Source organism: Poromitra crassiceps (genome assembly GCF_964638095.1).
Source record: "Poromitra crassiceps genome assembly, chromosome: 9".
Taxonomy (NCBI): domain Eukaryota; kingdom Metazoa; phylum Chordata; class Actinopteri; order Beryciformes; family Melamphaidae; genus Poromitra; species Poromitra crassiceps.
This window is the reverse complement of record NC_139630.1, coordinates 47988978-48060583: the sequence shown is the minus strand read 5'-3', so window position 1 is coordinate 48060583 and position 71606 is coordinate 47988978. Positions and strand designations below refer to the sequence as shown.

The window sequence follows — 71606 nt, the reverse complement described above, 5'->3', positions numbered from 1 at the left end:
CACTTGTCGCTGGGAGTGAGGACGACAGTGCAACACACTCCACTTTGCCTACAACTGCTCCTGTGGCCTCTACCTCCGGCTCACCTCCACAATCTTCATCATTGGCTCAGCCACAACCACCCCCACCAGGCTCGGCAAAGGAGAAAATTGCAAATGGAATTAATGGTTTGAATGAGGAGCACTTCAGTAAACTCTATGAGGCCACAGTTGAGACAGCAAGAAGCTTAGCTGCTGCTTTAGACATCTTCAGCAGTGTCAACTTCTCTGTCAGTAGCACAGAGTGTATGAACGGAGGAGCTGCTGTGCAGGAGAGCAGCAAGACCAGCAACAGGAATGGGGAGCTGCACAATGGACTGGAAGCCCAAACACCTGTGGCCGCTGAGGGTGTTGACGTACGAGAGATGGATGAGCAAAGTGTTTGTTATGGCTGTTTGAGTGCAAGTGGAGCTCAGAAAGGAACAGAATTGGAGATTTTAAACAAAACAAATGGACCACTGTCAGAAGCTACGGGGGCCTCTCTGGAGGCAGCAGGTCCTGTTGAGGGCCAGGATAACATGGATGCTGGTGTTTCTCAGGAGCCAGTGACCTCTCTGATGACATCGCCACTGCATGTCAACCAGGGTATCACACAGAGGGCTGGTCACGTGGTCCTGGAGGACAGGGGGCTGGTACTTTTAGAAAACCTGGAACGGAAGTTCCACAGCCACCCTTTGCTCAGGGGCCTGGGCCAGTTCTCACTACTACCTAATGGAAGGAGGAGTTTCTTCCCTGACCGCTCACTCTATAGATTGCGAACCAAAATGGAGGACAAAGCCGTGGACACCTCAGACCTGGAGCAGGAGGAGGACCCTATGGGTCTGGGAGAGATTGATTTGATCACAGCAGCCCTGCTTTTCTGTTTAGAGGAGTCCAGAGAGTGTAGAAGGATATCTGATACGGTTTATGTTGACGGCTACCATGTCGACTTTGGCACACAGACTTTCACCTTCCCAGCGGCTATCTTGGTAACCAACACTAGAGTGGGCGACATGGCCTCTGCATCTGCTTGTGACCACGCTGCGCCCCAGCTATCCTACCCCAGCCCTTTCCGCACCCTCCGCCTCGGCCTTGTCCTGGAAGCTCTGGATGTGGAGGAGGCCAGTCACTACCTCCCCCCTAACAATCACTACCTCCCCCCTAACCCGCGCTACCAGCACATGTTCCCCTTTGTGTGCGGCCAGTCCTTCCGCCGGGACCAGTTCTCCTCCCACTTCACAAACGTGCATGGTGACATTCACGCCGGCCTCAACGGCTGGATGGAACGCCGCTGCCCGCTGGCCTACTATGGCTGCACATTCTCCCAGCGGAGGTTCTACCCCTCCACTCAGGGAGCCAAGGTGGTTCACGACAGGCACCTCCGGTCCTTCGGGGTTCAGCCGTGCCCAGGGGCAAGACTTCCGAGCATCTGCCCGTCTGACCAGTTGAGTGGGCTTCCCATTGAGATATTGTGGCACATAGCGGAGTTCCTGGACAGCTTCAGCCTGTGTCAGCTCTCCATGGTCTCGCGGACCATGAGGGAGGTGTGTGCCAGTCTCCTCCAGGCCAGGGGCATTGTGGAGCTGCAGTGGGAGCGATCGCAGTACCCCAACGTCCGGGGCACAGTCTCGTGGCAGATAAAAAACAGAGTAAGTGGACAATCGGCAGTGTAAACATATCTCTTTTTGTTGGGAAAGCTGTTTGTTATACCAGTAAATCATGTTTTCAAAGCAAAGGGCTACCAAGAGACAATATTCAAAATAGGTGAGACAGCACTTTATCGCCACACATGCAGAATAGCAAGTTTAAAAAATGATTAATATAAATCTAATTTACACACATTACAGGGACATAGCATGTAAACACTAGACTGAAAATAACAATTTAATTAATTACAATAGATAAATGTAATTCAAGGAGACGGTAGTTTAAGCATGTGTAGGGCTACACATGCTATTGGCTATTCCAGCCATGTGACTTAATTGTAAAAGTCGAAGTGAACCGGATGTGAATGCAATTGCGCGAGCGTCGGAGACTCAAACAAATCTTGTCTGAGATGACAGGGTTGAGAGGCGGACCACAAGCCGCACAATGCCGGGTGTCGATGATTTGATTTGACAATTCTGGGGACTGGCTTTGGCATTGGCCAATCATGGCGTGTTCCACCCCCAAATTGAGTGGGATTCAGCGTGTTGTCGTGCTACGCAAGTGGGATCCGCGGAGTACCAGGCAGCCAGCTGCTTCGTGCGGAGCGAGCGGACAATCCGATGCATGGGTGCTGCCCGCCCGCCTGGAATCTCAGAGGGGCGACCCCTGACAACCAGGCTCTCAAGCGCGCGCCTTTATCGCTATTGCTGTAAATACAATATTCCTGGAATGCGCGTTTTAACGAGCCAGTTACATTTCTTTGCATTCTTAGACATTACTGTTTTTGTTTTTTGTTCATGTTTCATACAATTGGCCAAGTTTGTAGTTAGTTTATGGGATAGGAATTCTGCCAGATGACAGGCACTAGGTGCCATTTTCTCTTTCTTTGGGAAGAGAAAATTATCCTGAAATGAAGATTTGATTGACAGCTGCCATGTCTTGATATGATTGGTTGAAATGGGGTAGAAAATTGATAGTACTAGGGGACGTCAGCAAACTGTAGATTACTGTTATCAATGAAATCTTGAAAAATGAACTTTTGATGTGAAAAAGTGTGAAAAACTAAAGAAATCAGATTTTTGTGATTTTTTTTTGCATACATTATTAAATAGGTGCACTGCATACCCAGGTATTTGAACTAAAAGAAAATAAGTCATTTTTGGGTTCAGCTCGACTTTAAAGCTGCATTCAGCGATGTATTTGTGTTCAAATAAGTGTTAAATGGCTCTATATTCTGACAGCAATCACTGAAATAGAGTTTTTGGTCAGTGACTTGAAACCCCCAACCCCCCACTGTCCTCTATCTCTCTCCTGTAGTCCTGCAGGCAGGGTGGACATAGCTCCGCAACCGTAACTTGTAGAGAGTCACGGATGGCGGCATTGGATTCGGGGGTGAAAAAATACATATAGTCCTTTAAAGGCATCGCGATTGGACCTTCCACTTCTCAGAAAATGTAAACGTTTCTGTGATTTGATCAAAATTGGCGCCGACCTCAAACTATGCAATCAGAGGAAAGTTGACATTTTCTTGGAAAGGGAAGGTCAGATTGCGATCCCTGTAAAGGACTATATGTATTTTTTGAGTCTCTATGAGTTACGGTTGCAGAGATACGTCCGCCCTGCCTGCAGGACTACAGGAGAGAGATAGAGGACAGTTGGGGGTTTCACAAGTCACTGACCAAACACTCTTATTTCAGTGATTGCTGTCAGAATATAGAGCCATTTAACACTTATTTGAACACAAAAACATCGCTGAATGCAGCTTTAATCTCATCATAACCCTCGTTACTCTCACAAACATTTAGATATGCAACACCCTCTGTGCTCTAACCCCCCCCACCTGCATTTTTCCCCTCCCACATTGTAGGTATGGAGATTCAGCACGGCCTTCAGCCCGGTGTGGTCGTGGGGTTTCACAGACCTTCCCAGCATGTCAGACCATCTCAGGAATTGCCACTTCAACACGGTCGAGCGCAAGACGGAGCCCGTGCCCCTTCCTGCTATGTGCACTGCACGGGATGGACACTCCCTCCGCCGCGTCCTGCGTCATATTGACACCTGACCTAACCTGTTGTAGCTGCGCCACACTCACTGTGTAATTTAATATGTTCTGTTTGCAAAAAAAAAAAAAAAAAAATCCTGTGTTATACAGGGGTTGAACCTGGGGAGCCTTAATGAACTTAATTGTGGTTGGTCCATAAGAGGAACAAAAATACAGCCTTTGCATGGTTTTGTGCTGCAGACGTGCCCCTATTCTGGTACAGTAACATATCTTTTCTTGAAAACAAATATGCACAATAGCAGCTTTATATTGTTATTCTCTGAGAGATACTGAGAAAGAGGAGATGGAAATGTTTTCACTGTCTTGCCTTTTAGTCGTAGCCATGGGATAAGGAAATTGTTTGCCATATTGCACCGTTTTTGCGTAACACAAGTTATGCTAGCACTTTAAACGAGATTTGCTAATCCCTATTTCAATCAATTACCCATTAACCCAAATGGTCTAGACTCTAGCCATTTTATTCCCTATAGTGGGTGTCATCCCAGTGCAAACTGGACTAATGACAAGTCTGTCTGGGTGGGTAGGATATGAATGTCAGGACAAGTCAAAACAGATGGGAAGTCACATATCCCAGTATTATTGCATGTGATTTGCTACCATTGAATAAAGTCTTTACAGCCCGTTACGTATTTTTTTTTTTTTACTAACCAAACATACAACCTGCAGTTCTTGGTTACAAAAAAACGTAAGCTGCTCAGGAAGTAAAAAGGTTGATGAAAAAGAATCCTTAAAACTTTGCTGAAAAAGAGTCCCAAGTATCTTTTACTGTTCAACCATACGGCATGGGTGCAAACATCTGTTCACAGGAGTGAACAACCATAAACATAAATCAAGAATAAAATGTGTAAAATCTGACCCAAACTCAAATATTTTAAAACATTTTAAAGTTGGACATCAATGACAAAGGTGTAGCTAAACTACATTTAAATTTGTCAGGTCACAGGTAGGTCACAGGTGGTATGTTAATTAAGTTATGAAAGTACAATTGCTGACTGTACTTAACAATTGTAGCATCAGTTTAAGGATTTACATTGACGTTTGTGAAGCATTTACCCCCACCAACCAAATAATGCCATTTTATTCAAGACCTAACCTTCCATTCAATGATTTGAGAATAGCCAGATGCATCCCAATGAAGTACTTTATCCATTCAAGTTGTCCAAACATTTATTTTTAGAATGAGCAATCATAAGTGTCAGTTACAGTCATGGGACAATATCTCACATGCAGGAGAAGGCAGCAAGAACACTTGAAGGATGGCTACTAATGTTATTAGAAAGTGTCAACTAAAATTGACATTTCAAGACTTAAAAAACAACAATTTACTACAATGCAAAATAGCCCCAGGTGTCCCATCATATTGCAGACATTTAAATGGTTACACTGTTTTCTATCTCTGTAGGGTTCAAGTAGATGTAAGGCAGCTCAAGAACCAAGTTCCTCTTGGCAATCGCCTCACTGACGCAGGACAACTGCGCTTGAAAGTCCTTGATCATCCGTTTGGCAGCAGGCTCACAGAATCGGTGCTCAGGATATGTGCCCAGAGGTATCTGACAAGGACAGAGCCAAGATGTCATGTCAAGACAATGAGACTGTTGCTTTTGTTGCTCTTGGATCAAAAAGGTACAAACACTGGTACAACACCTGTGGTAGTTTTCACTGAAATACATTATCCATGCTAAACTTACGAAATCATTGTATTTCTTGTCCAGCACCGACATAATCCATATAATCTGAGATCCAGACCCTTTATTTGGCAGGACCTCCAAAATGGTTTCCATGGTGGACTGCCCCTTGGTAGTTGGGGGAGCTTTACGTAGAAGCATTGGACCATTGGGGATCCAGCTTAGAAAATCAAACTGAGGATGTACAATAGCCATCAACAGTTATGTTTCAATTAAGCCATATTTCAACACTGATAATTGTATTTACAATCCCTCCGAAACACTAGTTCAGTTATACAAAAAAAAAAATGAAATCCACACCCCCCGGCACATATTTTACCAGTTTTGCTCAATAGTTATGTTTCGATAAATTTAAGACGTGGAGTGGATTTGGAGTGGATTTGGAAAAATATAAGTAAGAGAAACCATAAAATAGACGTTATAAAAAGCTCACCATCGCATTGTTTTCTGCAGCATGTTGAACTGATGAGGTGTAGATCACCATGGTGACAAACTTGGTCACTTCCTCTGCAGATTTAAAGCTTCTGGGGATTCCTGTCAGAAATGTGCAAGTTAAAATACACTCCCAAATACAAAATATAAGAAGCACCTTCTGTCGTTTATGTCTCCAAAGTACATTTCAGTGAGCCTCAGTCAGCTTGCACAGACAGGAGCGTGACCCCATTGACCTTGTATTGGGTTGTGGCTAACTATCTGGAGCTAGTATGAGGAACAGCATGGATTGTGCTGAGAAGGAATCCACCAATCAACATCATTGTTAAGTAGCAAATACGGCTAGGCTTCCAAAAACCAGAACTAACCCATAAAAGCTTCTTAAAAAGGAGAACCTCACTGAAAAACAATGCCGATTTGCAGGCATTCATTTACTTTGACAGTTATTGAGAGTTTAAGTTGTGCACCAGTGATGTGTAGTGGGTGGGACTTAGGATGTGGTGACCTGGGGAAGGATAATGTAGTGGGAACAGGTGTGTCAGTGGGAGGTGCTTAGGTAAGAAAGGGCCAAGCTTGGAGTGTGTTAGGCCTTAGCCTTGCACCTCTTGTTCAGAGCACACATGCTGAGAAACTCACGAGACCTATAGGGTAAGAGCCAGGAAATCATTTTAAAGTATCATACATTGACTTTAGAGGGAATACTTACATCACTGTGCTGTACTTCTTAGGACAGCTGATTTAAACAGCCCTCCCCACTCAAATATACAGTTGAGGTAAACAAGTACTTTGCTGTAGGTAAGTCATGTTTTATCCATGGAGTATCTAGGGTTATAAATGTATTTTTCTCCTATACCATGTTGGACTGTATGATTGATTGTTGTTTGTAGAGTGACTGGTCATTGGAGCTGTTCCTGGAGCCTGGAGGACACACATCCCTATAGCTGCCTGGGTTGTGTGGGTTGTGTGAACTTACATTTCTGGTACTTATGGAGACATTTCTGAAAGGTCTACATGTGATTTCTCAAATCAAAGTTATTGTTACATGAATCTCCTCCTTAATGTGTCCCTTTGTCCTTTTATTCCAGTTTTATTCCAGTCAAGCGCCGATTATTATCCACTTGTTTTAAGTTGTTTGTTGATGCTGCCTGATTTTAGTATTTTAAATATATAATTAACGAGGGTCCTCTGTCTCTCTGTAGGGTTTCCTGGTGGCAGCCATTGGGTGCATTGGGACGTTTTGGAGTGGAGTGTGGTGTTGGTTTGGGTGTGGTCACATCTGTCCGATTTATTGTCTTCCTATTGGTTGCAGTGATTATTCCCTCGTCTTCAGTGTCACGCCGTGCTGCCCCCTTCTGTCTGTCTTCTTTCTCTTCTGCCTTCCCCTAGCAGGACCAACAGATCGTAGTTCTTTTATTCTTTTTTTATCTAATAAAACTGCTTGTAACAGCGCTTGAACTGGTTACTTTGACTGCTGTCTGGTTATTTAGAAGTGTAGCTGGGTTCATTTCTTGTCATGTGCTTAAAGCCCTAAGGCTACAGATGTCATTCATGCACAAATTACATCATGCACAAATGACATCACTGGTCCACAACTGAACTCAAATCAATTCTCAATAACTCAAACTAAATGAATGCCTGCAGTTTTCGGATATGTGCGAGATCATGTGCAAAATAATCAGCAGTCTATCGCTGAAGTTCTTTAAGGAGCAGTAATAGACTACTAGCCACAACATGGGGACGTACCGGAGTTGCTATTTCCCAGAAACCCGTAGGTGAAGATCTCGTTGATCCATTCCTGGAGCTCAGAATCCCAGGACACTTCACTGTCATATGGGTAAAAGTATGCCACCATTTCCTTGACAAAACTGAGGCCAAAACAAAAAACATAATATAATACAGTTCACATGTTCATTTTGATACTAAATAATGTAGCCAGTTTTAGCTTTTGTACTTTACATCCTATTTGTATTGGTAGCGTCTGAATGCAGTCACTACATTTTAATTCATTTCTATGCTAAATTCACATATCAGGTGTGCCATACATTTTTGAAAGCAGATAAGAGCTTGAGATTTCACAGATCCAGCTCTGACATCACCACCAGGGTTTACCACCTCCAGTGTACCTGTTGATTTAAACCACCAGGGTTCACCACCTCCAGTGTACCTGTTGATGTAAACCACCAGGGTTCACCACCTCCAGTGTACCTGTTGATGTAAACCACCAGGGTTCACCACCTCCAGTGTACCTGTTGATGTAAACCATCAGGGTTCACCACCTCCAGTGTACCCGTTGATGTAAACCACCAGGGTTCACCACCTCCAGTGTACCTGTTGATGATGTTCCACAGTCTCAGTGCATCGTCTCTGTAGAAGGAGTTGGGGACTGACTCCAGTCCTCTTGCTGCGATCTCTTCTGGCAGACAGAGGGAGCTGTAGGTCATTGTAGAGAGAGCCCTTCTCATGAGCTCCGTTGATCCTTCTGTTCTAAATGAAGTCTGAAGAAATGTTGCATTAGATAGGAGGCAGTTGAGTGCATAAAAATTAAACAAACATGTAATTGAGACGTTTTGTTTCCAACTAGTAGAATATTACTAATAACATTGTATTTATCAGTGGTTTTACAAGTGCTTTTCATACCTGTGATCAATTGCTTTTTATTTTGAACAGCTATCATATTAGTAAACAAATTAATAATCCAACTATCTGTCAGGTTAACTTGAAATTATGCATTATGTTCATAGTAGAAAAGAGCTTTAGTTCACCGCATTGTTTAAAATTCTACCAGGCCCATAAATCATAGCACGGGCATTGACGTTTATATGGAGAGTATGTCGATGGTGGGCGTTCAGCAACTGTAAAGGGGAGAAAGGGAAAAATGACACCATTTATCAATTAATAGAGAACAATGTTATTCGGAATTATGGGTGTAGAATCAGGGCTAAGGTTGGCCTGGAACACAGAACCATTTTGTCACCCTCTTAAAATAATGGCCTAAGTCACTTTTTCAAGTTTTTCAGAAAACAAAAAAACTTAACCAAATACAGAATATATGTAGCCTATTAATCATTCCACAATCTTTTTTTATGACAATAGATGACTATTGACATACCAATAACGCTGTCAATTATGTAATATAAAACGATTAGATGACTTATGTTCGAACATGCCATGTGCTTAGGCAAAAAAAAAAAACTTGAGTTAGGCCTGACTTAGTTGCATTTTATGTCAAGCGTGTGACTTAGGCCTTTTTATTTTTGCCTAAGTCAAGACTCATGACTTAGGCCATTATTTTAAGAGGGTGACGATTTAGAAAAAGCTCAAAGTAGTGATTGTACCATGCGCAGGGGGTGAATCATAGGGAGATTGCGAAGCGTAGCCATTGCAAAGACTTCGGGCAATAAGTGAGTAGTCAGCAGATGACTGACGAATACTTGATAGAGAGACTCTGCATTCCTCACAAATGTCTTGGCCAGCAGCCAGTCAGACCGTGAGTCGCTCGGCAAGAAGATGGGGTTGTTCTCCGAGGGCTGCTGACCCAACTGAAGAGGGGAGGTAGAACACGTTTGCAGAGGTTGATTAAGAAAAGAAAAAGATCCATCTCTTACAAGCACCTTACGCGGCTGGTAGCACCACGTAATATTGGCATGTCGATAATATATGCATGCATTTTCTTTTCCTGTATTAGTTCTATTTGTGTGTTCTGAAAAATTAAAAATTGGGGAAAAATCTAATTTACGACACTAAATAAGATCATTAAATCATAACCTGAATGGCGATGGGCAATAGCTTCTTCTCTGGGTTCACATAGAACAGGCAGAAGGCAGCAGTCAGATCCACTGGTTTACCATCAATAAGCCTCGTAGGCAAACCCTCCACGATCTTGTAGTCAGCGATGAATATGTTGCCTTTCTGTAGAAGAACAAACGTGAGGTTTGAGGGGCAAAGGGTATACAGTGTAAAGGGATTACTGGAAATTCATTTTTATATAGGCCTACCTTCATCTCAATAGTCAGAGAGCTTCCTTGGGCTAGAAAGGGCTTCACCATCTCCTCTTTGACAGGGAAGTTGGAGGGAAGCTTGGAGCAGCGCTGGATCATTTTGGTTTTGGCACCATTCAGAAACTGGTATCCAAAAAGGTAGTCCTCTTCCCAATGCTCTGAGACATACTCTGGGACATAATCTGGTAAATACATTCTTCTAGAAATGGGTTAAATCACATACACAGCGAGCACACCAACAATACCTGAGATGGGCGTCATCCTGTTTACATTGTCATCTTTTATGGCCTCAAAGCTTTCCCACTGCTCGGTAGAATACATCAGGCCTTTCAAGGTGAGCTCCTTCAAGCTGGAGCAAAGAAGGTAAAATAATAAATAATTAAATAATAATATAATAATATAATATAAAATAATTCACAGTTTATCATCCAAGTAATAAATCACTTCTCACTGCTGTTCCCAGTGATCCTGGGTCCCGGTGATGAACATTTTATGCAACACATCCATCAGAAACCATGACATTGCGCTATAACTTGTTGAAAATAGTATTGTAGGCTTAATGTGCAACTTGAGGCAATGTGTTACACAAATTATTAAACCTTGGCAAGTTGGCATCGTTAAGGATTAACGTTAAGATCAATTTAATAAAAGCTTTTCTCCAATAGCGGCCAGTCAATTAACACTTAGTTATACCATGGTCTGGGTGAATACTCAATTCTGATTGGCTGCAGGGTGTCCATTAAAAAGTGATAATGTACAGTTGGTAAAGTCATTCAGCCAAATGGTCTGTTCACCATTCATATCAATGAGCCATAGTTTCAACAGTGGTATCAAGAGAGCTGTTTGAGCTCTATACCCCCGTTAAGGGTTAATATGACAATTTTGGAAGTTGAGAAAGAAATTGAGTCGGTCAAAGTAACTATTTAAATCACCCCTGTGTGCTCAGTTTATCAAAAATAACTTATTTACAGTTTTGATTTTCGTTTAGGAGATTTGTAACCTCGCGTCACCAGGCTCTTCGAATCTCAGCGAGAAAGAGGGGATTTCCCTCAGGGGCGAGGCCGGCCTTTGACTCTCTCACACACACAGAGAGACAGAGACAGAGAGAGACAGAGAGAGAGACTCTCTGCATTTCATAATGCAAATAGCAAAAAAAAGTAATTTTATTGGCAAGATGTCACACTCACGTCTCCTCTATTGTATGACGAAATTCAAAGGCTTTGGAGGAGGAGAAGCAGATTTGTGCTGGAACGGATTTAGGATCTACAATGTTTAAGGTATAAGGCATTCCTTCTGCATACTTAGCCCATCTATGGAAGAAGGAGAGTACAATAAATCAAAGTTAGTGATGAGAAACCCACTCAAGACTTCTCTAGTTTCAACTCTTACTGGAACACTCACTGGTACTTTTGTTTTTGAAGAACCAATTCTTGTCTCCTTTGGTCGACCAGCAGGTATGCCAGTCGAGGACGATAATCCTCAAAAGGCTTTGTAGCTGTGTGGGTTATAGAAATAGAAACAAGTTAATGCATTCAAATCATGTTCAATGGAAGGAATAATGCTGCACCATTTTTAGCCCTAGCCATCGTGACCATAGATATATATAAAGGCTAGATGGCTTAAGGCGGAGTCACCAGCGTCGTTGAACGGCCGCCATCTTGCCACGGTGTACGTTCTATGGTAGCTGTTGGAGGGTGAGTGACCTGCACAGACAAAAATACTCATAACTCGCTGAAATCTTGACGGATTTACAAATGGTTTGGTTTATTACAAGCATATTCCGTTCCCGAGATACGGCAAATAAACGGCCAAAAACACTAAAAACACTATTTTTTGATGGGCTCCAAATTACACCAAAATTAAACCGAAGCATCTATGCCATGAGAGGGATTCAGGCACAAAGTTTCATGCAGTTTCATCCATTTTCCTAGGAGTTATGATTGCTGACAACAGATAATACTAACCCAACAACAGATGCTCATAACTCCTAGGAAAATGGATGAAACTGCATGAAACTAGGTGCGTGAATTCATCTCATGATGATGATGCTTCGGTTTAAGTTTGGTGTAATTTGGAGCCAAAAATAATAATAAAATGTTAGCGTTTTTTTAACCCATAGATATATATAAAGCTGAGCTCCCCGTGGCAAGATGGCCGCCATGCGACGACGTCACTCTCCATTGGCCGGCAGCGCGGGTAAGCCATCTAGCCTTTATATATATCTATGATCGTGACACTTCATGGTTGAAATTCGCACATTACAGTGGGGAGGTGTGTGTGTGTGTGTTGGGGGGGGGGGGGGGGGGGGGTGTTGGGGGGCAGGTCCAGAAGTAACCTGAAGCAGTATTATGTGTGCTTTAAAAAATTGTCAAATAAAACTTACTTACCTCTCCCTCCTCTCAACAGCACAGGTTCCCCCCTGAACACCCGTCTGTGACAGGGGAAAAGTTAGCGTTTGAGTCTGCTTTAAAACGGAGGGTGGTGGAGGTGGGAGGGACTATTTTATTTCGTGGAAGACTGATTTACAGTATGAATAACAGACATTTAGCCATTTAGATTGCTTTATTTATTACACATGGAAATATAAATGACTGGTCTTATTGTTTTGTTGACAAGTGACCATGGTATAAGCGGGTTAATGCACTTCGAGGTGTACATTATCACTTTTTAAGGGACTTCGCGGAGGCAACCATCCTCGGCTTCGCCTCGGACGGTTCACGCCTCTCGCGTCGTCCCTTAAAAAGTGATAATGTACACCTCGTCGTGCATTAACCCTTACGTAATTGAGTGTGTTATTGGAAGTTTAATAGCAAAAAAAAGTAAGTTCATTGGCAAGATGTCACACTCACGTCTCCTCTATTGTATGACGAAATTCAAAGGCTTTGGAGGAGGAGAAGCTGATTTGTGCTGGCATGGATGTTTGATCTACAATGTTTAAGGTATAAGGCATTCCTTCTGCATACTTAGCCCATCTATGGAGGAAGGAGAGTACAATAAATCAAAGTTAGTGATGAGAAACCCACTCATGACTTCTCTAGTTTCAACTCTTACGGGAACACTCACTGGTACTTTCGTTTTTGAAGAACCAATTCTTGTCTCCTTCGGTCGACCAGCAGGTGTGCCAGTCGACGACGATAATCCTCAAAAGGCTTTGTAGCTGTGTGGGTTATAGAAATAGAAACAAGTTAATGCATTCAAACCATGTTCAATGGAAGGAATAATGCTGCACCATTTTTAGCCCTAGCCATCGTGGCACTTCATGGTTGAAATTCGCACATTACAGTGGGGAGGTGTGTGTGTTGGGGGGGGGGGGGGGGGTGTTGGGGGGCAGGTCCAGAAGTAACCTGAAGCAGTATTATGTGTGCTTTAAAAAATTGTCAAATAAAACTTACTTACCTCTCCCTCCTCTCAACAGCACAGGTTCCCCCCTGAACACCCATCTGTGACAGGGGAAAACTACGACGTAACCCTCGGGTGTGGTCACCAATACTTCAGAGCAAAACCACCAATCGTTTTCTGGAGATTCATAGTGAGGGTCTCTCTCCAATTGGAGCAGGAGAAGATATCCCAGAGACAAAAAGGTAGTCACTGTGAAGGTGCCAGTCTGTAGTTGGAGAGGGTGACATAGGTTTTTTAAACCATGTTGTCAGTAATGTTTCAAATAGTTTAGAAACATGTCAATTGACTGAAGTATAGACCTTCCAAAACCACAGCAAACAATCCCCCAAAGACGCCATCATTTAGTTTTGAATGTCCAGCAAGCAGCTAAAAGTGCTGATATGAGGTCAACACTTTAAAGTTCCTCTTGTCAGATAAGAATCAAGAAACAGTACTACTACAAACCCTTCAGCCAGTTAGTAAATAGTCTGTGCAGCATGTAACAAAAAAACAGATCCAGTGAAGCACATAAGATTAATTTTAGATATGGGCAATTTGCATTTTTATAACTCACCTGTCCAACTTTATAATCCAGACCATAATTGGTCAGCTCAGTGCGTTCAGACTGCGTCTCAGTTCCTATCAGAGTGGCATAGAAGTTGCCACTGCATGCATGTACATTTTGCATGCTCCCTGTAGTCAGCTGTAGGTTGTACTCTACCATAATGCCTAACTTGATTGGAGAGTTTTAAGGAAACAAAAAAGGCACTCTTAACCCTCTATTGTCCCAAATCACAATATGATCAGGTCAAACACAGGCAAACATTACAACACAGCCTACTAGAAAACAGATGATGTTCGAGGCATCCAGCAGTTTGAAGAACTGAACATATTTATGCTATAGTAATGAGCAACCTCAGGTGTCAGACGTTCTCTAATCACAAGAGTCCACTGCAATTCAATGTCAGAGCAACCTCTGTAGGAACTCCACAAGAGGGCTTTGGGGAATCGGTAGTATTCTGTTACATTGCCATCTTGGTAGGTGATTGTAATCAATTAGCAGGTGATTACAATCAAATGACACACAGCCAATGAGCTGTGTGTATTGTAAAGCGTCATATAGACCCTTTTCACAGGGGCCATTTTGTGTCGAAAAGGCAGAATAAACACAGGTGCAAGCAAAACACTAATGAGGGTTTCCAAATTACAATCATGGAAGTCCGGCTGCCACCGAAACAGTCGCTCCAATGGGAGAGCAGAGTAGAGCAGGGGAGGGTTTATCCCAGTTATGGAGACCTGCGGCGCCAGACTCCTCGGACGGAAGGGAGAGGTGGCTGGCCAGCGAGACTAGGTGGTATGTTCGTTGACAGTTATGAAAGTACAATAGACTACATGCACAACTTTTTTACTTCCTGAAATTAGTACAGCTTCTTTATTTCCTGTCCTACACTATTGGATGAACTGATTAATCAGGTGTGCCTGATCATTGTTGTGACTGCAGCACACCTGACATTAATCAGTTCATCCAATAGTGATCACAGGAAATAAAGAAGCTGTACTAATTTCAGGAAGTAGTGGAGTTGTGCATGTAGCCCATTGCTGACTGTACTGTAGTAATTGTAGCCTCAGTTTAACGATTTACATTGGCGTTTGTGAAGCATTTTCCCCCACCAACCAAATAATGCCATTTTATTCAAGACCTAACCTTCCATTCAATGATTTGAGAATAGCCAGATGCATTCCAACAAAGTACTTTATCCATTCAAGTTGTCCAAACGTTTATTTTTAGAATGAGCAATCACAGGTGTCAGTTACAATACAGTCATGGGACAATATCTCACATGCAGGAGAAGCCAGCAAGAACACTTGAAGGATGGCTACTAATGTCATCAGAAAGTGTCACATAAAATTGACATTTCAAGACTTAAAAAACAACAATAATTTACTACAATGCAAAATAGTCCCAGGTGTCCCATCATATTGCAGACATTTAAATGGTTACACTGTTTTCTATCTCTGTAGGGTTCAAGTAGTTGTAAGGCAGCTCAAGATCAGAGTTCCTCCTTGCAATCGCCTCACTGAGGCAGGACAACTGTGCTTGAAAGTCCTTGATCATCCGTTTGGCAGCAGGCTCACAGAATCGGTGCTCAGGATATGTGCCCAGAGGTATCTGACAAGGACAGAGCCAAGATGTCATGTCAAGACAATGAGACTGTTGCTCTTGGATCAAAAGGTACAAACACTGGTACAACAACTGTGTTTTCACTGAAATACATTATCCATGCTAAACTTACGAAATCATTGTATTTCTTGTCCAGCACCAAAATAATCGATATAGCCCAAGATCCAGGCCCTTTACTTGGCAGGACCTCCAAAATGGTCTCCATGGTGGACTGCCCCTTGGTAGTTGGGGGAGCTTTACGTAGGAGCGTAGGAGCATTGGGGATCCAGCTTAGAAAATCAAACTGAGGATGTACAATAGCCATCAACAGTTATGTTTCAATTGAGCCATATTTCAACACTGATAATTGTATTTACAATCCCTCAGAAACACTAGTTCAGTTATACAAAAAAAAAATGAAATCCACACCCCCCGGCACATATTTTACCAGTTTTGCTCAATAGTTATGTTTCGATAAATTTAAGACATATAATGTATTTGGAAAAATATAAGAGTAAGAGAAACCATAAAATAGATGTTATAAAAAGCTCACCAGCGGATTTTGTTCTGCAGCATGTTGAACTGATGAGATGTATATCACCATGGTGACAAACTTGGTCACTTCCTCTGCAGATTTAAAGCTTCTGGGGATTCCTGTCAGAAATGTGCTAGTTACACTCCTAAATACAAAATATAAGAAGTACCTTCTGTCGTTTATGTCTCCAAAGTACATTTCAGTGAGCCTCAGTCAGCTTGCACAGACAGGAGCGTGACTCCATTGACCTTGTATTGGGTTGTGGCTAACTATCTGGAGCTAGTATGAGGAACAGCATGGATTGTGCTGAGAAGGAATCCACCAATCAACATCATTGTAAGTAGCAAATACGGCTAGGCTTCCAAAAACCAGAACTAACCCATAACAGCTTCTTAAAAGGAGAACCTCACTGAAAAACAATGCCGATTTGCAGGCATTCATTTATGACAGTTATTGACAGTTGATAGAGTTTAAGTTGTGCACCAGTGATGTCATTCATGCACAAATGACATCACTGGTCCACAACTTAACTCAAAATCAATTCCCAATAACTCAGACTAAATGAATGCCTGCAGTTTTCGGATATGTGCGAGATCATGTGCAAAATAATCAGCAGTCTATCGCTGAAGTTCTTTAAGGAGCAGTAATAGACTACTAGCCACAACATGTGGACGTACCGGAGTTGCTATTTCCCAGAAACCCGTAGGTGAAGATCTCGTTGATCCATTCCTGGAGCTCAGAATCCCAGGACACTTCACTGTCATATGGGTAAAAGTATGCCACCATTGCCTTGACAAAACTGAGGCCAAAACAAAAAACATAATATAATACAGTTCACAAGTTCATATTGATAGCCTACTAAATTAATGTAGCCAGTTTTAGCTTTTGTACTTAACATCCTATTTGTATTGGTAGCGTTTGAATGCAGTCACTACATTTTAATTCATTTCTATGCTAAATTCACATGATCAGGTGTGCCATACATTTGAAAGCAGATAAGAGCTTCAGATTTCACAGATCCAGCTCTGACATCAAAACCACCAGGGTTCACCACCTCCAGTGTACCTGTTGATTTAAACCACCAGGGTTCACCACCTCCAGTGTACCTGTTGATGTAAACCACCGGGGTTCACCACCTCCAGTGTACCTGTTGATGTAAACCACCAGGGTTCACCACCTCCAGTGTACCTGTTGATGTAAACCACCAGGGTTCACCACCTCCAGTGTACCTGTTGATGTAAACCATCAGGGTTCACCACCTTCATTGTACCCGTTGATGTAAACCACCAGGGTTCACCACCTCCAGTGTACCTGTTGATGATGTTCCACAGTCTCAGTGCATCGTCTCTGTAGAAGGAGTTGGGGACTGACTCCAGTCCTCTTGCTGGGATCTCTTCTGGCAGACAGAGGGAGCTGTAGGTCATTGTAGAGAGAGCCCTTCTCATGAGCTCCGTTGATCCTTCTGTTCTAAATGAAGTCTGAAGAAATGTTGCATTAGATAGGAGGCAGTTTAGTGCATAAAAATTAAACAAACATGTAATTGAGATGTTTTGTTTCCAACTAGTAGAATATTACTAATAACATTGTATGTATCAGTGGTTTTACAAGTGCTTTTCATACCTGTGATCAAACTTAATTGCCATCATCATATTAGTGAGTAAAAAAATAAATAATCCAACTATCTCTCAGGTTAACTTGAAATTATGCATTATGTTCATAGTAGAAAATAGCTTTAGTTCACCACATTGTCTAAAATTCTACCAGGCCCATAAAGTGTAGCACGGGCATTGACGTTTATATGGAGAGTATGTCGATGGTGGGCGATCAGCAACTGTAAAGGGGAGAAAGAGAAAAATTACACCATTTATCAATTAATAGAGAACAATGTTATTCAGAATTATGGGTGTAGAATCAGGGCTAAGGTTGGCCTGGAACACAGAACCATTTTGTCACCCTTAAAATAATGGCCCAAGTCACTTTTTCAAGTTTTTCAGAAAACAAAAAACTGAACCAAATGCAGTATATTTATTAATCATTCCACAATCTTTTATGACAATAAATGACTATTGACATACCAATAACACTGTCAATTATGTAATATAAAACGATGAGATGACTTATGTTCTAACATGCCATTGTGACTAGGCAAAAAAAAACAGACTTAGGCCTGACTTAGTTGCATTTTATGTCAAGCGTGTGACTTAGGCTGTTTTATTTTTGCCTAAGTCAAGGCTCTTGACTCATGACTTAGTCCATTATTTTAAGAGGGTGACGATTTAGAAAAAGCTCAAAGTAGTGATTGTACCATATGCAGGGGGTGAATCATAGGGAGATTGCGAAGCGTAGCCATTGCAAAGACTTCGGGCAATAAGTGAGTAGTCAGCAAATGACTGACGAATCCTTGATAGAGAGAATCTGCATTCCTCACAAATGTCTTGGCCAGCAGCCAGTCAGACCGTGAGTCGCTCGGCAAGAAGATGGGGTTGTTCTCCGAGGGCTGCTGACCCAACTGAAGAGGGGAGGTAGAACACGTTTGCAGAGGTTGATTAAGAAAAGAAAAAGATCCATCTCTTACAAGCACCTTACGCGGCTGGTAGCACCACGTAATATTGGAATGTCGATAATATATGCATGCATTTTCTCTCTTTTCCTGTATTAGTTCTATTTGTGTGTTCTGAAAATTTTTAAATTGGGGAAAAATCTAATTTACGACACTAAATAAGATCATTAAATCATAACCTGAATGGCGATGGGCAATAGCTTCTTCTCTGGATTCACATAGAACAGGCAGAAGGCAGCAGTCAGAGCCACTGGTTTACCATCAATAAGCCTCGTAGGCAAACCCTCCATGATCTTGTAGTCAGCGATGAATATGTTGCCTTTCTGTAGAAGAACAAACGTGAGGTTTGAGGGCCAAAGGGTATACAGTATAAAGGGATTACTGGAAATAAATTTTATATACCTCCATCTCAATAGTCAGAGAGCTTCCTTGGGCTAGAAAGGGCTTCACCATCTCCTCTTTGACGGGGAAGTTGGAGGGAAGCTTGGAGCAGCGCTGGATGATTTTGGTTTTGGCACCATTCAGAAACTGGTATCCAAAAAGGTAGTCCTCTTCCCAATGCTCTGAGACATACTCTGGGACATAATCTGGTAAATACATTCTTCTAGAAATGGGTTAAATCACATACACAGCGAGCACACCAACAATACCTGAGATGGGCGTCATCCTGTTTACATTGTCATCTTTTATGGCCTCAAAGCTTTCCCACTGCTCGGTAGAATACATCAGGCCTTTCAAAGCGAGCTCCTTCAACCTGGAGCAAAGAAGGTAAAATAATAAATAATTAAATAATAATATAATATAAAATAATTCACCATTTACAGTTTATCATCCAAGTAATAAATCACTTCTCACTGCTGTTCCAGTGATCCTGGTTCCCGGTGATGAACATTTTATGCAAAACATCCATCAGAAACCATGACATTGCGCTATAACTTGTTGAAAATAGTATTGTAGGCTTAATGTGAAACTTGAGGCACTGTGTTACACAAATGATTAAACCTTGGCAAGTTGGCATCATTAAGGATTAATGTGAAGATCAATTTAATAAAAGCTTTTCTCCAATAATGGCCAGTCAATTAACACTTGGTAATTGAAATACTGTGTGTTATTGGAAGTTTAATACAAAAAAAAGTAAAAAAAAAAGTTTATTGGCAAGATGTCGCACTCACGTCTCCTCTATTGTATGATGAAATTCAAAGGCTTTGGAGGAGGAGAAGCGGATTTCTGCTGGAATGGATTTAGGATCTACAATGTTTAAGGTATAAGGCATTCCTTCTGCATACTTAGCCCATCTATGGAGGAAGGAGAGTACAATAAATCAAAGTTAGTGATGAGAAACCCACTCAAGACTTTTCTAGTTTCAACTCTTACTGGAACACTCACTGGTACTTTTGTTTTTGAAGAACCAATTCTTGTCTCCTTTGGTCGACCAGCAGGTATGCCAGTTGAGGACGGTAATCCTCAAAAGGCTTTGTAGCTGTGTGGGTTATAGAAATAGAAACAAGTTAATGCATTCAAACCGTGTTCAATGGAAGGAATAATGCTGGACCATTTTTAACCCTAGCCATCGTGACAGTTCATGGTTGAAATTTGCACATTACAGTGGGGGTGTGTGTGTCGTGTGTGTGTGTGTGTGTGTGTGTGTTGGGGGAAGGTGGGGGGGGGGCAGGTGCAGAACTAACCTCTCCCTCCTCTCAACAGCACAGGTTCCCCCCTGAACACCCATCTGTGACAGGGGAAAACGACGACGTAACCCTCGGGTGTGGTCACCAATACTTCAGAGCAAAACCACCAATCGTTTTCTGGAGATTCATGGTGAGGGTCTCTCTCCAATTGGAGCAGGAGAAGATATCCCAGAGACAAAAAGGTAGTCACTGTGAAGGTGCCAGTCTGTAGTTGGAGAGGGTGAAATAGGTTTTTTAAACCATGTCAGTAAGGGTTCAAATAGTTTTAGAAACATGTCAATTGACTCAAGTATAGACCTTCCAAAACCACAGCAAACAATCCCCCAAAGACGCCATCATTTAGTTTCGAATGTCCAGCAAGCAGCTCAAAGTGCTGATATGAGGTCAACACTTTAAAGTTCCTCTTGTCAGATAAGAATCAAGAAACAGTACTACTACAAAACCTTCAGCCAGTTAGTAAATAGTCTGTGCAGCATGTAACCAAAAAACAGATCCAGTGAAGCACATAAGATTAATTTTAGATATGAGCAATTTGCATTTTTATATCTCACCTGTCCAACTTTATAATCCAGACCATAATTGGTCAGCTCAGTGCGTTCAGACTGCGTCTCAGTTCCTATCAGAGTGGCATAGAAGTTGCCACTGCATGCATGTACATTTTGCATGCTCCCTGTAGTCAGCTGTAGGTTGTACTCTACCATAATGCCTAACTTGATTGGAGAGTTTTAAGGAAACAAAAAAGGCACTCTTAACCCTCTATTGTCCCAAATCACAATATGATCAGGTCAAACACAGGCAAACATTACAACACAGCCTACTAGAAAACAGATGATGTTCGAGGCGTCCAGCAGTTTGAAGAACTGAACATATTTATGCTATAGTAATGAGCAACCTCAGGTGTCAGACGTTCTCTAATCACAAGAGTCCACTGCAATTCAATGTCAGAGCAACCTCTGTAGGAACTCACCACAAGAGGGCTTTGGGGAATCGGTAGTATTCTGTTACATTGCCATCTTGGTAGGTGATTGTAATCAATTAGCAGGTGATTACAATCAAATGACACACACAGCCAATGAGCTGTGTGTATTGTAAAGCATCATATAGACCCTTTTCACGGGGACCATTTTGTGTCGAAAAGGCAGAATAAACACAGGTGCAAGCAAAACACTAAGGAGGGTTTCCAAATTCCAATCATGGAAGTTGGAAACCCTCTTTAGTGTTTTGCTTGCAAATGTGTTTACTCTGCCTTTTCGACACAAAATGGGCCCCGTGAGAAGGGTCTATTGGTAGGAAATGCATGTGGCATCATGGGAATATAATGAATAAATGTAAATGAACAAACACCAGAGTCATTAGCCGTGTTTGGAATGGTTCTCCATCACTCCTCTCTGAGACGTGAGGAGTGAGGACTGACAGCTAGTTTGAGTGATAAGTGAGGCATGTTGCTGGAGGAATGACGGCGTTTTTGTGTGAGATGTGAGGAGTGAGGACTGACAGCTAGTTTGAGTGATAAGTGAGGCATGTTGCTGGAGGAATGACGGCGTTTTTCGTGTGAGGACTGAAGGCGTTTCAGAGCACACGCGAAGCAGTGTACTGTGATACACAAGATCTGACAACGCTTAGTCTGAGGAATGATGTCTGACATATGTCAGCTACATAGGATATATGAGCTCCAGGGTCCTATAGTGTTCTGCATGCAGTGAAAAGGTGTTATTCTTGCCTTTTTTCTTTCCATATTTCTGCACACTGTGGTACCAAAACAGTCATGGAATTGTAGAAATTTGGTATGACTACAAAGCTGAGACTCCTGTGAATCCAAAGAGCCCAATCACATTAATATGTGATGAAATATGGCCTCATAGTAAGTATTTTAATATGTGATGATACACTTTTTTTTTTTTTGACCTTCTACAGTACTATAAAATGACCCATTGTGAGCTCTAGGATAATCACAGCCTTGTTCAACTCTGTAGTCTAGTCCCAGAATGTAGATACATAAAAATGTATGGGATGTCCAGGTACATTGAAGATAAATGTGTTTTCCTGAACCATTTTCATTTTCGCACAAATCTCCAATTCTCAAAAGTCAATGGGTGATGTAGAGTGTGTGTGTATTACTGTAGGTGTTGTTGCACCAGCGACGTAGAGTCTTGTTTAATGTGGGTGCTGCTTAAGCCTGGAGGGGTCTTTACTGTTTTACATATCCTCTCCATCACCTTTTTGTCTGTCTCTAATGCCCTGTCCCACTCTCCCTCTCTCCCCCCTCACCCAGCTTTCCTGTCTTCCCATTTATGTGTCTCTCCATGGCCGCTTCCTCTATCTCCATATGGAAATGACAGTCAAATTCAAATTCAAATATAAATGAGCTTTATTGGCATGACAAGTTACAAGCTCGTATTGCCAAAGCAGTACAGAAAGGTAGTACAAATAATATAACAACATACAAATATAACAGTATACAAATAACAACCATTAGTCTGGCATAGACAGTCTCTATCTCCATATGGAAATGACAGTGGCAGAGTAGACAAGATGGATCTGTATATTAAAGCCTAGCTGACATTAGATTAGCATAATATGTCGTGGCCTTAGGACAGTACCTTAAAAAGGAGAAAAGGCCAGCACTCCAGAATGTCATTTAAGTGTTTAATAGAGGTCTTGTACAGCACAGCAACAACGCGTTTCAGCAGGTAGCCTTCATCAGCGTAGGGCAGTACCTGCCATCTGCATTAGCCTGTAGACCAGTGGTTCCCAAACGTAGGGTCGCAAACCTAACTGGGGTCGCCTGGAATTCAAATACGGTCGCCTGAAAAAAATAAATAAAATAAAATAAATACACCACACACAATTTAATATTGCCGAAGATGATTAGGGTCACTTGCGATTTTTTTTATTTTTGAGTTTATTTTTGAGTTTAAAGTGATTATCTCTAAGATTTAGTTTTGTTCTCTTGGGTGACACCTACACCGTCAAAATAGTGTCACAAGCCAAAAAAGTTTGGGAACCCCTGCTGTAGACACACACTGTGGAGCTGCAACTTAAAGCAAGGAGGTAGGTTTCTTAGCTCTTGGCTTTTTTTATTTGGAAAAGTGGGATAAGACATAGTCTTGCAGCAGCCAGTCGTGGGGACACAAATGTCGGCACTCCGTAATACCGGCATTCCGACAAAATTGTCGGAATGGAGATCGGTCTCGCCATTGCGAAAGAACCCTAACCCTAAACCTAACCTCTCCCACCCCCCACGCCTAAACCTAACCTCCCCCAGAACCTAACCCTAAACCTAACCTCTCCCACCCCCCATGCCTAAACCTAACCTCCCCCAGAACCTAACCCTAAACCTAACCTCTCCCACCCCCCACGCCTAAACCTAACCTCCCCCAGAACCTAACCCTAAACCTAACCTCTCCCACCCCTGTAGGCTAAATAACTCAAGATGCTATGGCGGAATGGCGGACCTAATATCTTTCGCAATGGCGAAACCTTTTTTGGAGATAAAAAGGGCTGCCTCTCCGAAAGCATAGAAGTCAATGATCAGAATGCCGACACTTCGGAATGGCGAGAGGACCCCGCCAGTCGTAGATTAATTCAACTGTAGCGGTCACAAAAAACAGTAATTTGCTGACTTCCTGCAATCTTCCTCAGAGACATCACGTGACGTCTCTGAGAAGGATTGCAGGAAGTCAGCCGTCAAAACATGTTTTATGACAAATTGCTACATCTTTCCATAGGATCTATAATTACATACATACCGCCCTTCCCTTGGAAAATAAACTCAACAAACAAGTTGGTATGCCTTGGGGGAAATAGTTCTCTCATGTATAGGCGAGCAAAGTCCCTCCCACCAGGGTCACTATAAGAGAAAGACAGGTGTCAGGTTCAGGTACTATGGATTTAGAATATAGACAAAGAAACACACTGTGCAGCTGCAACTTAAAGCAAGGAGGCTTTTTTATTTGGAAAAGTGCGATAAGACTTAATCTTACAGTAGCCAGCCGTAGATGAATTCAAGATTCAAGATTAATTTGAATAGCCATAGCGAGTAATCATATTACAAACGAGGAATTCAAATTCCTCGCTTGTATGCAGGTATGCAGCGCAGGGTATATCGGAGGATCTGACCGTGAGACTATGCAAAGTAAAAAGATGGAAAAGTTCTTTGGCTGTCTGTTTATTTATATATATATATAAATAAAACTTTTAATTAACTTTCTCTAGTGTAATCGTGGTCTCTCGCTATCTTGACCTGGTGCGATCTACTCAAAATACTGCTTTAATCATTTAAGATGATTCACTATGCTAAACATTTGATTACTTCCAAAAATTACGGCGCTTATTTGTTGCTGTTTGGAGGAAAAAACACAATGTGCATACAATATTCATACATCGCTTCATTTGCTAATACAGAAACAATTATGGCAATATGTTACAATTGTTAAGCATCAATACTGGAGATGTACTCTCATAGCCCTTTATTGGCATCTGTAGCAGTGTGATGCACAAGATCATGACCTTACAGTACAACAGCCTCAGTTCATGACCTTACATCAACATCAGAGCGGGTAACTGTACTTTCAACATCAAGTCTGCACTCAGAATGGTGTTCGTCTTTCTATCTGGATGTGTTAAACAACAACTTTAAAATATCTCAAAATACCTATGTCAGCATCCTTTTTCAGTTGACTGCTGAGCTGTTCTTGTTGAGTGCAAACTGGGGCCTTCTTAGGGTGAAAAAGGTCAAAGATGTTTATCTTACAGCAGAGACAGGCAAGTTTCTCTCTTGAAGCAAACAGCAATAAAATGAATAATGAATAATAATACTTGAATCTAACAGCAATAAAATGAATAATGAATAATAATAATAATAATAATAATAATATTAAATATGTAAATAATAATAATGAATAATAAAAATGAAAACCAATGAAATGAAACCAATAATAGCTGTTGGACAGCAGTGTTTGACAAGTTAACTGGAGCTCAGCCAAACTTTATTTCACATTAGTTATCACTGTGAATCAGATTCTTATTCACAATGAAAACCAACGCGACACTTATTAGGAGATGACCACGGGGTCTGCATCTGGTCCCCGGGCCGCAAGTTGACTACTTCCCCAAATGTTTTCACCACAGTCAGGCTTTTCTTAACTCTGCCTGTTAACTGAGGGTGTGAGAGAAATAATCTAAAGATCTCTCGCCTGTCACTAACTGTAGACTAAGGTGAGAGATGTTTTTGGTATAGGTCATCAAATATTAAATCCATCAGATCCCGCCTGGACAGCCGCGCCCAGTCATAGATCACCAGGTCAGGTGAGTCAGACGGGTCTGTCCTGGTCTGCTCTGGTGCGGTCGAAAATAGACGACCCTGCCTCAGGGCCCAATACAATGACCCATACCTCCACAAATATGACACAATGCTTCAACAATGGACTTATGTGTATGTGTGTGTGTGTCTGTGTGTGTGTGTGTGTGTGTGTGTGTGTGTGTGTGTGTGTGCGTGTGCATGTGCGTGTGCGTGTGCGTGTGCGTGTGTGTGTGTGTGTGAGTCAAGTTACCTATATGGTGTGAGTTGCATATTATGTAGCCTAACTCCTATGTGAGTTTGTTCAGCCATAGTAACCACCTGCAATGCCAGCATTGGGAAAATAGCTGTTGAATTCAACTGCTATAATCAGAGTAGAATAAATTATAAAAAATATATTGCATAATTACACCTCAAATTAGGTCACTAACACTTTGATGACGTTAACTCAGACAAGAAGTAACTTAAAGGGTTTGATGCAAATTCAGCTTGTGACATTTGTCTCTATAACAAAATACCAACGCAATGATATTTTTCTCGAAATGTAAAAGTGGCCTCAAAGCGAAGCAGCTCAACTGAATGAAGGCTTTTGCCTGCCAAAACAATGTAAATCCAATGATTTCATTTGTGTAAATACAAGTAAATAAATTATATTGTGGACAAGAGTAGTACCTTTTCACACAAAAGCTAACAAGTAGTACACATTTCATCTGCAGTCTAGATTTTTTTAATCACATCTTGTTTAGCAGTTGTTGTTGGGATCTATAGCATCTACAGATAGCAGGCAGCACTTGCTTGAGCTATTTGTTAAATGGTAAATGGCCTGCATTTATATAGCACTTTTATCCAAAGCGCTTTACAGTCAGTAGGTACATTCACCCATTCATACACCAATGGCGGCAGGTTACCACTAACGGGAGCAATTTGGGGTTCAGTGTCTTGCCCAAGGACACTTCGACATGCAGACTGGAGAAGCCGGGAATCGAACCACCGACCTCTTTTATCCAAAGCGATTAGTGGACGATCCGCTCTACCTCCTGAGCTACAGCTACAAATTTGTTACTATGCTATCTTTCTGTTTTAGTTGGCTTTTAGTGTTTTTGGTGAAATCAGTTAAATGATGTCTTGGACTATTTTCAATAATGTAGACTACATAGACAATCCCCCATATTGTATCATTCATTCATTAAATTACATGGTCCCTTTATTTCTCTCTCCTTCCTGCAGCCTCACCCCTAACTGTTACGTCATTAATATACACGCCCCCTCATTCCTTGTCCAATCACTGTCCCCCACGGTTTCCCTCTCTCTGGCCTATACCCAATCAGCTCATTTCCCTCGTCTTTTCTGTTGGCCAATCATCTGAATGAGTTGTATAAAGATGCCCATGTATCTCACTGTGTTGTAACTCACCTATGTGCTGTCACCTCTCAGTTGCTGAACCTCATCGAAGCAGTGTTTCGCCATCCCGGTGCTTGCTGCTCTGATCGTGACATCAGTTGCTGTTTTTTTTTTTCATTCATCAAATTCGTCTGGTCGTTTGTTCTGACTTGCTGCTGTCAAATCGCTCCGGTTCCTTTACCGGTTCATCATGGACGAACACGAACCTGAGATCGAGCCTGGACAGGAATCCTCTCAGCGTAAGAGTCTTCGTCTGGCGGATCGCTCCCCTTCCGAGCCTGATGTAGAGGAAGAGCGGCTCCGTTCTCTGCTCAGAGATAAAGGTTTTTCCCCTCTCCCAGGGCTGCATGGCGCTCAATTATTTGAGTTGGCTAATTTGGTCCAGAAAGGTTGCATCGATCCAGATGATCCTGAGCTAGTCGAGGAGGAAGAGGAGGAGGTCGCTGTGGCACCGCCCAACCGAGGCCGAGGCCGAGGCCGTGGTCGTGGCGGAAAAAGGGCCAAAAAATCTTCCCCAGTCAACTCAGCGAAACGGAGAAAAATCTCCGATCCAGCTGCCGTGCCTGCTTTCAGTGATGTCTTCTATAGCCAACCAGGAATGTCCAGCTCAGCGGGCCCTTCAGCGGCTCCAGGTTCATCTCAAGATGATTTAATCGCCACTATGCAGTCTCTGATCGGGTCTCTCGGTGCTTTTGATGCCCGGCTTAAAGCGCTGGAGAACCCTACTCATACCCCCGCAGTGCCAGTCCAGCCGCAGTTCCCTCTCTCTTTTCCACCTCTTCAACCAGCTTTTTTGCCATTTCATCTACCCGGCGCCGTTGCCCCCGCCCCCGTTCAAGTCGTGCCACCCGCACCGATGAATACACTGGCTTCAGCTGTCCCCGCGCCGGCATTCGGTAGGCCATACATTTCTCTCTCCGCTAACATATCCCCCAGATTAAGATCCCACATTCTGCAGGGCAGAGACATAAACTTGGTCAGTATTCTCTTGCCGTCCCCAGAATGCAGCAAAAAGGTCGCGGGTGGTCAGGATTTATTTGCCGTCCTTAAATCATCAGACCCCCGTCTTAATAGAGATTTATCAATTGGGGAATTCCTGGTAGCGTTTGGCGTGTATCGTGACGTTATCTGCAGCGTTTACCCCAATATGCGCACCGAACTGGATAACTACATGGCTCTGGTGGGGGACCTCAATCTGAAATATGGGAAAAACATTTTTTACCAATATCATAAAGCTTTGTCATGTAAAGCAGCCCTCCATATTTCTCATTCTAATTCCCGCATAAACTGGTCCATCCTTGATACCGAGCTGCTGCTGATGCTCGTGGGTGGCCAACAGGCGATCAGCTGTTTTTCATGTGGAGATGTAGGGCATACCGCTCCTCTATGCCCAAAAGCTGGTTTCAGGCTAGCAGCCACTCCCCACCCTCCCTCTTGAATCAAGATTTCCTTCAACCCAGGCCTCAAACAGACCGTTTCGGTCGCAAGGTGCACACCTATAACAAAATGGCTATTTGTAATAATTTCAATGAAGGAGTGTGCGCTTTCGCGAACTGTGTTTTTCTTCACATCTGCAGCGCCTGCCACGAGGCTCATCCCCAGACCGCCTGCCCGCGCAAGCTCCGCCTTCCACGGCAGTTTCCGAAAAAAGAAAAGGGTGGTTTTCGGAAATTCTAAAACATCACCCATCTACCCCCATCAACGTTCCAGTTCTCGCCCAGGAGTTGTCCTGTCACCATGATTCTGTGTTTGTTGATCATTTGTTGACTGGCCTCTCCCAAGGGTTTAGAGTAGGGGTTATTGCTCCCCCCACTGTTTCTCACGTGTCAAAAAACCTCCAGTCAGCTATGAAAGAGCCGGAAATAGTCTCCCAGTTGCTCAATAAAGAGCTATCAAAAGGGTTTCTAATTGGTCCCTTTGATTCCTCCCCTTTCCCGCTGTTCCGCACCAGCCCAATAGGCGTCGCTACCCGTAAATATTCAGGGAAAAAGCGCTTGATTTTTGATCTGTCAAACCCCCATTACGGTCCAATTCCAAGCATAAACAGTCTAATTCCTCCCGAACCTTTTTCCCTCCATTATGCAACTGTCGATAACGCCATCCACCTCATTAAATTAGCAGGCCAGGGGGCGTGGCTTTCCAAAGCAGACATTGCAGATGCTTTTAAAGTCATGCCCATTCACCCCTCTGAATGGCCGCTGTTTGGTGTCAAATGGGAGCAAAAATTATACTTTGCAGTCAGGCTGACATTTGGGTGCAGATCCAGTCCCAGCATATTCAATTCTCTAGCCGAAGCACTATGCTGGATTATGCTGAATAATGTTCGCCTCCCCTCTGTGCTCCACCTGCTGGATGATTTCTTGCTTATTGATCCACCTGCTGTCCCTTCTGTCTCCCTAGACAAATTAAGGCAAACCTTTCACCGGCTAGGAGTTCCCTTGGCAGAGGAAAAAACCATCGGCCCACTAACATCTCTCGAGTTTCTGGGCATCAAGCTGGATTCCCTGTTAATGCAAGCTTCTCTTCCCCTCGATAAACTGTCTCGCATTCGCGAAATAGCAAAGTCTTTTTTGTCAGCTGTTCAATTAACCAAACATGATCTTTTGTCTCTACTTGGTCATCTCAATTTTGCTATGCGTATTATCCCTCAAGGGCGCTCATTCATTTCCAGGCTGCTGGATTTGGCGTCATCTGTTCCTGCTCTCCATGACGCAGTGACCCTCAATGAAGGATGCCGATCCGATCTGCATTTCTGGTCTCTCCTGCTGGATGACTGGAACGGCATTACCTTCTTTTACGATGAGTCTCGTCAGCTGACGACCTAAACTTCTCCACAGACGCTGCTCCGTCTGTGGGTTTTGGGGGTTTCTATCAAGGCCACTGGTTCTCAGACACATGGCCTCAACAGTTCGACGGATTGGATCAGTCATCCGCACTGTATGAAATGTATCCAATAGTGGCAGCATGTCACATGTGGGGGCGTTTCTGGCAGCGGAAACGAATAGCAGTAAACTGCGATAACGCCGCCGTAGTCTACATTATCAATAAAGGGCGTTCTTCCTCCTCAGACATCATGCCCTTTGTCAGGCGCCTTACCTGGCTCTCTGTTACCCACAACTTCATAATTGTTGCAAATCATATCCCAGGCCACCTCAACACCATTGCTGACCACCTTTCTCGTTTTAATTTCCAGGCCTTCCACAATCTGTGCCCCGAAGCCGATCCGTCCCCATCTCCAATCCCTCCGTTCTCTGCCCTCACCCTGTCTTAGTTCAGAACCCCCTTATAGCCCCGTTTCTCAATGCAGCTCAGTTTTACATAAGGAAAGGATTGGCTGATTCAACTATTAAAGCCTATGACGCTGCTTGGCGTTTGTTTTCCATGTTTTGCATTTCAGTCAACTTGCCCGTGCATCCCATTTTGATTACCACTGTCTGTGCATTTATATCCTTTTGTGTTGACGTTCGCCATCTGCAACCTCCCTACATTCGCAGCCTAGTGGCGGGCATTCAGTTTCAGGCTAGGTGCTTAGATCCCTCTTTTCCCAGTTTATTTGCCAACCCGATTATTAAATTATTATTAAAAGGCATATCAAAAGTTTTTCCCTCCATTCCCGATTCTAGGCGGCCCATTACACTTTCTATTTTACATCTACTGTTAACTGGCCTTAGAGATGGCATTTTCTCCCCCTATATAGATTCTATGTTAAAATGTGTGTTTTCTCTGGCCTTTTATGGGTTTCTTAGAATCAGCGAGTTTACGGCCCTTACTAATTTTGATCCATCTCGGGATGTCACATTTTCTGATTTAAAGTTCCATCCCTCTTTTTACTGTCTGTCCCTCAAACATGCCAAGTCGGGTGGCGCATGTTCCATTATCATAGCTCGTGTTCAAACCCCTTTTTGCCCATATCTGGCCATGATTCAATATTTAAATCTTAGACCTCATACCAGCCCGTCTTCACCTATTTTCTTAATAACGCCCCATCAGCATATGACTAGATCTTGGTTCATCCACCATTTTAAGTTGACTCTGCAGAGGTGTAACCTCCCTGCAGAAAAATACTCAAGTCATTCATTTAGGATTGGTGCAGCTACAACAGCTGCTATGCAAGGGGTGTCCTCAGCATCCCTTCAACAACTGGGGCGATGGACGTCTTCCGCCTATGCTTCCTATGTTCGACCTGAGCAAGATGCCATCCTGTCAGCTCAAAGGTCCCTCCTACCATGATTGGTAAGTAATTTAAGCAAATCCTTGGTGGTGATCATCACAATCCCTTTGCAATGTATTCCCCATGTCTATCCTCATAGCTGGCCTACATCTCCCAGCATTCCTGCATAGCTGGCCTACATCTCCCAGCATGCATTTTGCCCCTCAGTGAATATCCCGCATAGCTGGCCTACATCTCCCAGCATTTATGCATAGCTGGCCTACATCTCCCAGCATGCATTTTCCCCTCATAGTGAATGTCCCGCCTAGCTGGCCTACATCTCCCAGCATACATGCATAGCTGGCCTACATCTTCCAGCATGCATTTTGCCCCGCAGTGAATATCCCACATAGCTGGCCTACATCTCCCAGCATTCATGCATAGCTGGCCTACATCTCCCAGCATGCATTTTGCCCCTCAGTGAATATCCCACATAGCTGGCCTACATCTCCCAGCATTCATGCATAGCTGGCCTACATCTCCCAGCATGCATTTTCCCCTCATAGTGAATGTTCCGCATAGCTGGCCTACATCTCCCAGCATTCATGCATAGCTGGCCTACATCTCCCAGCATGCATTTTTCCCTCATAGTGAATAGGCTCGTTTGAGATGACTGCCGCCTCGCCTGGAAAGCAGACGAGAGCAGGCGAGCACAGTCAGGCGAGGCGTCAACAAGTCGAACACCCCCGACGGCACACTTCCTGCTGCTTTTCTTCTTCTACCGTTTTGTTTAACAGCGGTTTGTAAACAAATTAAAACATGCATTAGCGCCACCCACACTCACTGCTCAAATAACACAGCCCTTTAGATTCCTTATTTTTATTTTAATGTGGGCATTCCAGGTGGTATTTATGTAAAATATGGAGTGACAGCTTGGAATAAATATAAAATTGAAGTTTCTACACTTCACTGTGGGTTTGTGATGCACGTGTTGAACCAATGGGCGCTCAGCTTGATGCGTTCTCGTCATCCTCTGTCATCCACAGTCGGGCGCAGTTGGTGGGGAGCAACTGCGGCGCCTCGCTCCAAATCTGCGCCCGCCTCGCTCTCGCGAGAGTCACGTGACTCACGCAGTCGGGCAGGACGGAGCAAGTCGGACAACTTTCTAACCATCATGCAACGGGGCAAGCAAGGCGCTGGTCGAATCTGCGCAGAATTTGCTCATCTCAAACGAGCCTATTGTCCCGCATAGCTGGCCTACATCTCCCAGCATGCACGCATAGCAGGCCTACATCTTCCTGCATGCATTTTGCCCCTCTTATTATATATGCCCTAGTAAATAATTTGCATAGCTGGCCTACATCTCCCAGCATGCATTTCGCCCCTCTTAGTAAATATCCTATGATGATATTTATATATTGCCATTCATTATTATTTTAATCTAGCTTTGGTTAATTCTGGCTGGGTTCATATATTCTTTGGTGAGCTCCATGATTCCCTTTATTTATCATTCTTTCTGATTAAACTTTAGTTCTTTTGGGGAATTCTCTATCCTATAAATCGCTGACGTCTTCCGCTCATCTCAGGAAGATCCGTCATCATATCATGGAGCCATTCGCCAAATCTAATTACTATCATTAAAAGTTTATCTGTACCTTCTACCTGTCTCTAGTCTCTCATTATTGAAATGATGTCTTGGACTATTTTCAATAATGTAGACTACATAGACAATCCCCCATATTGTATCATTCATTCATTAAATTACATGGTCCCTTTATTTCTCTCTCCTTCCTGCAGCCTCACCCCTAACTGTTACGTCATTAATATACACGCCCCCCTCATTCCTTGTCCAATCACTGTCCCCCACGGTTTCCCTCTCTCTGGCCTATACCCAATCAGCTCATTTCCCTCGTCTTTTCTGTTGGCCAATCATCTGAATGAGTTGTATAAAGATGCCCATGTATCTCACTGTGTTGTAACTCACCTGTAACCTCATCGAAGCAGTGTTTCGCCCCACCTCCTCCCCTGATCACCACCATTGTCATGGCTCCTGATTAATTCCCTATGGGGGAATTCTCTATCCTATAAATCGCTGACGTCTTCCGCTCATCTCAGGAAGATCCGTCATCATATCATGGAGCCATTCGCCAAATCTAATTACTATCATTAAAAGTTTATCTGTACCTTCTACCTGTCTCTAGTCTCTCATTATTGAAATTTCAAAGCTAAAGGAATGTCAGCAGGTTGTGACATGTTATGCCTTGAGAGAAATATTTGGTCAACATTAAGGGGTGGAGGTTCACTCCACAAGTGTCACGCCAGCAGGGTCACTGCACAGAAAGCTATAAAAACTTAGAATGTAGACAAGGAAACACACTGTGGAGCTGCAACCAAAGCAAGAGGTAGGTGATAGTTTTCTTGGCTCGATCTTGACCAAACAAACAAACAAACAAAAAATAGCCATGGATATGTAATCACTTGATAATGTTTTATTGTATGACAATGATAAGCAAAGCAAAATACATTTAGCTTCTTTTTTGTTGAAAAGTAGGATAAGACAAATGCAAAGGGGAAAATTAGAAAAGTCCTTTGGCTGTCTTGTGTATACACTTTACAAGGTAGAGAAAGTTCATTAAAAAATGTTTTTTCAGTTGATCATTTGTTAAAAAAACATTTAAACGTGTATACTTTTGTGGACGAAAAATCATCCAATCAAATATTCAAAAAGCCTGTCGTGATTAGAGGACAGTAACAGCAGGGGAGGCTAAACTACGACGGCCCGCTGGCCAACTGCGGCCCGCTGCCTGTTTTTAAGCGGCCCGCCATGAATTTAGCAACAAAAAAACAAAAAAAATAAGTTTTTTCATTTTTCCATTTTTAAGTTTGAAACGGAAAAACTATTTTCCCCATTTTGTTTTTTCCATGTAAAACCATTGAAAATGGGTTACTTGAGTACCCTGACCTGGTCTATTTTTATTTTTTATTTTTTTTACATTTTTAATACTGAATGTTGGTGAATTGATCTCTGTCTTAAAGCAGCTACGAGCAACTTTTTCGATTGTTATTAAACAGTATAATTACAATATTGATGCATCACATCTTACCTATAATAGTAGCTGAGACCAAAGCCGTGTGAATCGGAGATTGCTCCCTTAGATGATTATTAAGTCTGTGTCTGTCTAAACTCGCGTCAACAGGGGGCTCTCTCTCTCTCTCTCCTTACCGCCGGACCGGCTAAACCCGGAAGTGAAACCCAGAAGTGAAACGCAGCTGCCTGCCTTCACCCGTTCGCGCTGCCTAGCAACATAGCATAAACAATGTGAACGCCACGCATACTCTCGCGAACATCTCTCGTTATATTCTAACAGGTTTTTGGAAGTTATTTTGTGGTTATGGCCGAAGTGGCTGCTGCAAACCGTTTCATTTCACTTCCTGATCTTCCCTGGCCACAGACAGACTAACACTGGCCGATTCACTCGGGCTTCAAGCGAGACTACTCTGCGTTGGTCTCAGCTACTATTATATGTAAGATGTGATGCATCAATATTGTAATTATACTGTTTAATAACAATCGAAAAAGTTGCTCGTAGCTGCTTTAACTGTTGGCACAGGAAAAGATTTGAAAACATACAGAAATACCCATTGTACCATCAATAAACTATGTGTCATATATTTATTTAGGTGGAAATAAAAAATTTATGGCACAAGGGTTTTCTGATCTATTTCCCCCCGCTTTCAGTCTAAACAGGTTGAAAACTGTCGCGCTTAATATTGTTTGGCCTACGACGCCTTATATTTTTGGCCACCCCTGATCTAGAGGAAACAGTTCAGGGCTGTAACATTGGGTCATGATGGGTGTGTGCTGTGTGTGCGTTTGTCCCAAAGGGATGTCATGATGTACTATATAAGCACCTTGATTCCAGAGCAATCTAGAGAGAGAGTAGTGTCAGCGGAGGACCAAAACGCTGAACGTCACGTGACCCATGTAGCCACTGGAGAGTTCCAGTGGCTTGGCGGGAAATATGAAGCCTCTGTCAAACACAATGGTCAAAGACAACAGAGGGAGCCATAACTACGGTCTTTGGTAATTATCCAGTCAATAAATGATGGTCTCGACCTAGTTTCAAGATGAAGACCAGACACGCTGCCTCACGCCACATGTAATCTAGAAACACAGCGACCTCAGCATCACGTGTAATGCTAGCATGACAACAAGTGCAGTAATCCCAGAGTGACGCGCTAATGCCGTCAGTGCAGTAGTGACGCACTTGCCTAGGTGACGGCGTTAATGTCGTCAGTACCGAGGCTATGACGTGACAGTACTTATAGCCACGCCGAGCGCACCACAGCCCTTGTTCCCTGCCCTCTAGCCGCTGCACTAAGCTGATCCAATTCCTTCTCTGGAAGCCGCGTTTCACCCCACCCACCTCCCCAGTCCACCACCAATGTATTGACTCCCGAAGAATCCCCTACGGGGGGGGGGTTCTCCGAGCAGATGCCCTCCCGCCTCAAGAAGAGAGGCATCCTGCCACGGAGTCACTCTGGGATTACTGCACTTGTTGTCATGCTAGCATTACACGTGATGCTGAGGTCGCTGTGTTTCTAGATTACATGTGGCGTGAGGCAGCGTGTCTGGTCTTCATCTTGAAACTAGGTCGAGACCATCATTTCAATCATGAGAGACCAGAGGGTAAGGTTAATCAGCAAGCTTTATTAAAGTATGGCATGGCGATAGGATTCATGGCCTGAAGCGGTATGACATTAATTCTGATGGCGTGGCAGCATGGCAACTGATTCTTTGGCGTAGTGACTCCGTGGCAGGATGCCTCTCTTCTTGAGGCGGGAGGGCATCTGCTCGGAGAACCCCCCAAAAGAGAGAAACGTCGCCGGCCGGTTGGCTCGGCAGCACGGCGACTTACGGCACAATTCGGCGTTGGCATAGTTCGGCATAATTCGGCGTTGGCATAGTTCGGCGTTGAACTCCCCCCCAAACTGACTACAGGCTGCTCGGCACCTGGAACACTTGCGGGCTGCTCGGCACCCAGAACACTTCGAGTCGTCTGCTGAGGTCTTGCCGGATTAGTTATGTGACTACAGGCTGCTCGGCACCTGGAACACTTGCAGGCTGCTCGGCACCTAGAACACTTCGAGTCGTCTATTGAGGTCTGAATTAGTGAAGCTGCCTCAGTGTTGAGATTTGGGTTGAGCCCCCTCGGTTTTGAGATTTGGATTGAGCCCCCCCCCTGACTACAGGCTGCTCGGCACCTGGAACACTTGCAGGCTGCTCGGCACCCTAGAACACTTTGAGTAGTCCAGGGGTCTGGATTAGTGGGGAGACTACGGGCTGCTCGGCACCCGGAACACTTGCAGGCTGCTCGGCACCTAGAACACTTTGAGTAGTCTGCTGGGGTCTGAATTAGTGGTGTGACTACAGGCTGCTCGGCACCTAGAACACTTGCAGGCTGCTCGGCACCTAGAACACTTCGAGTAGTCTACCGTGGTCGGAATTAGTGATTTGTTGCGGGCTGTTCAACGCCGAGCACTTGCAGGCTGCTCGACACCTGGAGCGCTTAATCAATTAGATCGACACTGATTCGGGGAGTCCACCACCAATGAATGTGAAGTCACGGCTATTGCGAGGAATGTAGGGATGGATGCCATGTGCTTACCATGTGACGCCTAGGGGAGGAGAGATCTTTGGGCAGACAATATGGCGGCCTGCTCTGGTCGGATGTAGGCCGCGTAGGCTGACGAGGACCAGCGGCCCATCTGTTGCAGGGAGGCGGAGGACGCCCCTTGCGCGGCGGCTGATGTGGCCGCGCCGATCCTGAAGGAGTGGCCGGAATAGTGCTCCGCTGGGAGGTTGCACATCTGGAGGATCCGCTTGAGGTGGAGAGTGAACCAGGCTCTTGTCATGAGCTGGAGGGGTGAGATGAGGAACAGGGGGGCGGACGGGGGGGTTCTCCGAGCAGATGCCCTCCCGCCTCAAGAAGAGAGGCATCCTGCCACGGAGTCACTACGCCAAAGAATCAGTTGCCATGCTGCCACGCCATCAGAATTAATGTCATACCGCTTCAGGCCATGAATCCTATCGCCATGCCATACTTTAATAAAGCTTGCTGATTAACCTTACCCTCTGGTCTCTCATGATTGAAATGCATTTATTTACACTGTTAAGTGTTTATTTATATATAGCCCACTGACATGTGTATGTAGTTACATCAAGGTGTTTTTCTTTTCTTTTTCTAAATAATTGTATGCCAGTCAAGACATCCTAATGTTTCTAGAGGAGGGGAAAGTATTATGTTTCAAAGTTCAGATGACCTTTCTACAATTGTATTTATTTTTTGTGGTTTCAGTCATCTTTTTGGTTTTCAGATAGATATTTGACACAATGGATAATGCAGTATAACAACCTTTTAGGCCTAATGAAAATAAAACACTTTATTAAAGGCCCTCGCTTTATTTACTGAAACTAGTTCATTCAATCAAACTCTAATAAAATCAGAAACATGGATAGCAAATCAAGCAGGTTGTCTGTGTGGCCTTTCCTCGGTGCTGTCCATATAGTCCACCACGGTTTGCTGCATGGGAATGCTCAAAGCGGTCAGAATCCGGGGTAGGAATGTACAATTTCCCCAAAGATGAGAGGAGAAAAAAATGGTTGGCTCAAGTGAGGAGGTGCAATCTATCAATTGAACATCCCAACAACAGGAAACTATACGAGGTAATCATGTTCAAACACTGCATTTGCACTTGTTCACAAAGACCATACCATTGTAAAGCTTATGTTTGGTTTATTAAAACTACAGAAGGAAAGGCTCGCAAAACCCAAGGAGTTAAAACTCAGGGTGCAGGGCGATGCTTCTGTCTCATTACAAGGAGTCTTCAGGTGCCATTGAATCCCCCTGTGGTTCTTGTGCTGAAAGAGAGAGAGAGAGAGAGAGAGGGAGGGAGGGAGGGACACAGACACATGTATCTAGGCTTGGACAGGACATTTAATTGGGAGATGAGGTGTGGTCTTTGTTGCCAAACTTAGGGAACTTCATTAGTTGTGATCATCAACAGCTTTTGCTGCTGATGTTGAACAAAGTATGACAAGACACATCAGTTATGATGATGCATGTGATATGAATTTGTATAAAGTTGTCTCATGTTCATAGTTGTCTTTTATATATGTAATGAGTGTGTACATGTCCAGTAAGTATAAAGTGTTCCCTAATACTGTGCATTCAACCACTATGGCAGTGGTTCCCAAACTGGGGTACGTGTACCTCTGGGGTACTACAGGGGGTACTTGACAGAAAGGGGAAAATGAAAAAATGTAATAATAAATCATGAAAATAAATGAAAGGTTAAAGTAAATCTGTTCATGAGGCACTAATTGTATCTCTATCACTCTATTTCTCATTTTGTAATGTATTCTTCAAAAGGTGGGTTATCATTCATTCATCGCATCATATGCTATAGTTTACTCTTGCAGCTTTCTAAGCAAAATGCACAGTGGAGAAAAATATCACTCCGTCGGTCAGAGTGGAACAGCTGACCTCACAAAAACAGAGAAATGTATTATTTTCCATCTTGCAGGCTACATCGTCCACAAGCTCATCAAGTTTGCCAGCATCTGTGAAGAATGCAACATTGCAACAAAGCACAATGATGACAGCCCTGCTGGAGAAAACAGCATCTTAGTTAACTTGAAAGACTTCAAGGCAGGTGCTCTTTGTCGCCCTTCCCAAGAAGCCTATGATTTTATTCATCAAATTGAGGAACTATTTAGGACCAAGACTGGTTCCTCCCTTATGGAGCTCCCCAACGCAGTGGCTGTCTTGGAGAAAGAAGCTCAGGCACTCTCCTGTAGGCTTCCGTCATGCTGTGGAATACAAGAAAAAAATCATTAAGCGATTCATACGGCTAAGGTTGAGAATTGAGGCAAAAAAAAAATGAAATGACATCACTGCATTTTTCTTTCTTAAAATACAGCTGTTTTATTATTAAGAATGAGAAAGTTTTGTTTTGCAACGCCCAAATAAAATTATTTGATGATATTTCTAGGAATAGTGTGCGATTCAGTATGCAGATGCTGAAATACTGGTCGTAGTCAACTGGCTATGCACTCCGGTTAGATAGACTGCAACCATGGTCTTGTTCACTGGTTTATTAATTGGTAAGTCTGGCATGTGATTGAGCATGTGGTTGCTGTAGGAAAATACAATGCAAATTTAATTAAGTAGTTATTAAAATAATGTAACTGAGTATAGTACAATAATCTCCAATCTACATAATATCTCAAGCCTCAAGAATAACAGAAAGATATACATGACAGTACACAGCTGCAAGCCCTCTTCCCATCAAAGAAATTATATGTAATTACAATTTATGCCTACATGGCAGCAGCATTGACCACATTCCTTTCGGTAATTACTATTAATTGCTATAAGCCATGTTCATCAAGAAAAGGAAAGAAAATGATTGTGGGTATTGTCCTACTTTAGTTAAATGATAGCTATGCCTTGTAATGAAGATACTGATATAAATATTAACTATAACAGGCATCAGCGTCAACTGTATATAGTCTACATCCAATACTAGCATGCATGGAATTTCAATGACCATCATCATAACATAGTCAGAACAATTCGACAGCTACAGGGAACTATAGTCACACACAGCAAAACTTCTATACAACTGTAACTTATACTAAGTTATACTGTAACTGCTACACAGGTTTGTACTCACAGTCTTAGCGACGCACACACTGTCACACAACGAAATAATTGATAACCAACTCGCGGACCACGAGGTAGTTAAGGGAGTGCGTTCGATCAGGGAGTAAATCAGTCCAGCAGTGGATTTCTCACAAATAGGCTAGGTGGAAAAATGCAAAAAAACTGTTTAAATTCAGGTTTGTGTGTTTGCTTGTGTTAAATAATAATGGGTAAATGGTTGAAGCTTAAGCAATTGCCGTTTTGCTTGCCAGACTCTCCCAGCAAAGGGGCTGGGACTGGCTGGGGACGCTTTTTATTGTGGATTAGAGGGGAAAAGGCTGTTTACAGCCATCCACCGAACATACCATGCAGGCTGCTTCATTGCATAATCCACACCAATCGTTTTCAGCGTGTAGCAACGAGCTATGTGAATGTTAACTGAGAAATTATTTCCATTTCAGTCAGCAACCCTACCATAATCTGCTCTCTAGCGTTACCTTCTATCTTCCCTAAATCTAATGTATTGAGGGATAATCCACTAGCATGCTTTAATGCACACGTTAATTTGATTCAGATGTACTGATAATATACAATTTGATTCTTTAAACGTCTTACCTTTCAAAGTACATCATCACAAGCCATCTGTTCTGCTGCAACTATGAATGTAAACAGCGACGCTGATAGACCTACTTCCTGGTAATTGGAACTCTGCGAGGCTCCCATGGACTCATGGAGGCTCCGCCCCGCCGCCATCGCTGTAAAAAACTGGTCCATTGGAGTGAACGGAGATGTCGGAACTCTTCTATTATACGGCTCTGCTTGATTCTAAGTAAAAGGAGATCTTTTCACCATAAGACTTGTGTCTGTATTTTCATTGATTAGCTGTATTTTCATTGTTTAACCACAACAATGGCAAGAGTGAACAATAGGTTTTATGACATAATAGATGTTTTCATACTCCGCTTACTTTTGAATATTAGCATATAACATTTACCAGTGAATTTAGACATTTCTGTTTGTATTCCTGTTTTTTTCTACAGAGTGATCATGGCTGAGTACAAGCTAGAGGTGACAACAGGTGACGCAAGACAGGCAGGAACATTTGACTACATATTTGTTACCTTAATTGGAACTGAAGGAGAGAGTGAGCGTACAGAGCTGGACAACTATGGCATTGATTTTACAGCTGGGAAGGTAAGTTGAATTTGCGGCTGTGTAGTGATTACTTAATAAATGCACCATTTAACTTAAGCTATTGTGTTGGTTGATGGATGGTAATTTCACGACCCTACCTGAACCCTTCCCCCACAGACTGGGACCTATACTGTGAAAACTGCTTCGTCTCTGGGGAAACTTCTACTGGTCAAGCTGGAGAAAGATCCCTATTTGTATCTCCCAGAAAACGAGTGGTTCTGCTCCAAAATTGTGGTGACCACTCCAGAGGAAGAAGTCATCCTTTTCCCCTGTCACAGATGGGTGTCCAGGGGGGAACTTGTTGAGCTCAGAGGAGGGAAAGGTCTGCTTCCAATTACACACAAATGATTAGGATATCTCTTCTGCTCAAGATTCCTGTTAATGTTCAAATATATTCGTTGTGTAATTTCTAATGTGACTAATTGTGTGTCCATATTGTTATCCTGATCTTCTCAGCCATGAAGGCATCTGAGGAGGAGCACCGCCTACTGATTGACCACCGTAAACAAGAGCTGGAATTTAAAACCTCCTTGTACCAGTGAGTTTGTCATGTGTACCTAGACCTGCAGTTAAACTCTCAGAAGCCTACAATCTTTATGTGTTCTCATGTTTCCTTTCTATGTTTTAGATGGGGGGTGTTTGCGGAAGGACTGCCCCTGAAAAACAATTTCAAAGATGACTCTGAGCTCCCAGCTGAAATCCGCTTTTCCATGAACCGAAAATATGAGTTACTTTATACAAAGAAAATGACGTGAGTTTATTTTAATATTTAAAGGGATAGTTCAATTTTTTTAAAGTCTAGCCCTACTTACCAATGATGATGTTGATTGGTAGAGTTATTTTTCAGCACAATCCATCCTGTTCCTCATAGTAGCTCTGGAAAGTTGGGCAAAAACAAATGCAAGGTCATTGGGTCACGGTCCTGCATGTATAAGCTGACTGAAGCTCACTGAAATATCATCCACAGTGAGCTTCAGTCGTCATCATAAGTAGCAAATAGGGCTAAACTTAAAAAAATGTGAACTATCCCTTTAAGTTACTAATTACTACAGTAATTACTGTAATTACTGCTAAAAGCTGCATGTCGGGGGGATGGTTCCGTAATACGGATATACTCACAAGAGGGTGAGGTGATGCGTCAGGAGGGACGCACGCGTAAGGGGAGCTTACTTGAGCCGTACTCATTTTAAGCAAGGTTTAGAGAGAAAAAAACGGCCTGTTTGTCGACGGGCAACAGATGACGCAAGGTACAAGCTGGGGTATGCTTGCTGTCCAAACTGCAGTATAGAGGAAATGAGGACACCGTACCCAGACCTGAGTTTTATGTGTGTGTAGTCATGTTTATAGTCATAATGTCGGGGGACTCAATACAGTATAGATAAATTGATTTATTCTATTATGCAAACCCAATGAGTCCTCTATAAGTTTTTAGCTCTTTTTGCAACTGCTGCGCCTGTTGCCTAATGCACTTTTTATACTCTTTTTTAAAGTTTTGTTGTGATGCTTTTAAATGTCCATTTTATTCTCTTCTTTTATTCTTTTATTTTCCTGTAATCCATTTTATGTGAAGCACTTTGAATTGCCTCTGTGTATGAAATGTGCTATACAAATAAACTTGACTTGACTTAAATTGGAGCAACACCTGCTCCAATATAGTCACACCTCTTCCCTTTTAAGCCAAAAACTACATTGAAATAGTAAGGTTTAATCATCTGCATTGTCTTTGCTCTTTTATAATCTTCCTTACCCCTAACTCAGGCATGCTGAATCTGACTTTAAGGGGATGAGAGGATCCACTGAACAATGGGAAAACATCGAGGCCATGAAAAAGGTTTTCTGGTTCAAGAAGACTCCGATGTCAGGTAGAAGTTTCCAATAGCACTGCAGGTTAACCCACTGCAACATTGTTAGGGTTGTATAATAGGCTGATTAGAGATCATTAATATGATTTATGTGACAGTTAAGCACCCAATTATTATCATTTATATGACCGCTAAGCATACCTATGAGCGGAATGAAAAATAAATTCTGGCAATATAGAGGCAAAGCCTACTTCCTGCTTCAGCACTGTACCAGAGATTTTAATCCGCCATTTATTTTCCCATAGACATTTCGTAAAATTAGTATAAAAAATGTTTTACTTGTTCAAACCAAATAGTTCAGATATATTTAGAAATAGGAGAGACCACATAACATTTCAATCGGACCAAAACGTAAAATGTTCTATGGTCTCTCCCGATTCTAAATATAGCTGAACTGTTTGGCTTGACGAAGTAAAACTATTTTTATAAGCATTTTATGAAATGTCTATGGGAAAATAAATGGCGGATGAAAATCTCTGGTACAGTGCTGAAGCAGGAAGTAGGCGGTCACATATTTCCCCAAATTTCCCTCGCCTCTTTAATTGTGCAGGAGGTGGATGTGCTCACGTTGGGAAAGTATTAAGAATGCAAGAATGTTTAAGAAAGTTTGAAATTCTGTAACTTTGTGGTGTCACAAAGGTTGGCTCATTATCATTTTGTAAGAAATTAACAGACTAACAAAGTGTTTTATTTTTCTTCCCCAAAGCAGTTGTCATGGTTTATTATGGGATAATTTCCCCTGCCTCTCACGTAGAATTATGGATCCCATTGTGTTTCTTGTTAAGACCCCCTACTCTGCCTCTGATTGGGTTGGGTTTAGGCATTAAGTCAATCTTTTCCATTTTTAGGCATGAGGAGTGATCATTGGTTAAGGTTAGGTAAGAATATCAGGGTAAACTAATCAGAGGCAGAGTAGGGGAAGGTCTTAACAAAAAAGCAGTGGCATCCATAATAACGCGCCTCTCACTGCTGCTGGCTCTGTGGTGTCTGTGGTGTTTTCAGGTGTTTTACTCTTGCAATTGTTAGCCAATCAGAACAGAGGGCTCATTAATATTGATGAACCTTAAAGACACAGCAACCGGAATGGCCTGTTGTTGGTAAGGATCAGAGCTGGAGAATTGGATTGAGAGGGTTTTGATACATGACATACAAACAGCTTTGAATGGACCTCAAGTCATAAAATAAAGCAAAACATATAGCCTACTGTAGAGCTCAGATAGGCCTCAAGTAGGGCTTTTCTTAGACTCAGCTCTCAGTCTTAATCCGTTTCACTACCTTAAGACTGAGAATATTATTATTTAAATCTTTTCATAACGTTAGGTCGTGCTGTTGGAAGCCTTGCATCGGAGAACCAATCATGAGTGTTGTGGGCGGGCCTGCTTTCTGGGGGCAGTGACGTTCATGCAGAACCGGTGTCTCGCAAAACATTGCCGCGTTTGCGGAGAAACATATTAATCACTTAGAAACAAACATAACCTGTTAATATGACGTGTTTCATCCGGCTAGAGGTCTTTCCCCCAGCGATAAGCCCGACTCCCGAGGCTAACAGAGCCTGCTGATGACTTCACAGTAGCAAGCGGACCACTTCCGGATAGGAAAAATTATTGTAAAATAAACAACAGGTATAAACTCTCTTTGCAGCACATCAGTGTCTTGCTCTATATTGGAACTATGAAACATTGCATTGCCGCTACCAAATAAAATTCTAATAATAAATGTAGGCGTGTCTGCTGCCGGCCGTTCTCGCCGGGCTTGAAGAGACAGATTTTGACAATGAAATTCCCAGACGTTTGGTGGTTAGGTGGCGCTGTTGGCGCCGCTCACCAAACGTCTGGAAACCGAGACTAGGGCCCCGTTCCAATACCCATACTTCCATACTATTTAATACGCAAAAAAGATTTAGTATGTCCCAATACATAGTATGTCAGATGCAGTATGCCAAGAGTACCAGGATGTTGTACTACATCAGCTCCTATTTCGGAGTATGCATCGATGCATGCTGCGTCAGGCAAACTTCCCCACAATCCTTTGCGCAGCAGGAAGTTATGTCTTCTTCTTCTTCTTCTAATGTTTTATGGCGGTTGGCAAACAACTTTTTGTGCATTACCACCACCTACTGGAGTTACGTCGCACTGACTGAGCTGCGTGTTCATGAATGAGATAATTAACTTTAAGAAAGCCTTGAAATATGTTAAAACCAAACAAGCATGGTGTGTACCAAAACATGCATATCTTGATTCCTGTTTAGAACTCTGACTTAATGTTTTTGCTTTATTTATTTTATTTTGTTTATTTGATTGTCTGTTCCAATTTTGTAAATGTTTAGTATGAATTTTTTGTATAATGTACTGTTTGTTACTGCCAGACTTTGTTTATTGAAAAAAAAAAAAAAAAAAAAAAAACTCAAATGTGGCGCTGCGGACGTCGGCGGAAGTGATCAAGAGGTCGGAGTTCAGGAAGCTCACGTGACGACAGATGTAGTGTGTCCCAATAGTATGCATTTTGCATGCATGCTGCACACTACAATCCATACTTTGTGAGGGCAGCGGCAGTACATACTACAAGAAAGAAGTACAAGTATGGGTATTGGAACGGGGCCCGGCTTTTCTCAACATTTCTTATACCACCATCTAGGATCATCATACATGTATGGCGGCTAAACTAATAATATGAAGCTTAGTGCTCTCGCTAAGTGGGAAAAAATAATAAACATGTAGATCTAGCTATCCATTGAATTTCAAACTAACCATAGCCTACTATCTATACTATATAAGCTATATAAGCTATAGTTAGCTAGTCTGCTGATCTTCAAAAACTATGAATGTGGTAATGAATGAATGAATGAATGAGAAAAAAAATAAGTAATTACCCTTCATATTTTGTGTTTATAATTTGAACACAGTTCCTTCTTTGCCATTCAAGTTTGCCAGTGATAAACTGTTGAAAAACTGTGGTTTTAACTCAACCAATGAAATAATTTCTTCCTCCAGAGCACTTCTGCTTTGAGAATTCTTTGTATATCTAAAACTCCAACTTGCACCCATCGACAATGACACAAAGCTGTGACAGACCTGTGGTTTTATAATTATTAGATAACTTACATTTATTTACAGTGTATCAACTAACCATGTTGCGTTACATCAACTTAAAGCCATGTGTCCATTTCTCTGGCTGTTGTTCATCATTATCTTCATCACTTTGTTAGACATGAGTCGTGACATGAATTTTTTTTATCTGTCAACTGCCCTCCTTCCAGAGTATGTCGCAGAGCATTGGAGCGAAGATGACTTTTATGGATTCCAGTTTCTGAATGCAACCAACCCCAATGTGATCGAGCGCTGCCTGAAGCTTCCCTCCAACTTTCCAGTCACAGAGGAGATGGTGAAGCCATTCCTGGAAGATGGAAGCTCTCTGCAGATGGAAATGGAGGTATGGAAGAGTGTTTTAAATGTTGATAATAGCTGTCTTTGCAGATCATTTAGTTTTGTTTTAAACCTACGCTTGTGTAGCAGTGAGATGAGTCTCTAGGGATTTTCACACTACACCTACCCGGGGTTAAGTCATAAGAGAGCTGTTAGCCCCCAGGGCTATTCAAAATATATAGAGTGGAGCACACCCAAAACGTTTGAAGAGGTGCAGACTAACGAAAATTCAAAGTAACATAAAGAAAAGAAGTCGCACACTCAAAATCTCCTTTGCTGTGTTTAATGGGTTACACCAACATGTTTCGGCGAAAGTGCCTTCATCAGGGTGCAGTGCAACATCAGTAGGTGTGACCCTTTTTATAGGGCACACCTTCTCCAATCAGTTGCAGGTGAGACAATGACAATAAAGGGTTAAAACATAATACACATTCAATTAGGTACAGATTTTCATTTTCAACAAATAAACAATAATCCAATCATCTGTTTAGGAAAAAACATTTCACAATTACAGTACATAATCATTAAAAATTTGAATATGGTACCAAACAAGGCACCTATTTAGGCAACAAAGTTGGCCTAGTTGTCTCAATTTACACAGCAATTCAATAATAATTCAAAGAAACGGCCTAAGGTCATAATCAATATTTAAACCATTAGGAGAAAGTGTATTTAGTTCATACATCCAGTATGCTTCTCTTCGTAACAGGCTCTGTTCCAGATCTCCTCTCTCCTAGACAAAAATACTTTTTCAATCCCTGTATAGCGAAGTGATGAAATCGAGTGATTAGCTTCCATGAAATGGACTGCAATGGGAGACGTTTCATCTTTATGTCTAATGGCACTGCGATGCTCTGCAATTCTTTGCTTATGTTGACTTTTGTTTGACCAACATAGCCTTTTCCACAGGAGCAAACTAATAAATATATCACTCCCTTTGTAGTGCATGAAATAACTCCTCTAACAGGTATCATCATTCTTGACTGAATGTGGGTGTCGTAAGAATTGGCTTTTCATCGTGCTGTTGTGCGCATGCACCACATTTATAATTATAGGGGTTAAGAGAGTTTGAGAAGACATAGGAGTAGGAGGAAGATCTGAGGCAGTACACATATCACTTAAATTGAGGCCCCGTTTAAAAACCACCAGAGGGGGGCTCTTTATATAAGTGTTCAACAAGAAGAGCACAGCATACAACAGCGGTAATAAAGATCAATATAACATTGCAAATTCACAACTCAGGTCAGCCATCAGGAAAGCAAAATCTGTATATGGAAAACACTTAGAAAATCAGATCACACTTTGTTGTGCAGTCCTTAATAAATTAATCGGAATCGGAATCGGAATCTGTTCAATATGTTTATCAGAATTCAAAATGTGCCAGTGTTTCAAAATAACTGCTTTAAATTGATCGGCACACTTGGTGTACTTAGTGCTGAAAACAATTACATTGGACTTCCTTTTTTTATATAAATATATATGTAAATAAATACACTCAACTTGGAGCCTTGCCGTGTGGGAGCTTTCTTTTTCTTTTGTCAGTTTCTGCCTCAAGCTCTGCACCTGCCCTATTCAGGTTTGGATGTGCATGTCTCTACTTTGTCTCATCTGTCAGAGCTCGGCTCATTCTCCGACAGGGTCGTGTTTCTTCGCCCCCAGGGCTAAGAAAGCTTTCGCACTTGCACAATCCTGGCTCACTCCAAAGTGGGCTAACCCCGACTTCAGCCCCGACTAGCTAGCCCTGCTCTGGAGCAGGTTATCCCCCACTTTTTGGGGATAACCTCGACTTTCCATCTAAACACAGGGTTAAAAGTTGCCAGTGTGAAACGGGGCCAGAGACGGAGCCAAGGAAACAATGTGAATCACATAGCCCTGATTTTAGGTTCACCTGGGTTAACAATGTGTGTGTGTGTGTGTGTGTGTGTGTGTGTGTGTGTGTGTGTGTGTGTGTGTGTGTGTGTGTGTGTGTGTGTGTGTGTGTGTGTGTGTGTGTGTGTGTGTGTGTGTGTGTGTGTGTGTGTGTGTGTGTGTGTGTGTGTGTGTGAAATGGGCTAAGTTAGCCTGGGGCTATCTTAGCCCTACTCTTAGCCCAGGCCTTAGATAGCCCCGGGCTAAAGAGCATGTAGTGTGAAAAGCCCTTGACTCTTGAACGCTGATGGTTTGCAGTTTGACTGCTTAATGTTCTCTTTGTCCAATATTAAATAACATGTTACCATTCCATTTGCTGCAATTCTTGCGTGCGTGCGTGTGTGTGTGTGTGTGTGTGTGTGTGTGTGTTTGTGTGTGTGCGCGCGTGCGCGTGCGTGTGACTCCCATAACAGAAAGGCAACGTATTCCTCTGTGACTACAAGAGGATGGACGGGTTAGCCACAAGGATGTATAACGGTGAACCTCTGTCTCTGGCTACTGGGCTCGGCTTGTTCTACATGAACCCAGAGCAGAAACTGATGCCAATCGCAATCCAGGTATTTCACTGATGAATCAATGCCTGTATTCATACTGTTAATTTGGATGTAGAATATTTTGTCAACTCATCAAAGGTGTATTATACTTTCATAAAAGTCTAAATAGCCACATTGTATGAAAATAAAAATCTTTTTCACATTTCAGCTGCATCAACAACCGTCTGAGCAGAACCCCATTTTTCTGCCCAGTGACCCGGAGAGCGACTGGATGCTAGCCAAGATGTTTCTGAAAAATGCAGACACCGTCCAATATGAGTCTGTCTATCACCTCCTTAACACTCATTTTCTGGCAGAAGCCTTTGCTATTGCCACTCTTCGCAGTTTCCCGGCAATTCATCCCTTCTACAAGGTATGGTCACATGTAGCAGAGATCATGGATCTAGTTCAGTTGTTTCTCTGCGGTCCAATGTTTTGTGATCTGAACATGACATTGCACTCAGTTTCCAAATGCAACTTGTGGGACCATATCTGTGAAGTTTTTATCAAGTCTTTAATCTTGGATGACTGATCGACTCAAATAAGAAGAGGACATTAGAGATGCTGGTGACTGGGGTGTGTTTGTGAGAATCCTGTTCAGTATTCCCAATGTCTTCCCATGAGTTCACTGGTGCTGGAATGTTGTGGTGCCAGTCAGATGTTAAAGGAGACTGTTGGTATTTTTCAACCTGGACCCTATTTTCATATCTGTTTATGTAACTAAGTCATGTGAGCAGAATTGTTTTGAAATTGGTGCAGTATTGACCAAGATCGCTTCAGTTGCTTTTCCCACATGCCCCTCCTGCCTTGGTAGCCTGCACGTACACAGGCTCAGATTGTTATTGTGAAAGAAAGAGAAAATTGCTTGTGTATCTTGCAGCAGCATGTTCACCCTCTCTCTCTCTGCTGCCCGTCACATAGGTCAAGATAGAAGCTCCTGTTGCCCCCGCACTTCAGTTTCTAATCCATATAATGTTAGTCCGGCTCATATAAATACAGGCGAGCACTTTTATGACTTTTGAAGCGTAAATGCGTTTTTTCTTTACGCGATTTTCAGAAAACATTTAAAAAGTCATAAAAGTGGTCCTCGTTTGTGAAGATTATCCTGCTAAACACACATTTCCACTCCCATAAACTTGTTAACCACAGACCTTATTTCATTATTTCATTATTATTTAACCAAAATCCTCATCCTAAAATCCCATAGGCTTTTCCCCTCATGAACCAACATGGCGGCAATTTCTGGTCAAGTCTACAAAAATACCCACATAGTACAAGTGAGGTCTCTAGACCATAGTTCAAGCAGAAGGCCATTCGTGCATAATCTAATCCGATCACCCCTGACGTCAATCAAGTTCTAGTATGACGTGGTCAGTCAAAGTCTTAGTATGACGTCCGTAATGACGTCAGATATGACGTCAGTTAATTCTCATATATATAGCAAGGGTTCTACGTCACCTCTCTCTCTCTGGCCGATCATAACAGCAGCAGCTTCACAGCAGTCCATCTCCCTTGAGCCCTCCTCCGGAGCGTTGTTTTGCACCATATCCGGAGACCGAATCAGCACCCTCAAGCCTTCTCTACCCGTGGAAATCCAATGCAGATATTCCCCGCATATTCCTCAACGCTTCCCACTCCACTCCCGGCATGTCGAGCTCCGAGCCAGAGCAGTCAATGGACAGCGACAGCAGCTCAGCCAACGAGACCCCGTTCCAGATCGGCCACGGTGCGTTCTTGCTTTCCGAGACGTCTGATGAAGACGTTGGCGAAGCGGCCGGACCACAGGCTGCCAACGCAGCCACGATGAAAGGGCCCGGCGCGCGTTCCCGTGGCACGGGGCGCGCCACTGCGACGGCCCTTGGAAGGAGAGCAGATGACGAAGTGCCGCGTGCGCCCGGTCGCCCAAGAACGCGCGCGAGCGTGCCAGAGGGGGAGGCCGCTCGGCGTGGACGTGCGAGAGGCCGCGGACGAAGATCAGCAGAGGCAGCCGCTCCGAGAGCGGGGAGACGCCGGGGAAATACAGGCCGCGGGGCCACCGCGAGACGCCATGTCCTTCCTGGTCGCACTGACCTCCAGGCCGCCGCCCCGGAAGCGGAAACGGCACCATTCGCAGCTCCGCCGAGCCGACAGGGGTCGTCAAGAGCCATTCTGCTGTCCCTGCTAGATGCTAGCAGATCAGTGGATGCTCGTCTGAGGGCCCTGGAAACCCCCCCCCCCTTTCCCCCCACGTTCGCCACAACCCAGCCAGCGCAGCAGCCGATCCCGCCCCCGCCCACGCAGCAAGCCGACGTGCTCCTCACCACCGCCCAACCCGCCCAGATGAACACCCTGGCGTCCGCCACGCCCGCCATACCCCTAAGCCACCAAGTCACCAACCCCTAAGTCATCCCCCAAGCCACTAAGTCACCAACCCCTAAGTCACCCCCTAAGCCACTAAGTCACCAGCCCCTAAGCCACCAAGTCACCAACCCCTAAGTCATCCCCCAAGCCACTAAGTCACCAACCCCTAAATCACCCCCTAAGCCACTAAGTCACCAACCCCTAAGTCATCCCCTAAGCCACTAAGTCACCAACCCCTAAGTCATCCCCTAAGCCACTAAGTCACCAACCCCTAAGCCATCCCCTAAGTCACTAAGTCACCTACCCCTAAGTCACTAAGTCACCAACCCCTAAGTCATCCTAACTCCTGGAAACAATCTACTCCCCATGGCTCGCTACATCAGGCTCAGGCCTCAGACTGGCCCCAGCGCCAAGTTGGGAAGCCACTAAGTCACCCAGGCCAAGTCGGGTCACCAACCCCTAAGCCATCCAAGTCCAGCGCCCAGTCGGGAAATCTCTAAGTCACCCAGGCCAAGTTGGGAACCACTAAGTCACCAACCCCTAAGTCATCCAGCACCTCAAGAGGACGCTCCAGCTGGTCTTCATCAGCTCTCCAGCTACACCCGCCCGGAGCAGGCGGCCATACCGTGGCCCAAAGAACCCTCCTTCCTCAATCGGCGAGCATGGCAACAAACAGTGTCCCGGGCTCCGTGCCAAAATGTCTCGTTGGTGGTGGCTCCCCGAAAAGCACAGCGCCCAGTAGGCGCAGTAAATCTCCCGGACCATTTTTGGGGGAGAGAGAGAGTCGAGAGAGAGAGTCAGGGTCAGTCAGAAGGCCAAGTCGTGCGGCGCGCAAGGCCCGACCGAGCTGGGAAGCGCCAGCCGCAACGCAAGTAGGGGGGTCAAGATCGAAGGCCCGACCGAGTTGGGAAGCGCCAGCCGCAAGTAGCCATAAGTCGTTAAAAAGGTCGAAGGCCAGAAAAGTACAACCAACTACCGGTGCCCGCAGATCTCAATTAACCTCCGGTAATCAGATTTTCCTTTTGGGGGATCTCCTAGCCTAAGCAGATGCCCTCCTCTTGCCTCAAGAGCAGCGCCACTGGCTAATGGAGTCATGCGCCAAAGTATTTGCCATGCATGCCGATTGCTAAATAAAGTTTGTTAAATCTTACCGACTGGCCTCTCATGATTGAAGTGAGGTCTCTAGACCATAGTTCAAGCAGAAGGCCATTCGTGCATAATCTAATCCGATCACCCCTGACGTCAATCAAGTTCTAGTATGACGTGGTCAGTCAAAGTCTTAGTATGACGTCCGTAATGACGTCAGATATGACGTCAGTTAATTAATTCTCATATATATAGCAAGGGTTCTACGTCACCTCTCTCTCTCTGGCCGATCATAACAGCAGCAGCTTCACAGCAGTCCATCTCCCTTGAGCCCTCCTCCGGAGCGTTGTTTTGCCCCACCCACCTCCCCAGTCCGCCACCAACGAGTCGTGACTCCTGATCCCCCACGGGGGGGGGATCTCCTAGCCTAAGCAGATGCCCTCCTCTTGCCTCAAGAGCAGCGCCACTGGCTAATGGAGTCATAGCCTAAGCAGATGCCCTCCTCTTGCCTCAAGAGCAGCGCCACTGGCTAATGGAGTCATGCGCCTAAGCAGATGCCCTCCTCTTGCCTCAAGAGCAGCGCCACTGGCTAATCTCCTAGCCTAAGCAGATGCCCTCCTCTTGCCTCAAGAGCAGCGCCACTGGCTAATGGAGTCATGCGCCAAAGTATTTGCCATGCATGCCGATTGCTAAATAAAGTTTGTTAAATCTTACCGACTGGCCTCTCATGATTGAACAGTGGGCTGAGTGGCTATAACTATGAGTCTTGTAATCTAAGGTCACCAGTCCTGACAGTCATTTGGGGGAATGTACAGTATGTTCTGATAATTTTGGGTCAACTCAGTCAGGTGAATTTCTGTAATTTAAGAGCAAAAAAGTCTACATTACTTATGAACTTGAGGCATATGTCATAATTGTTCACTGTGTAAAATGTGACTTTAATGTATTCTAATTTCTATTCTTCTCTCTGTTGTCTACAGCTGCTGATGCCACACTTCCGTTACACCCTCCAAATAAACACTATTGGACGCAAAGGTCTTTTGGGACCTGATGGACCTTTAAGCAATGTATGAAACTTTGACACCCACATTTTTGAATATTTATAACTTAAAACTTAAAGTCGAGCTGAACCCAAAAATGACTTTTCTTTTCTTTTAGTTCAAATACCTGGGTACCTATTTAATAATGTATGCAAAAAAAATCACAAAAATCTAATTTCTTTAGTTTTTCACACTTTTTCACATCAAAAGTTCATTTTTCAAGATTTCATTGATAACAGTAATTTACAGTTTGCTGACGTCACCTAGTACTATCAAATTTCTACCCCATTTCAACCAATCATATCACGACATGCAGCTGTCAATCAAATCTTCATTTCAGGATAATTTTCTCTTCCAAATGAAGTAGAAAATGGTGCCTAGTGCCTGTCATCTGGCAGAATTCCTATCCCATATACTAACTACTAACTTGGCCAATTGTATGAAACATGAACAAAAAACAAAAACTATAATCTGTGCAAAGAAATGTAACTGGCTCGTTAAAACGCGCATTCCAGGAATATCGTATTTACAGAAATAGTGTAAAATTTGGCGCGCGCTTGAGAGCGTGGTTGTCAGGGGTCGCCCGTCGGAGATTCCAGGCGGGCGGGCAGCACCCATGCATCGGATTGTCCGCTCGCTCCACACGAAGCAGGTGGCTGCCTGGTACTCCGCGGATCCCACTTGCGTAGCACGACAACACGCTGAATCCCACTCGATTTGGGGGTGGAACACGCCATGATTGACCAATGCCAAAGCCAGTCGACAGAATTGTCAAATCAAATCATCGACACGTATATGGTCCGCCTCTCAATTTGTTTTCAGTCTCCGACGCTCACACTAGTGCATTCCGTTCCGGTTCACCTCGACTTTAAACTCAAATTACAATATCTTGAGCAAGAGATCTCACTCTAAACGCATAGTTGATTTTGTTATTTTCGCAGGATTGGTTCACTATAAGAAATGTATTTAAAAACACCTGTTAGTTTTCAGCATGTCAGCAAGACATTCTAGTAAACCTAATGTAGTCTAATGCTAATTGTTTTTGTAGTGTTCCCTTGGAGCAGAGGGGCTGAATGCGCTCATGGGAAGGGCTTTCTCTGAAACAACCTACAGCTCCCTCTGTCTGCCAGACAACATCGCTGCACGAGGATTGGAGTCAATCCCCAACTTCTACTACAGAGATGATGGACTGAAGATGTGGAACATCATCAACAGGTGACAAAATAAAATAAAATAAAATAATGTCATGAAATAAAGTTATTGTCCATAACCCTTACTTGAACAGGTAGTCAAGTAAGGATAGAGGATAGAAGAGTAACAATCAACAATCATTCTTTTTTAGCAGGATGGCACGGCAGCCAGCTCTAGAAATGCGAATATCACTGAGTGATGAAGTTACAACATTGGTCAGCCATACATGGTGTGAGTTGACACATGCGCGGTCTCGAGAGTCCCGACCAGGCAGAACAGGACAGTCACTAGCCAGCCTCAGACAGTGCTGTGGCTGGAGCCTGCTGCACCCAGCTAGCTGGCTGGCTAACAAGCCATGACAGAAGTCACATAAAGAAATTAGATTAAAATGTGTCAGATGATGGTTTTGTGGAGATGGGAGACAAAGCTACATTCAACAGCAACAGACAAGAGTTCTGGCTAGTGGTAACACCGCTGCTAGCGCTAGCTGCTAAATGTTAGCTACAGATAGCTAGCTGACAGGAGTCTGGAGACATACACACACTTTTCACAAACGTTACACCGCACAGTGAAACGCTGCGATTAGGATGAGTCGTGACAGCAAAACCGATGTGGGACCGAATACAGTAGCTGTACCGCTTACTGGCTGTCACCATTATACATTGATAGAGTTTTTGTCACCAAGAAACCCAGGCGTGCGTGTTCGTTGAATGGGAGGAAAACACAGCGAGACTAGGACAAGGACACATCCGACAACAGACAGGTGAATAAGTTTAAGTGCACAGTGACACACAATGGATTTGCTATGTGCAGTCAGTGTGAGAATAATATATATTACAGCAGATTCCCAGCAAAAGGGGTTGTTTACTGGCACGGGACAGAAGGCCTTCTCATATTGTATGATGTTTTTGGCAGCGGTGGCTCTGCTTCAAGACTTCTCCTGGCACTCCACTTCAGGACCAATCAGAAACTCACATTTACTGTACAAAATCTCAGTGTGGGATGGGCTCGGCATCCTTTCATCCCCTGACACATACTGTTGAGGTATGACAGGTCACTGCAGTGCTGACAAACGATCGGTTGAAGCCTGAAATAGATCTTCTGGACTTGAACAACTTTGGGTATCAGTATCTAAGAGTTTATTCAATTGTTTCTGACTTGTACCAATTTTAATATAATGCTTAAAGTTACCTAAAGTTAGCTAGGACGAGACAGGAAGCGGGGCTGTTTTGCCTTCAAAGTTAATGCATAGATTGTAATAATATTAATAATACATGGGACTTGTAGCACTTTTCAAGAACTCAAAGGCGCTTTACACTAAACACTAGGCGACAACATGCAACAAACAATGGACATGACACAGACATGGCAATGGGACAGTCATGTCAATAGTGACATCATCAATGACATCATCAGTGGGAAGCAGGGAAGGGATGCACAATTTCAAAACACTGATTTCAGATCTTAACATCCTTTGTGCTTCCTCTCCAGCTTTGCTAAGGCAATGATGAAGTACTATTACCCCTCAGATTGTGACGTGTGTAGAGACCCGGAGCTCCAGGCATGGATCAAGGAGATATTCACCCATGGCTTCTTAGGAAACAGAAGCTCAGGTCATTTATTTATGTTCTCGTCATATAATTGTGTAAACAGCAAATGTGTAAATATACAGACATAAAGATTTACTATTATAAAAAGATTGATGACGGTAACACCAACAGGGATTCCTGAAATCTTTTGCACTGTGGAGGAAGTGATCAAGTTTGTCACCATGGTGATCTTCACAGGGTCTGCTCAACATGCTGCAGTCAACAATGGGCAGGTGAGACAATTAAGAATTTGGAGAAAAGATGCTTTATGAATTCATACAAATTTGATACTATATTAGGGTCATCAAACATATTGCAAGATCAGGAGGATTTTACAAAAAGAAATAGACAGACCTGCAATAGATACTGAAACATCTCTCTTAATTTGTAGTACGAGTACCACAGCTTTATGGCCAACAGCTCTCTCCTGTTGCGCAAAGCTCCTCCAACCACTAAGGGGCAGTCTAACATGGAGACAATCATGGAGACCCTCCCAACTGTTGGAGAGACAGTCCACTTCATGGCAGCACTTTGGCTGCTTGCCAGCAAATACAGCGATGTTGTAAGTTTGGCTGACATGATTGAATACACACTTTGGCCTACATGACTAATCCATTTAGAACTGCCTATGGTATCTTAAACAGTCTGCTGTGTCAGTGGTCAGTCATGTTTTCTGTTTTTTCTGTCTTTTTGACAGGTTCTTCTGGGTACATATCCTACAGAACGCTTTGATGAACCTGCCCCCAAGCAGATCATTAAGGAATTTCAAGCAGAGTTGTCCTTCCTCAGCGAGGCCATTACAAAGAGGAACTCAAACCTCACAGTGCCTTACAACTACTTAAACCCTGCTGAAATAGAGAACAGTGTATCTATCTAAATAAGTCTGTGGGTACAGTAAAACATGACATAGTTTCTGCAAGACCTGCATTCAAGACCTTTGCAAACATCTTCCAATTTTTCATAGTCTTACCTTACATGTAAAGTTTACATGTATAGTAGCCAACATTATATTATAGTACCCCATGTTGTGTGATTATGCCAATAATCGAGGGTTTGCCTCTTCTTCGGTCTGCTGATAGGCCAGTGATACTGATGGGAATTTCATGGTCATGAATCTGGAAGTTATATGCCTTTTTGGCTAATCGGTGTGAAAAGTTAACCAGGCTGAGATATACTTATGCGTCCGCCTCAACTTGGAGCCTTGCCGGCGGCAGCTAGTCATATATACTCCAACGTCAGCGTGGCGAGGGGTCGCAGGGGAGTCCCCAGCAAAATTTGTAAATTGTGTGATTTCACTAGGATTTCAATGACTAGAAGTTAGCCCAAGGAGAGAATGTGGTGCATATACTTGGTCATAGCTTTCACTCTGTCCTGTTATCTCCCCATCTGCATTATATTATACTCGCGCTGTTCACGTCAACTGCGTCCAGTCACATTTCCAACGAGCTGCACACAGGCTCCGCCGGCAGGCTCGCCGACCGCGGCGCACCCCTCGGCGCATTCGGTGAGGGGTTTGACGCGGAAGTATATCAAGGCCTTTAATGAATGACCAAACTTTCCACAAAGGTTCCTACCAATCCATTCAGAACTTCTGGAGTAAACAGACACACAGACAGATCGGGGCGGGAACATAACACCATAACATAACCTTTTTTTCTGTGCCATTAAAGCGCAATATAAGCTTTCGTGTAGGCTAAGGTCTCAATTCAGTTAGGCCGAAAAGCATGTTATGGGGGGATTTGGGTTTAGTTAGTTTTGCTTTCTATTTTTTAATTATAGTTGGTGTCCACCTTGTATACCAAATGTGTGTCAAATGGTTGGGCCAAACCATGCTCCCATATTGTGTTAGCGCAGTTTATTCAGTTACATTGAGGAGTTTTTGACCTCTTTGATAGGCGTAGTTATTAAATTAGTTTGTGAAGTTTTTGCATGGGGTTGGGGGGGGGGGGGGGGTAAATTAAACCCTGTTTTCATTTAAAACACCTGTTTCCTCTTTGCCTCACTGCTTGGTCCCTAACAGACTCATAGGTGCACAGTATTGGAATAGTTAATTACTGCCTTTCTGATCCACTTGTACCCCTGTTGGTTTGATTGATCAGCAGCACCTCTCGCTGTGTTCCTTTCTATTTGATACATAAAAAATGTTAAGGTGAATGGACTCATTGTCTTTGAAAAGATGACCCATAAGTGACAAAATCATTGCATAATGTGGGATATGAATCCCTCGCAATTCTTTGCCACAGAAGAATGCGTGTATATTTGTTTCAACATACCATGTAATATTTATTTGGATAAAACATTTCATACACAGATAAGCTCGCAGTGTGCTTGGCATTGAAAGACAAAAATTGTGGCATACAAATAAGGAAATACAATACACACATAAAATACTCCACATAAATAAGTCGCACATACAATGCATGTACATAAAATACAGCTTTTTATTCAAGATTAACTTTAATAGCCATAGTGAGTAATTAGATTACAAAAGAGGAATTTGCAAGTACGCAGCACAGCGGTCAGATCAACAGCAGAAGATGGAGCAAAACAGAAAACCATCTTATTAGTAAGTTCAAGAACGGTCCAGGTGTAAATCAAGAGTTAATAATGGACATGCATGCTAGTCTGTGGGGATATAATCCAAACATCTTTTTATAATCCTATTGACTTGGACACTGCCAAGGACTGCATGTAGTGCAACATGGACTATATATATACTATATACTATACGAGGGCAAACTAAATTTTCATTGCACTGCTATAACCTGTAGTTGGGGGGGTGGGGGGAGTCATTTACGGTCACCTATACTTGTCAATGAATGGTTGCTTTATTTTAATGATTAGCTTCATATCAACAGGTCCTCTTGTCCTCTGGCAGCGAGTCATACTAACTGTTATCAAAGGTTGTCTTTATAGTTATTGACACCCGTTCCTTTCAGACAGTTGACCTCATATAACGGGCAATGAGCTGTATCTCATGGACAATTGCCATTTTCATAAGCATATCTATAAAACCCATGTCTCCAGTGGAGGGAGGGGGTCACTCTGGACCGTGTCCGGGGGCCCCCACCCTGCCTAATAAGTAGGGTTCCCACAGTAAAACCTGGCCATTTCCACCACTTTTTTTGAACTACTTTTTCTGCATAGCTTCTAATTTCCTAAACTACATTTCTCCCAGGGTAGCTTTGCTGTAGTTTCAACTACTTCCATGCTGAAGTAGTTAGTAGCTTCCTAAGCTATGCTTTCAAAGTAGCTTGTTGGCAGTCAGAATGATCACTCCTCTGCTAGACTGGTGAAGCCAAGTCTGCAGACTACAGTCTCCACTCAGCTGTCTCCTCTAGTCATCTTTTGAGCTGAATAGAGAAATCCTAACACTGACCTTTTGCCCTGAAAACACATTCAACACACTGACATGGTTGACCACCACACATACAAACTGATATTTTGGAATTCTAGAAATTCTTACAACCTCCTTACAGACATAAAGTTGGAACCACTATAATATGTAAAATGTGATGTTAAAATGCTGTGCCTAACTATATAGGACTCATGAGACTTTGCAAGGCTTTGGGAACAGGATCGGGCTATCTTACCCCTGGTACAGTGCAGCTCTAACTGTCTCTTTTGTCAGAATGTTTTGATATTGCAGAATACTGTCACAAAGAAGTTGTTTTTGCATTTTGAAGAAATTCTGATGGTATTTCATACCATCAACTATAAAAGAACCAAGTATTAACATGTAACAATGTGCATCATTTTCAGTTCTAATTATAGATTATGGGTTAGGGTTACACACATTGATGTTTGTCACATCATTTTGACTTTACTTACTACAGTATGTGTGTTTTCTAACGTACAGAGAGTTGTACTGATCCTATATATTTGGGATAAAGGCCAGCTAGAGGACTAGCTGACCATGCTACTGTCTGTCTTGATTTTGTATTGTTTTTTATTTAGTCTTCTGTGATTTTCCTTTGCGCTTGTTATTTTACTATTGCATTTTACTATTGCTTGCATTTTACTATCATTGTCATGTAATGTGTAATGTGCTTGGACCCCAGGAAGACTAGCGGTTGTCTTGGCGGCAGCTAATGGGGATCCTTTTAATAAACAAATAAACAAACAAAGGTGGTCTCATCCCCAAAGCACACTGGAATATTGGTTCATGTCCATCTATTACAGGGGAGATACTGTTCTTCCACTTTCCTCTGGTGTCCCATCACAGGCGGCCTCTGCTTTACATGTATGTTCAAGGGTCAGCTATATCAATTCAACGTACTCCCATGGACACCTGGCCAATCTGTGCCCAAAGCTGGGAGCATACAGTCAAAACAAAGCATATTGTATTACATGTATGACACGTATTCCCTCAAATGAAAAAGAGGAAACTGTACACTCTGGCTCAGATGCAAAGATTTAAAATGTATTTGACAGACAACGTGAGTAAACTGTATTCCACCTTATACAAGTGCACGGCATCCAATCTATAAGTCACTGGTGCAAAGAAATGTAATTATTCCAACTTGATCAGAATACCAGTACACGTTTTTAATCAGCAGGGAGCACAGGATGCATGGGAGTACAAGATGTAGAAGTGAATTAATAAAGTGATATAAAGTGATGCATAGAATTACAAGAATTTCGACTTAACGTGAAAAATAGGGTTTAAGTATTGTCATGTGTCAATGAGTACGGACCCGCGGCAGGCGAGGGTATGATAAGTGATTTGATATGTGCAAGGTTTAATCAATTATATTTAACATGGAGTATTCAGAAAGCCCATTCAGGCACGTGTGGATTATATAAAAAGGGGAAGTCATACATGTGTTTAATTAGATAAGAGGGGGAAAAGAGGAAGTAGAACAGGTGCCTGCTTGAGATATACAGTGGCGGTCTGAAGATATGTGGAAATGTTCCAATGGAAAGTCACAGGTGTCGCAAGGTGGCTATATTGAGGAAGTTCAAGGTCCTGTTTGGAAATGATTCGGGGGGAAATGAGGAAGTAGTGGTGGTATAGCCTGGGTAAACCCAGCCCCCAGTGACCTGCTCTCAGACCTGTTCTCAGTCACTAGTGACTGGGAACTGAGAGAGCAGGTCACGTGGGGGCTGGGTTTACCTAGGCTAGTGGTGGTAGTAGAAGTTTCTTCTCGCAGGCCACGAGACTCCTTAACATATACAAATAGCGTAGTCAGTGGCGTGCCGTCCATTAGGCGAACTAGGCAAATGCTAAGGGCGCTTGAGCCGTTAGGGGCGCCAGAGAGGGTAAATTTTTTTTTTTTTTTTTTTTTTTTTTTACAAATACTTTTTCATGATAATAGGCCTACTATTATTTTACAATAGTAGACAAAAAATAAGCAGAACAACGTCTTAAGTCTTTAAATAATAGTGAAATAATTTTTCTAATTCTGGCTGCTTGGGCTGCAGCACTTTCACCATGGTCCCTAATCCATACCACCCCACCCACTGCGCGGCCGCGCCCCCTTCTACCTGCTCGGAGCTTTTTCCCAGAGTGGGGGAAGGGAGCTGGAAGTTGGGTGCTGAGGGTGCTGCAGCACCCCCTGGTGGCAAGAAATGGGATTTTCGAAATTGTTGGATTTGGCTGTCTTGTGTTTATACCACCAACAAGATGCATTAAAAAACAGTTTGTGCTTCCCAGCTCTAATCTTATTTCATACGCTCTCTCTTCAAAAGTGTTTGATTTTCATCATAATCTGGTTTTCCATAATAATAATAATAAGTTCAGTGTTTATGCCTGTGTTGCTGTCTGTTGTAGTGTAAAACGACTAAAGGGAGAGCAGGTGCTTACATGAAAGTGACTGAGAAAAGGAGAAGATACTGAATAATGACATCACAACAGTATCCTAATGTTAATTTAAAATTAAATATTCTTCTAAATATGGATGAAAGTCCAAAAAACGTACAATTTTCTTCGCCGCAGCCCTCGCGGGCAGCACCGAGAGTCCCTTCCTTACAGCACCCCCTACCTAAAAGTACTTCCAGCGCCACTGGGGAAGGGCGATTCTGAGCCTGCACTGCAGTGGTGGATTAGCTGCAATATAATTTTTATAATATTTTCTTTGGGGGAGGGGGGGGGGCACCAGCAAAAATCTTGCCTAGGGCACCAACTTGGTCAGGCACGCCACTGAGCGTAGTAGCCGTACTGTACCGCACTGCAGCTGCTACCATCACATATGACTAATGTTCAATAGTATGTTAATTAGGCATATGCTATTTGCACCTAACAGAATGTTATTATGTTTAATTATGTTTAATTATGTTTAAAGTATGTTCATGCCATTTGCACATATGTGCCACTGTCTGTGGCGTGTCTTACTGCTTTATTGCTTGTTGCCTCTTGTTTTTAATTATTTTTTATTTTATTTTTGCACTATGTTGTAACAGAGTCTACAGCACAAGAATTTCACACGTGATACTTGCAGTACGGAGTGACAATACAAATCTTGAATCTTGAATCTTGAATCTCTTGAATCTTGAGGTAGGATATTGGCTAAGCCAGGGCAAATGATTTGGCGGAAAGTTATTATAAAAGACAAGGGGAATCATCATTTGGGGTCTTCAGGTCCCCTGGCGTGCAGATGCTATTTCCGAGCAAACCACGAACCAACCCACGAACCAACCAGCCAGCCGAAACCAGCCACGGAGCGAGAGTGAACACCTGCCGAGACCCAGTCTGACTTTAACGGGTAGGAAAACTTTTCAACACAGGTTCAAAATGTAATTCGTATAAGGAGATCATCTGTCGTTAACACAGATGATGCGTTTAGATGGGTTTCTGGCTGAGTAGTTAATAAAGTGCCTGATCCATAGCAGAGAGCCTACAGTCACTCATGTTAGAAATTATGTTCACTGAGGTGTTCTTGTGAGGACCCTGTCTGACAAACTCCTCCAACCAGTATTCTCGTGGCGAGGGGGTAAATAGTCTTCCTGAGTCTATTAGTGTCCCCAGAGCATGTGAGTGGTCAATACCATTAACTGAGCATGAAGTCCTTTTTGCCTCCTGTAACAGCCCAGGCTCAATGGACTGCACGAATGAGGGCAGACCACACAGGTTTCAAAAGAAAAACAAAAGTATTTATTGTAAACTAAATGAATGACTCAAAATAAAGGTAGAGGTGTCAGTCAGTAACATCAGTTGTGGATGCAGTGTGGATGCAGTGTGGATGCAGTTGTGGATGCAGTTGTGGATGCAGTGCATGCATGAGTTGAGCCTAATCTCAAACCAAACAGAACAGTGAAGGAGGAGGAGAGATAGTGAGCAGCCAACTCAAATAGGGAGCATCCAGGCATCCCAGATCAAGTAATCAAGGCAGCCCCAGGCAAGATCTGCAGACTGAAATTAACCAATCAGTAAAGTGCAATGAGCCACATAGTGAGAGGACTGCCACACCTTGAAAAAAGAAACTCAACAAACAAGTTGCTAGCCTTGGGGACAATATTTCTCTCAGGTGGATAGGGGTGGAATGTCCCTGAACCAGGATCACTGGCGAAAGACAGGTGTCAGCTAAGAATTTAGAATATAGACAAGGAAACACACTGTGGAACTGCCAATTAAAGCAAGGAGGTAGGTTTCTTGGCTCTTTTTTTTTTTTTTTTGCAAAGGTAGGATAAGACTTAAGGGCTTTCACACTACACTTAGCCGGGGTTAAGTCACCCTCTTAGCCTGGGGCTAAGAGAGCTATGTTAGCCCAGGGCTAGGAAAGCTTTCACACTTGCACAATGTGTCTGTGTGTGTGTGTGTGTGTGTGTGTGTGTGTGTGTGTGTGTGTGTGTGTGTGTGTGTGTGTGTGTGTGTGTGTGTGTGTGTGTGTGTGTGTGTGTGTGTATGTATATATATATATATATATATATATATATATATATATATATATATATATATATATATATATATCTTTTTTCAGTTGGTCATTTGTTAATAGTAAAAAAAAAAAAGACAATTAATAGACAATTAATAGATTGTCTATAGTTAATAGACAATTTAAACATTAGTATACTTTTGTGATAGCAAGAGAGAACAATAATAGATTTTGTGATATGATACATACTGTATTTTCCTACTCTGGTTACTTTTGTACAATGTTAGCATATTATGAACAATTACAATTGAATGTTTGACATTTCCTGTTTTTTCTACAGAGTGATCATGGCTGAGTACAAGCTAGAGGTGACAACAGGTGACAAAAGACATGCAGGAACATTTGACTACATATTTGTCATCTTAATTGGAACTGAAGGAGAGAGTGAGCGTACAGAGTTGAACAACTATGGCATTGATTTTACAGCTGGGAAGGTAAGTTGAATTTGCCGCTGTGTAGTGATTACTTAATAAATGCACCATTTAACTTAAGCTATTGTGTTGGTTGATGGACGGTAATTTCATGACCCTACCCGAACCCTTCCCCCACAGACTGGGACCTATACTGTGAAAACGGCTTCGTCTCTGGGGAAACTTCTACTGGTCAAGCTGGAGAAAGATCCCTATTTGCATCTCCCAGAAGACGAGTGGTTCTGCTCCAAAATTGTGGTGACCACTCCAGAGGAAGAAGTCATCCTTTTCCCCTGTCACAGATGGGTGTCCAGGGGGGAACTTGTTGAGCTCAGAGGAGGGAAAGGTCTGCTTCCAATATACACAAAAATGATTAGGATATCTCTTCTGCTCAAGATTCCTGTTAATGTTAAAATATATTCGTTGTGTAATTTCTAATGTGACTAATTTTGTGTCCATATTGTTATCCTGATCTTCTCAGCCATGAAGGCATCTGAGGAGGAGCACCGCCTACTGATTGACCACCGCAAACAAGAGCTGGAATTTAAAACCTCCTTGTTCCAGTAAGGTTTTCATGTCCACAATGTGTACCTAGATCTGCAGTTAAACTCTCAGAAGCCTATCTCTAGACAAATATTTACATGCTCTCAGTTTTGCTTTCTGTGTTTTAGATGGGAGGTGTATGCTGAGGGACTGCCCCACAAAAACAATTTCAAAGATGTCTCTGAGCTCCCAGATGAAATCCGCTTTTCCATGTCCAAATCATTTGAAATACTTTATACAAAGAAAATGATGTGAGTTTTGTGTTTATTTTTAAGTTGGAGCACCACTTGGTTCAAAGATAGTCACATCCCTTACCCTTTTAAGCCAAAAACATATATATATATATATATTGAACTAGTAATGTTTAATCATCTGCATTGTCCTTGCCCTTTTACAGTATAATCTTTCTTACCCCTAACTCAGGTCTGCTGAATCCAACCTTAAGGGAATGACAGGATCTGGTGAAGAGTGGGAAAACATTGAGGCCATGAAAAAGGTTTTCTCGTCCAACAAGACTGCGATGTCAGGTATAGCAGAAGTTATCAATAGCGTTGCAGGTTAACTCAACTGCAACTTTCTCATTATCACTAGTGCAATATCTGTCCCTGTGTGACTGGCAGCCTCTCGTCTCTCTCTCCCCAGAGGGTTTTCATAGTCCACTTCACTGATTACAACATGTTACAACAACAATCTGGAGCTTTCCATGGTGCTGAACCTGTCTTGAGTCATTTTGGCCACTGATTAGCCATTTTTGGCCACTGATACATTTTCACATGTACAGATTTTACATGTGATCACGCTGAATCATTCATGGCATAGCTGTGACCGAACACAATTCTGCTCACTAACTCAGACACAGACAGACACTTTGCATCGTACTACTACTAGTGGACCCATGGGAGTTAGTCTCCCCTGGTCTGGAACACAGTGGTCTCCAAAGCCTCACTCAAAGACACACTCAAATTAATCATAAATCACTTATGTATAGAATCGGTGATGTCACTTGAGCACTCAGTGATCGCATTACATCCACTGTATCAATTTCTCTGGCTGTTGTTCCTTATTTTCATGACTTTATGAAAATGTATCTGTCAACTGCTCTCCTTCCAGAGTATGTCTCAGAGCATTGGAGCGAAGATGACTTTTATGGATTCCAGTTTCTGAATGCAACCAACCCCAATGTGATCGAGCGCTGCCTGAAGCTTCCCTCCAACTTTCCAGTCACAGAGGAGATGGTGAAGCCATTCCTGGAAGGTGGAAGCTCTCTGCAGATGGAAATGGAGGTCTGGAAGAGGAGTGCCTCAGCTGTCTTTGCAGACAATTTATACTACGTAGTTTTAAACCTATGCTTGTGTAGCAGTGAGATGATGACCCTACGGTCTATGACTAGCAGTCTGAGATAGCACTCAGATTCTTAGCACTCTGAGATTCTCTGTGAATGAAAAGTGCGGTATAAATAAAATGAATGAATGAATGAATGGATGAATTATGACTCTTGAACACTGATGATGGTTTGGATAACAGTTTGACTGCTTAATGTTCTCTTTGTTTAACATTAAATAGCATTTTCCTGCATGTGGGATCACTTCCATTTGTTATTCTTTCTTCTATCTGTGACTCCCATAACAGAAAGGCAACATATTCCTCTGTGACTACAAGAGGATGGAGGGGTTAGCCACAAGGATGTATAACGGTGAACCTCTACCCCTGACTACTGGGCTCGGCTTGTTCTACATGAACCCAGAGAAGAAACTGATGCCAATCGCAATCCAGGTATTTCACTGATGAATCAATGCCTGTATTCATACTGTTATGAATGTATAATGTAGAATATTTTGTCAAATCACCAATGGTGTATTATACTTTCATAAAAGTCTAAATAGCCACATTGTATGAAAAGAAAAATCTTTTTGACATTTCAGCTGCATCAACAACCGTCTGAGCAGAATCCCATTTTTCTGCCCAGTGACCCAAAAAGCGACTGGATGCTAGCCAAGATGTTTCTGAAAAATGCAGATGTCTTGCAATATGAGTCTGTTTATCACCTCATGAACACTCATTTTCTGGCAGAAGCCTTTGCTATTGCCACTCTTCGCAGCTTCCCTGCAATTCATTCCTTCTACAAGGTATGGTCACATAGGGGAGATCATGGAGTTCAGTTGTTTCCCTGCCAATGTTTTGTGATCTGAACATGACATTGCATTATATTACTTATGATTATGAACTTTTGTAAATTGATTACTGTGTAAAATGTGAATTTAGCTGTAGCATAAATCGCAAATTGATTGTTAATGTAATTTAATTTATATTATTCTCTCTGTTGTCTCATCTGTACAGCTACTGATCCCACACTTCCGCTACACCCTCCAAATAAACACTGTTGGACGCAAAGCTCTTTTGGCACCAAATGGACCTTTCAGCACAGTATGATTCTTTGACCCATATTTTTGAATATTCAGAAATTGAACCTTAAAATCCAATTACAGTATCGTGAGCAAGAGATTCAGCCAACTCTAATGTAGCTTCACATTGTGTGTAGAGTTCCCTTGGACTAGAGGGGACGGAGGAGATCATGAGAAGGTCTCTCTCTGAAACGACCTACAGCTCCCTCTGTCTGCCAGACAACATTGCTGCACGAGGACTGGAGTCCATCCCCAACTTTTACTACAGAGATGATGGACTGAAGCTGTGGAGCATCATCAACAGGTGATAAAATCAAATCATGTCATGACATATATATAGCTTTGGTCATAAACTTTACAGTACTTGAGTACTTGAGCAGGTAGTAAGGATAGAGACAATGTTAGTTGGCTGGCACAAAGATGATCTAATTCAAGAAATTATAGGGTTTGAAAATCATTAAGTCAAAAAGCTCTTGCGCTTCCTCTCCAGCTTTGCTAAGGCAATGGTGGAGTACTATTACCCCTCAGATAGTGACGTGTGTAGAGACCCGGAGCTCCAGGCATGGATCAAGGAGATATTCACCCATGGCTTCTTAGGAAACAGAAGCTCAGGTCATTTATTTATGTTCTCGTCATATAATTGTGTAAACAGCAAATCTATAAATGTACATACAGACATAAATATTTACAATAATGGCATAAAATGATTGATGATGACGGTGACACCAACAGGGATTCCTGAAAGCTTTCGCACTGTGGAGGAAGTGATCAAGTTTGTCACCATGATGATCTTCACAATGTCTGCTCAACATGCTGCAGTCAACAATGGGCAGGTGAGATCATTAAGAATTGGGGAAAAAGATGCTTTATGAATTCAAACAAATTTGATAATAGATTAGGGTCATCAAACATATGGCACATGTGCAAGATCAGTAGGATATCATCTGAATAAAGTGATGAAAACATGACCTTTCTTATATAGTTTTATATAATTGTATGTAATAATGCCGTTAATCTGACATTTATTGTCTTTAAAGTGGGTTTCAGTTAAAGATGGGCCCACGACCCCAAAAGAAATAGACAGACCTGCAATAGATACTGAAACATCTCTCTTAATTTTTAGTACGACTACAACAGCTGGATGGCCAACAGCCCTCTCCTGATGCGCAAAGCTCCTCCAACCACTAAGGGGCAGTCTAACATGAAGACAATCATGGAGACACTCCCAAATATTGGAGAAACAGTCAAATTCATGACAATGGCTTGGCTGCTTGCCAGCAAATACAGCGATGTTGTAAGTTTGGCTGACATGATTGAATACACACTTTGGCCTACGTGGCTAATCCATTTAGAACTGCCTATGGTATCTTAAACAGTCTGCTGTGTCAGTGGTCAGTCATGTTTCCTTTGGTTTTTCTGTGTCTTTTTTGACAGGTTCTTCTGGGTACATATCCTGAAGAACGCTTTGATGAACCTGCCCCCAAGCAGATCATTAAGGAATTTCAAGCAGAGTTGTCCTTCCTCAGTGAGGCCATTACAAAGAGGAACTCAAACCTCACAGTGCCTTACAACTACTTAAACCCTGCTGAAATAGAGAACAGTGTATCTATCTAAATACGTCTGTGGGGTTGGCCTAGCCTGGGTAAACCCAGCCTCCACGTCACCTCTATCTATGTGCTATCAGTCTCTGAGATAAATATGAATCTTTATTATATATAAAACGAAGCTAAACCTGCATTGATGTCCTTTGTAAACATCTTAATTTTTTTTTCTTTTGCATTTTATTTCCCATTCATAGTCTTAGTTTAGGCTATATTATAGTACTTAAAAAAGATATATATTGTAGCGATGTGGGTTTGTCAGTAAACATGGGTTTGTCTAGTTGTCACGTTAGTCTGGGGTTGACATGTCTGTGGGGATTTACGGGGGTACGTAAAGGCAGCATACCAGCCTGGGGGTGTGGTGGAAGATAGGGGTTCACCTGTGATTGGCTGGGGGAAGGGCGAACGTGAACGGGAGAGCGATAGCTCTGGGTTGTTGATGTGGGAAGCTGAGGGAAGGCTGTGTGTGTTTTGGGAGCTGCGGAGCTAGGAGAAGCTAGCTGGGTTTGGGTGCGTGTTGTGGGGTGTTGTTTTGGCGTGGACCACGGCTGACAGTGGTCCCCGGTTGTAGCGATCCACAATAAAGTGCGGTGACAAGAATCTGACTGTTCGACTGCTTTGTGGGATCATTACACTATATATATATATATATATATATACACACAGTATATTATAATAGTCCCCCATGTTGTATGATTATGCCACTAATGAGGAAGTTTCATGTTACATTAATCTGTTTGGAAGTTATACAAGGGATCAGCTGAGCAGTATTTTGGTAAACAAACCGCGTTAGTTTTTCTTTGGCTACTAGTTCAGTGAGTTTTGGTCGTAGAGTGAAAAGATTGGTATCTGTGCATTTTCAGCTTTCATTTGACATCTTGTTGAACTCTTACTGATGGAAACAAACAGTATTATCCATGCCAAACATTACCGCGACCACTGTTACAGTAGCCTTTTGCTGTGGTAGTGCCCTTGGAAAGTGGAAACTATAACATCTGTAACCATTCATGACCAAACTTTCCACAAAGTTTCATGCAAATCCATTCAGACAGAAAAACCCATGTTATTGTATGGGGACCCCATACAATATATGGGGCGAAAACATAACCCCATAATGGGGTTATGTTTTCGCCCCATATAACAACAACCTTATAATCTTATATATATTAGAACCTTTTTCCTGTGAGGTGATTGATGTCGTTAAACCACACAGTACAGTATGGCAACCATTTTAGGGCGTCCTCATTCAGACAGCTAGTTTGAGTGAGGAGTGATGACTGACGAGTGAGGACTGATGACTGACGAGTGAGGACTGATGACTGACGAGTGATGACTGACGAGTGAGGACTGACGAGTGAGGACTGATGACTGACGAGTGACGCCGTATTGTGCGATGCTGATGTGTGAGGAGTGAAACAGTAATGCAGGAAGAATGATAGCGTTTTCGTGTGAGGACTGAAGGTGTTTCAGAGCACACTTGACATGGTTTACTAGGAGACATGACAACTGACAACGCTTAGACTGAGGAATGACAGCTACACCTCTTAATGAGGAGGATGCCCTAAAATGGTTGCCGTAATGAAGGCTTTTGCCAGCCGAAACAATGTCAATCCAATGATTTCATTTGTGTAAATACAAGTAAATAAATTATATTGTGGGCAAGAGTAGTACCTTTTCACACAAAAGCTAACAAGTAGTACACATTTCATCTGCAGTGTAGATTTTTTTAATCACATCTTGTTTAGCACTTTTTGTTGCCATCTATAGCATCTACAGGTACTGGTAGCATAGGCAGCACTTGCTTGAGCTATTTGTTACATGTGCTATCTTTCTGTTTTAGTTGGTTTTTAGTGTTTTTGGTGAAATCAGTAAAGGAATGTCAGCAGGTTGTTACATGTTGTGCCTTGAGGGAAATATTTGGTCAACATTAAGGGGTGGAGGGTCACTCCACAAGGGTCACGCCAGCAGGGTCACTGCAGAGAAAGGTATAAAAACTTAGAATGTAGACAAGGAAACACACTGTGGAGCTGCAACGAAAGCAAGAGGTAGGTGATAGGTTTCTTGGCTCGATCTTGACCAAACAAACAAACAAACAAACAAAAAATAGCCATGGATATGTAATCACTTGATAATGTTTTATTGTATGACAATGATGAGCAAAGCAAAATACATTTAGCTTGTTTTTTGTTGAAAAGTAGGATAAGACAAATGCAAAGGGGAAAATTAGAAAAGTCCTTTGGCTGTCTTGTGTATACACTTTACAAGGTAGAGAAAGTTCATTAAAAAATGGTTTTTCAGTTGATCATTTGTTAAAAAAACATTTAAACGTCTATACTTTTGTGGGGGGGGGGAAATCATCCAATCAAATATTCAAAAAGCCTGTCGTGATTAGAGGACAGTAACAGCAGGGGTGGCCAAACTGCGACGGCCCGCTGGCCAACTGCGTTTTTCCATTTGAAACGGAAAAACGGAAAAACTAGTTTCCCCATTTTGTTTTTTCCATGTAAAACCATTGAAAATGGGTTACTTGAGTACCCTGACCTGGTCTATTCTTTTTTTTTTTTTTTTTTTTTTTTTTACATTTTTAATACTGAATGTTGGTGAATTGATCTCGGTCTTAAACTGGAAAAGATTTGAAAACATACAGAAATACCCATTGTAATAGGTGAGCACATCAATAAACTATGTGTCATATATTTATTTAGGTGGAAATTAAAAATGCTATGGCAGAAGGGTTTTCTGATCTATTTTCCCCCCGCTTTCAGTCTAAACAGGTTGAAAACTGTCGCGCTTAATATTGTTTGGCCCGCGACGCCTTATATTTTTGGCCACCCCTGATCTAGAGGAAACAGTTCAGGGCTGTAACATTGGGTCATGATGGGTGTGTGCTGT

The 71606-nt window shown here is 42.8% G+C and overlaps 5 protein-coding genes across 5 annotated transcripts in view; 3 read left to right on the top strand and 2 right to left on the bottom strand.

Moving 5' to 3' along the window:
• fbxo30b (F-box protein 30b) overlaps positions 1–4336 on the top strand; it is a 5573-nt gene extending 1237 nt beyond the window's left edge. Inside the window, exons 2-3 of the mRNA XM_083643355.1 lie at positions 1–1664; positions 3530–4336. The exon at positions 1–1664 is cut by the window's left edge and continues 501 nt beyond it. Coding sequence (XP_083499481.1) covers positions 1–1664; positions 3530–3724 — 1859 coding nt within the window. The 3' untranslated portion in view covers positions 3725–4336. The remainder of the gene's footprint in view (positions 1665–3529) is intronic.
• A 758-nt stretch (positions 4337–5094) lies between these two features.
• Positions 5095–13941, bottom strand: LOC310782362 (polyunsaturated fatty acid lipoxygenase ALOX8-like; the record flags this gene model as incomplete). Its single annotated transcript, XM_083643027.1, has 11 exons — positions 5095–5274; positions 5413–5583; positions 5843–5943; positions 7585–7706; positions 8170–8336; positions 9177–9380; positions 9607–9750; positions 9837–10038; positions 12903–12996; positions 13236–13443; positions 13792–13941. The coding sequence occupies 11 exons, from the start codon at positions 13939–13941 to the stop codon at positions 5095–5097; spliced, it is 1743 nt and encodes a 580-aa protein (XP_083499153.1).
• A 1266-nt stretch (positions 13942–15207) lies between these two features.
• On the bottom strand, positions 15208–20862 carry LOC310782361 (arachidonate 12-lipoxygenase, 12R-type-like; the record flags this gene model as incomplete). The annotated part of the gene is made up of 11 exons (XM_083643026.1): positions 15208–15387; positions 15512–15682; positions 15932–16032; positions 16591–16712; positions 17225–17391; positions 18219–18422; positions 18653–18796; positions 18876–19077; positions 19646–19703; positions 19860–19953; positions 20713–20862. 11 exons carry the CDS (start codon positions 20860–20862, stop codon positions 15208–15210), a joined length of 1593 nt encoding a protein of 530 aa, XP_083499152.1.
• A 19904-nt stretch (positions 20863–40766) lies between these two features.
• Positions 40767–56761, top strand: LOC310782360 (hydroperoxide isomerase ALOXE3-like; the record flags this gene model as incomplete). The annotated part of the gene is made up of 14 exons (XM_083643025.1): positions 40767–40913; positions 41031–41235; positions 41370–41451; positions 41542–41664; positions 42672–42775; positions 46032–46204; positions 48519–48662; positions 48808–49011; positions 53045–53131; positions 54153–54319; positions 55787–55908; positions 56017–56117; positions 56276–56446; positions 56582–56761. The coding sequence occupies 14 exons, from the start codon at positions 40767–40769 to the stop codon at positions 56759–56761; spliced, it is 2010 nt and encodes a 669-aa protein (XP_083499151.1).
• Positions 56762–62482: 5721 nt separating this feature from the next.
• On the top strand, positions 62483–69209 carry LOC310782652 (hydroperoxide isomerase ALOXE3-like). The gene is made up of 15 exons (XM_083643359.1): positions 62483–62588; positions 64039–64192; positions 64310–64514; positions 64650–64731; positions 64840–64962; positions 65135–65238; positions 65822–65994; positions 66341–66484; positions 66634–66837; positions 67049–67135; positions 67251–67417; positions 67604–67725; positions 67846–67946; positions 68237–68407; positions 68548–69209. The coding sequence occupies exons 2-15, from the start codon at positions 64046–64048 to the stop codon at positions 68725–68727; spliced, it is 2010 nt and encodes a 669-aa protein (XP_083499485.1). The 5' UTR covers positions 62483–62588; positions 64039–64045; the 3' UTR covers positions 68728–69209.
• The last annotated feature ends 2397 nt before the right edge of the window (positions 69210–71606 follow it).

Bases quoted from the DNA above. Each gene is read 5' to 3' on its own strand.
- LOC310782652 (XM_083643359.1), top strand. From the start codon at position 64,046: ATGGCTGAGTACAAGCTAGAGGTGACAACAGGTGACAAAAGACATGCA. The intron at 67,947-68,236 runs GTGAGATCATTA...CTTAATTTTTAG, and splicing joins CTGCAGTCAACAATGGGCAG to TACGACTACAACAGCTGGAT. The intron at 68,408-68,547 runs GTAAGTTTGGCT...CTTTTTTGACAG, and splicing joins CCAGCAAATACAGCGATGTT to GTTCTTCTGGGTACATATCC.